Source organism: Sciurus carolinensis, chromosome X (genome assembly GCF_902686445.1).
Source record: "Sciurus carolinensis chromosome X, mSciCar1.2, whole genome shotgun sequence".
In the NCBI taxonomy this organism is placed as follows: domain Eukaryota; kingdom Metazoa; phylum Chordata; class Mammalia; order Rodentia; family Sciuridae; genus Sciurus; species Sciurus carolinensis.
This window is the reverse complement of record NC_062232.1, coordinates 50,763,667-50,835,755: the sequence shown is the minus strand read 5'-3', so window position 1 is coordinate 50,835,755 and position 72,089 is coordinate 50,763,667.

Genomic DNA, 72,089 nt, shown 5'->3' with positions numbered 1-72,089 from the left:
AAAAAAGTGTTGAACACCACAAAATTCTGAGGCCAGGAATCAAAGATGATTTACCTGATATAGAGACATATCATGTTCCGGAAATGAAAGACTCAACTTAGTGAAGATGTGAATAATTGCCAAAACTGTTTATTGCAATTCCTATCAAAACAGCAACAGGGTTTTGCAGGTGTAGACAAGACTAATTCTCAGATTTTATAAGAACTGCCAATTGAGTTAGAATAGTTAAAGTGATTTGAAAAAGGAAAATAAAAATGAGACAGTTATTTCAAATATATATATAGCTATACTAATCAAGACAATGTGCAAGTTATAGCCATATAGGTTAAAGAAAGAGCAGAAAACCTCAAAACAGAGCTATATTAGTATAGCCAAGTGATTTCTGGCAGAGGTGCAAATACAGTTCAATGAAGAAGGATAGTCTTTTCAGCACACGATGCTGGAAAAATTGGACATCACTAGTCACACTAATTTAGATCACAACTTTGATCCTTACACAAAATTAATTCAAAATGGCACAGCTAAAAAGAAAATATAAAACTTTCGGAAGATAGTGTATTAGAAAATCTCCAAGATCCAGGGATTTTTGAAGTCTTATACATGTCATTAATTCATACACCAATAAAGAAAAAAAGTAATAATCAGTGCATTGGACTTCATCAAAATTAAAAACAAAACAAAAAATGAAACTCCACTTAGTGTGATAAAGGCTCCTGATAAAAGTTTAAAAAACAAGGTATATACTTGAAGACAATTTTTGCAAACCATATTTGTGACAGAGATCTCTGCTATGGATTCTAGGTTTGTGATCCTCACATGTTGAAATTCCCATGTTGAAATTCTAACTCCTAATCTGGTGGTAATGTGAGTGGTAATTAGGTCACAAGAGTGCAACACTTGTGATGAGATTAATGTCTTATTAAAGAAAGAGAGACATGAGATTGTTCTCTCTCCTTTTTCTACCTCATGAGGACACAATGAAAAGATGGTTGCCAACAAAAAGAGTGTTTCACCAGACACTGGATCTGCCACTGCCTTGACCATGGACTTCTTAAACTTTAGAAGTGTGAGAACTAAATGCCATGTCAATGGTATTTTTTGTTGTATTAGTCCATACTGAGAGAAAGCCTCATAACAGCTGAAAATATATGGAGAATTTCCAGAGTTCACTAGCAACCAAAGAACCCAATGCGGAAATAAGCAAAAGGCATGAATAGACATATCATCACAGATGTCAAATTCATGAAAATCTTTTCAAAACTGCTAGTCTTTAGATAAATGCCAAGTTATGACCACCATGAAATATCAGTATAGACTTTTCAAAATGGCTAAAAAGAATAATAGTGATCATACCAAATGTTAGTAAGTATGCCAAAAGCTAGATGGCTCATATATTGGTGGTGAACATTTAAAATGGTACAGCTACTTTGAAAACATTTTTGGTAGTTTGCTAAATCAAGTCTGAAACTACCATATGACCTACCAATTATGCTATTAGGCATCTATCACAGAAAGATAGAAATTTATACTCACACAAAAATTTGCACATAAACATTTATAGCAGGATTATTCAAAATAACCCAAAATATTAACAATCAAAAAATCCATCAAACGGTGAATCAATAAATTGTGGCATGACTATACTATGGAATATAACTTGATAATAAAAATAAGTGAACTATGATACATGAAACTATGAGTGAATCTTCAGGGATTTATAATGAGTGAAAAAATGTCAATCACTAAAGGTTATAAAATTGAAAATTTAATTATATATTATTATTCTTTAAATTATAAAATTATAGAAATGGAGAACAGATTAGGAATTAAAGAGGTGGTATGATCCAGAGCAATGTGAGTATGTCTAACAATGGGCAACATGAGAAACACTTGTGGAAATGATATTTATCTTGATGTATCAAAGTAAATAATCTGCTTGTGATGTATTATATTTTTGTATGATGTGACCACTGGGGAAAGGGTACATAGGCTTTTCTATTATTTCCTACAATTCTATGTGAATCTATAATCATACCAAAACACAACATTTAACTAAGAAAGATGTCAGCATGTAATTTCTTTCCTCAAAACACTTCTATGGCATTCCAATAGTTGTGTATATTATAAAGTTCTTAAGGATTCAACCTCTGCTCAATTACCTCCCTAGCATCAATGCCTCTCCATCACCTCTCCTCAACTAGTAAGTGTCCAGAGCAGCTGGGAAATCTATGTAAAGTCAGAGATTATTTTTGAAAGGCATGATTTATCACCTTTGTTAAAATTAAATATAAGATGTCCCTGCCTGAGGTACTGTCAATTACCTATTGAAGATCATAGCTAAGTGGACATAGGTTACCTATATTTACATCAATACTTAAACCTTCATTGATCATAACCTGATCCATGGCAATATCTCCCTAACTGGTCTCAAACCTGGAAATTCTTCCTCTTAAATCTTGTTACTATACTAATAATCTCAATTGAGCTTCTCCCCAAACCTGGACCACACCAGTATTATAATTGCCTTAATTTTGGTCAGTCTTTCTACTAAATTAAAAACTGCTGTCAGACAGAGAATGTATCTGTTTTATCATACATTCCAGGACTCAACATAGGGCCTGGCACAGAGTAGGAGCTCAGGGAGTGATTGTTGAAGTGAATCAAATTTGTAATGCCTCTCAACTAAGTCCTCTCCATACTCTTAGTGTCCTGCTGACTTTCAGAAGCTGAAGGCCTGAAAGGTCATTTTATTGATCTAGGTGGGTAGAAAATAGAATCTTGTTCAAATCATAGAAGTGCTTATATCATTGCACTGTAGCTAAGTCAGCTGCATCTTTAGGGGCTCTAGATTTAAGGCTACAATATGGGCTGACAGAACAGCTGCTTAGGGCTTCTGACATAAGGTTTTGAGATGGAGCCATCTGTGCGAAAGGCTCTCTTTCCTTCTTGGCAACCATGATGATGAACTGGTCCATTTTCTGCTTTGGGTTTGGATTTCTATTCTCTCTTCTGAGGATCACTTTACTGCTCGGCACTGTATTTATTATTTAGTTCTTTGATTTTTAGAAGCATGTCCTCTGCTTTAAAAGCTTGGGGGCAGTAGTCCAATAAAATGTATCATTAATTAAAGACTTTTAAAATGATGGGCAGAAATCATAATAAAGAAGAGAAATAAGCAGGGCAAAAATAGCTACCTTATCTGTTGTACCTTTTTGTCATAAGAAGTTTAAAATTGGTCCCAGGATTCTTTGGCATACAGGCTTTTATAGAGATCCTCCTGTTTGCAGACTTCTTGAAGATCTTCTGATATATTTGCCAGGAATGAATGCAGGAACACACAAAGGATATTCCAATAACCTGGGGCACATCTGTCGTGGTCCTTAATGAGCTGCCCGATCTCCCTAAAGGAATAAATGCAAAATTTATTTTCCTGTTTGCTGTCAGTGACAGTAGAGCATGACCCTCAGCTATCAGACTTCATCAGAGATTTCCTCATTTGAAAAGAACTACCATGTACAGGATCAGTACTACTTTCCAGGGTGAGGGCAAGAAGATGTGCCTCCAATGAGTAATACATAAGGGAATAAAGGCCTGGTCAACTTACCTCAACTTTGGACAACTCTAAAGGATCATTTCAGCTTCATGCTTAGCCCAGTTATCTGCCCAATATTACTGTTTTCATTTCCTTCCAGGAGTGTTGACCTCAAGAGATTCCTGATATACTCCTGCATGCTAGTCTCTGACTCTGCTTTCCAGGGATGACAACCTGTGATATCTTTCTTCAGGGTTTCCAAAGTGGATCTTTTTTTCCTCACATTGAACTTTTCTGCTGTACTGTAAGTTTCTGAATGGGCAATGATTAAGGGTTGTACCCTTGTATAGCCCATTGCCTGGCAGGCATATATCATGCGTTTGGTAAATGTTACTTGAATTTAATTTAATAGCCCTAATAAAGAAATGAATGTCTGGGGAAAGAGAGATCTCAGAAATATTGTGATTTTGTGAAAGAAAATACTGAGCTAGGATGTATCTCTTCCTCCCCTCTCTTCAACTTCCCCCATCTTTTCTCTTTCACTCTCTTTCAGACTAAAAGGTAAGTATTAGCCATAATTTGACAATGTGGAAACTAAAATTCAATGAATTATTTATATTTGCCCATCTCCCCCTAATTAGTAAGTTGCAGGGGCCCAGGTTTAAAATAAAATGTGCTGGACACAGTGGTGCATGCCTATAATCTCAGGAACTTGGGAAGATAAGATAGGATGGGGAATTCCAGGACAATCTAGGCAATATAATGAGAATATCTAAATAAATAGGAAAAAACTGAGGTGTGACTGACTTCAAAATTATCTTTCACAGAGACCCAAAGAGAGGATTTCTCAAGTTCTCCTCCTCCCAATTGCTGTGTGAAGCCCTTTTTTTCTTACAGAAATTTAAATAGGACTCTTATTGTGGGTTTATGTGAAAATGAGTATCAAACAGTGAGACATATTAAAGGGAGGGGGATGGGGAAAGGAAAGGGTGGAATGAATCTGGCATAACTTTCCTATGTTCAAAAATCTCATCACCATGTACATGCACAAGAAATTAGTTTAAAAAATAACTATGGATAAATGACAGAAAGGTCAATAGAGAGAATGGAGCAGGGGGCAGGGACAGGAAGGGAGAAGGAGAGATACTGTGTCTGTATTAGAACAAGATATATTCCATTGTCATATACTTATGTCAAAATGGATTCTACTTTCATGTATAAGTAAAAATAACCAATAAAAATGTACCAAAATAGTATATGAAGGATTATTTTATTTTTCTTTGATTGTTAGGGTCATTTTTCTTCTCAATCAGTTCTAAATGCATTTTTGAAAATTTTGGCACTGGGAATTTAACCCAGGGGTGCTTTACCACTGAGTTACATCCTCAGTCCTTCTCATTTATTTTTATTTTGAGACAGGATCTCATTAAGTTGCTGAGGTCCTTGTTAATTTGCTGAGGCTGACCTCAAAATTGTGATCTTCCTGCCTTAGCATCTAGCATCACTGGAATTATAGGCATGTGTCACTCTGCCTGGTACATTTTTTAATTCAAATATTCACCACAAAGTAAGAGGCAAAATATATCTGTAAGTTTTCCAAATGTTTGTAGAGTACACAACCATCTAATAATCACTGAAGTCAATAAATAACACATTACTGTCACCTGGACTTTCCTGTGGATCCCTGAATAATTAACAACACTTCACTTTCCCCTAATGGTAACCATAGCTGGGTTTTTACAGTAATAGTTGCCTTGATTTTCTATATGGTGCTGTACGTACATATACATCCCTAAGAAATGCAGAGCATGAGTTGTCAAATTATGGCTTGTGGGTCTAATATGACCCACTGTTGTTTTGTAGAGTTTTATTGGCATCCATCCATACCCACTTACGTATGTATGACTGGCAGCTTCTTATGCCTGTAACAGAGGTGAATAGTTGCAAGAGTCTGCATGCTCACAAAGCTTAAACTGTTTGCAAAAATGGTTCTTCGTAGAAAAAACATAGCTGATCTCACATGCAGAGTAGCTTTGACTATTTTTAACTTTATATAAAGAGGATCATAGATTATGTTCACTTTGTGACTTACTTTTCTCCTCATCATTATATTTGTAAGACTCATCCATAATGAATCTTATGTATGTCTAGGGATCAGAGAATAACATAAAGAGTAACTATGAATTTCATACTCACATTTCAATTTTTCATTAAGGTGTTTTATTTTTCAAACTCTTTGACAAAAATATATGTAAATAGAGAAAATACAGAAAAATACAGTGGAGATAAATATTTCCTGCAAAAAATTGCCTTTATTTTCTTCAAAGACAGATAATTACAGTATAATTATCTACAAAACTCTTGACTTTACTACAGTAAAAAAATATTGTACTATCTCTTTTCAGGAAATAGACAAAACAAGCTAAATGGAAACAAATAACCTGTAATCTCCCAGAATAATCACTATTAATATTTTGGCATCTGTCTTCAGGTTTTTCTTTACCTCTTTAATTTATTATAAATGACATTATAAGCATTGCATGTCAAAATCTGTGTGATGTAGGCAAAGCAACACTAAGGAAAGTTTCAGCTTATTAGTCAAAAGAAAATCCAGAATGAATTAATTTAAACTTTAACTTGGAAAGCTGAAAAAAAGAATTGCAGAGTAAACATTTATTTTCCAATTATATGGATGCATATATAGGTGTGATCCTTTGATATTAATTTCTCATTTCTTCATATTAGTCTTTTATATAAATGAGAAACATTTATCACCATCTCTCCCCATGTCTTTAGATAAGATCTTTGTTCTTTGCATTGCTAACAGCTTTGCTTGTAGATTTCAAAACTGTATCATTAGCTGAATAGAAAATCATGTCTATTATAGTTCCCTGAAGCATTGTTCCTTTCACAATATAAAATTCTCCTCTTTCTCTTATTAAATGTCTTTCACCTTGTATTCTATTGTGTGAGATATTAATATTGTCTGATATTATAACACCTCCCATTATCACATTCAAATTATTAATCCATCAAAAGAATTGATGTATTGATGAGATTAGAGCCCTTATGATCTGATCATTTACTATCAGCCCCACTTGTGGATATTGGTGCCTTAGCAACCAGGCCTTCAGAACATGAACTTTTGAGAGATATTCCAGTCCAAACCATAAAAATAGTTATCCTTAAATATTTACTGCTATTTAAATTTGTATTTCCTTTCAAAGCCTAAAACAAAACAATTGGCATGCTTTCACTTGCTCTTCACCCTTCTCATATTGTCATCATTCAGGTTTTAAATTTAGAATAATTAAGGGCCTTTTAAACATTATTGAAACTTACCCTAATTTTTATTGATTTTGGTGTTCATTATTTTTTCTTGTGCTCATTATTTTTTCCTTTCTTCAATTTATGTGTTCAAGTAGTTATTTTACAACAAGGGCCTTAACATTTCTGATATTTGCATAGATGAATGCTTCTTTGTTCTATCCTTATATACTATTATTTGTTTGTCTGTTAATAGATTTTTTAAGTTTAAAACTATTTTCCACAAAAAACTAAAAGAACGATGTGGTGCCACTGACTTATGGCATTCAGTGTTCCTAGTAAAAGTATAAAAGTCAAATGAGTTTTCTTTTACTTAAAATCTATTTTTTATTCTTCCTAATCTGGAGATTTATGATTTGCTTAATATCATAATTTTCTACCTTAACAAAGAAGAGTTAAAGTATAGATTTAGATTTCTTTTAGTATTATTATCATTGTACTTGATTCTTGGTGATTCCTTTCCATTCAAAAATCATGGTTTTGGAATGTTGAGGGAATTACCTTTTGCTATTCCTTTGATTACTTACTCTGCTTAATACTTACTTTCTATTTATCTATAATTATTATTTTACACTATTTTCTTCATGTCATTGACTGCATTCAACACAATTCCAACCATGTTTTCACTACTCATAATGGGTATGTCAATTAAAAGATTTTATATTTAGTTTCCTAGAAATTATTCTTGATTTTGTTCACTACTTATTTTCTTTTAAGTATCAACTTCATCTTCATTTGTCATCTTGTCATCTTCGTTTTTGTTCTCTCCATTGATGTGTTCTTTTTCTTCTTGCTACTTGTCTTCTTGCATGCTCATTGTAGATACTGGAATTTTCTTCTGGATTCCACAGTGGATTATTTTCAGAGTTAAGCTCTTTCTCTGAATCATCTAAATATCTTTCTGCATTCTTTCATAGGTCCATTTCATTGTTCATATTTTCTCCCTCTCTTACTCATGAATAACTTACCTTAAACAAGATAAGTGACCTCTAAACTCAATAGATGTCTTAAAAACAAAGCGAAAATCTAGTGGTATGGTTTATCTTTTGTCTTACTCTGTGACTGCTTGTGTGGATTCTCAGTTCTAATGCTACAAGGAAGGATAACATACAGTTTCCAGTTCAATTATGTTTCCAGTATGTATTCACTATGAAACAGTATATTTTCATATCCCACCTCCTTATTCTTGGGTTGAGTAAAAGAATTACAATTACTAGAGTTATATTACATTAGTATTTTTCTTATGATTCTGACTGGAATGTTTTACTTATGGAGAAAGGAATGCTCAGAACAAAATGAATTAAGCATCTTTGTCACTAACCCCACTTTTTGCACATTTATTCTCTAGAAGACACTCTATTTTGATGTAGAAAAAACAATATACGGTAGGTATTTTTATTTCTGTAGAGGAAATATTGTTCAAGGTTTTATTAGGTTGACCCATTTGAATTTGCTTTTCTGAAAGGTCGAAGATGGTCAATATGATTATTTTCACGTGATTCAACTTAATAGTTGTTACAGAAACTAGATCTCTGAGTCAGAAAATGAGAACAGGTAGAAGTTTAGGCATATTCATACTTCCTGTTCATGAGGCAAATTGTGTTATATCATGATTAATGTTATTTTTAGAGTAATCTTGAATTCAGTGAGTTTTTTTAACCAGATTCTTAAAATATGTAGACACTTGATTTTCATGTGAATGTGAATATTCATCTTTCTTCTGAGTATATATTGATATATTAGTAGAATATTAACAAATGCTGTATTTTGGGCTACTGTTAGATGTATTCCATCCTTTCTAAGAGTTTTATTGAGGAGTGATGATGTGCAATAAAACACACCTATTTATATTGTAGAATTTGGTGTGCTTTCATTCATGCACCTATAAAACCATCACTACAATCAAGATAATAAATATAGTGACTTGTTTTCCTATATTTTTATAGTCATTTGTCCCTACTGTTCCCTGCCAATTCAGTTCCATACCTAGACAGAAATGGATCTGCTCTCTACCAGTATCAATTAGTTTTCCCTTTATCAGAATTTGATATATATTAAAAATAGTATGTACTGTTTTGTTTGGCTTCTTCCATTCAAAATAATTGTTAATATTCATCCATGTTGTGGTGTGCAATAATGGTCATTCCTTTTATTGTATTGCTGAGTAGTGTCCTATTGTATGGATGTGTCAAAATATGTGTATACATTCATTTCTTGACAGAAATTTAGATTGTTTCTAGTTTTTGGCTATTACGAAGTTTCTATAGACATTTGTATACAAGTCTTTGCATAGGAATATACTTCTTTTCCTCTTGGATAAATACCTGTGAGTGCAATAATGGAATGTCTAAGTAATGTGGTAGCAAGGACATATTTCACTTTAAGGAAACTGTCAAACATTTTCCAGAATGATGGCAAGATTTTGCATCACCATTAGCAATGGAAGAGAATTTTAGTCCCTTCATATGCTTGTCAAACATGCTATGGTCTGTCTTTATTATTTTAATTATTCTAATTGGTAAGTAGTGGTATCCTTCTGTGGTTTTAAATTGAAATTCTTCAATCACTAAAAGTGTAGCATATATTTTCATGTGTTCACTTAGTATTTGTAATCTTTTTTGCTAATGTTTGTTCAGTTCTTTCCTCCATTTTTATTGAGTTGTTTTTCTTTGAGTTTCAAAGTTTCTTCTATGTTCTAGACCTATGTTCTTGTTTGTATGTGGGGTTTACAAATATGTACTCTTGACTGGGGCTTACCCCTTCCTTTTGCTATGTGTTTTCTGAAGAGCAGAGATTTTTAATTTTGTATATCTCAATTGATCAATATTTCCTTAATATTTTATATCATCTGTATTTTATTTAAGAAATATTTTCTCAAAATCACTAAGATTTTCTCCTAGCTTTTTCTAGGAGGTTTATAGATTTAGCTTTCACATTGGGACTGATGTTTCATCTTAAGTCACTTCATATACAGTTGAAAATTTGTTTTCTAAGAATATACAATTTTTCTGAATACAATTTGTTGAAAAGATTATCCTTTCCCATTAAATTCCCTTAACCCTTTTGTCAAAAATTAATTTATTGTATGGATGGTTCTGATTCTATAATCTTCCATATATTCCATTAATCTAGACATCTTTTTGCCAGTGGCACAATTTCTTGATTATAATAGCTTTATAATAAGTCTTAAAATTCAGATGGAGTATTTAAACATTGATCTTTTTCTAATTGTTTGGACTAGTCTAGACCCTTTTGTAGTTTCATATGAATTTTAGAATCAAATTATCAATTTACACAGATCTGTTAGAAATTGTCCTTGTAATTTTCTAGTGCTATAAAATTCACATGTGATAAAATTCATCATTTGATAGTACAATTCACTTTTAGCACATTTACAATGTTGTGCAATATAAGTATTATGCAACACAATTTTGTTAGGCAACATAACAAAATTCCAGAACATTTTAATCATTCTAAAAAGAAACTCTATACTTATTAGAAGTCACTTCCAATTCACCCTGCTCCTGCACCTGGGAAACATTAATCTAATTTTTGTCCATTTGAATGTGTTTATTATGGACATTTTAAATAAATATAATTATAAAATATATGGTTTTTGTATCTGCATTCTTTCAATTAGCATATTTTCATTTTATCTATGATACAACATATATAAGTGTTACATTAAATTTTTTTGCTCATAGAGGTTCCATTTTCAATATACCATATTTTGATTATCCATTCATCAATTGATTGACATTTGGGTTGTTTCTATTTGGGGGCCATTATAAATAATGCTGCATACAACAAATATATCTGCCTACCTGTTGGGAGAAGTCCTAGTTCCTGGGTGGCAGTAGTGAATGTCTCAAGTGTGTAAGGAAAACCTTTGCACATTCACACCCATCAGGAAAACCTGTGGAGAGGAGCATTCCACTCTGGCCACCTAGAAAAGTAAACAACTGCCTCAAACTGATCTAGTATTACCAAGGGAACCCATATAGGAGCCTGTGGTCTGATCCCCCGTGGCAAATTGTGATTGGGCAAGAAACTTATAAAATGTATAGCTGTTCCCACAATAAACGAGTTTGCGGGCTGCTTGCCAGAAGCCTGCATTCCCCCAACTCCCGGAGTCTGGGTCTTGACTCCACGTCCTTACCCGCATCTGAGCTAGCCTGGGAAACTACACCTACTCATATTTATGTGGATTTATTCATAATAACCAAGTTATGGAATCAGTCTTGATGCCCATTAATGGATGAAGAAAATATTATATAGTATTCAGCCATAAAGAAAAACAAATTATGTCATTCCCAAGAAAATGGATGAAATAGGAGATCGTCATGTTGAACAAAATAGGGCAGACTCAGAAAGAGAAGTATTACATTTTCTCTAATATGAAAAAATCTAGGGAGAAAAACAGACAACAAGAAAGTGGTTATTAAAAAAGGGAAAGGGAACCAGAAGGAGGGAGAAGGAAGATAAAAGGTAGTATGGAATGTGGACATGAACAAAATATGTCATATGCACATATGAAAATGTCATGAAAAATTCCATTATTTTGTGCCATTAATGGACAGTAATAATTATAATTAGAAAACCAACCTACAACATGTAAAAAATGCTGCCATGAATATATTCTTCAATTTTCTTGGTTATATACAAGGAATAGAATTACTGTATCACATACAATAGGATCACCCTGTGTGTGACACTTTAAGAAGTGTCACAATGTCTTCCAAAGTGGCTGCACTATTTTATGTTCCTTCCAACAATGCATAAGAGTCCAAAATTCTCCACATAATCATCTTCACAAGCATTTATTTGTGATTTCTGTTTTATTATATCCATCTTAATGGATGTGAAGTGATATTTCATTATGAATTTTATTTCCTATTCTCTGATGGCTAATGATCTTATAAACTGGTTATTGGCCATTTGTTTATCTTCCTTGGAGAATTTTTGTAACTTTGTTCATATAATATCTATCTATAGTTTTTTTTAATTCTTGTGATGCCCTTACAGAGTTTTTAAAAATTTATTTATTTTTTATTGTTTGTTCTATTTAGTTATACATGACAAAATTGGCCTTTTCGTTAAGGACTGTATTAATTCTTCTTTAAATGTTTGGCAGCCTATACAAGTGAAGACTTCTGTTCTTAGAATTTTTTGTGGCAAGTTTTTGGATTACCAACGATTTATTTTCTATGGGCTAAATCTTTTCAGTCTCTTTATCTTTCCTGTATAACTCAATCCAGGTTTTCAAAATCTTCTTGAGACAGTTTTGGTAGCTTGTGTCATTTTGGGAGTTTCTCCATATAATCCCCATTTCTTATTTATTTATGGTAAATAATTATTCATAGAATTATTTTATATTTTTATTTCTCTAGGATGAATTATAATATCCTTCATTGTTACTGAGTTTAGTAATTTTAACTCAGTTACTCTCTTGTTATTATCTTTGTTTCTGGTCAATCTAGTTAAAGTTTTATTGACTTTATCTTTCAAATAAGTAACATTTGGCTTTCTTAGTTTTCTATATTGATGCATTTTTAGTATTTATTTCACTTGTTTCCATTCTAGTCTTTATTATTTCTTTCCTTCTACTTAACTTGAATTTAGTTTCCTATCCCTTTTATTGTTTCTTCATGTGTGCATTTTATATATCTATTTTATGTATTCATTTTATATATCTTTTGTTTCTCTATACCTTCACTACTGTTTTTTATGAGCATACTCTAGTGTATAATTTTATTCCCATGTCATTTGCTTATGCTATAATTTCAGATATTCTCTCTCTCTTTCCAAATATTTTTGATATGGAGTCTCACTATATTGCCCAGTCTGGTCTCAAATTCCTGGTCTCTAGTAGTCCTCTTTCCTCAGCCTCGTGAATGTTGGAACTAAGACATGTGGCAATGTGCCCAGTTTGATTTCAAAGTATTTTCATAATGTTTGATCTGTGGATTACCATTGTAATTTGTAGCAATCAATTTCGGATAAAAAAAAAACATCACTATTATACCAAATTTTTTCTATGAGGCTCATTTGTATCCTCCTTTACACTTGTATCATTAGAAAATATGTTTATGCATATTCACAAATAAATGGAATTATAATATTGCTAAAATCAGTTGTTATTTTAAAATAGAAAGTACAAAAACGAATAATAAACAAAATGTACTTATATGGTCTTTCATATTTTACTATACATTTAAATTTACCAATCTTCTTTCTCCTCATGTAGATTGAACTTACTGTCTGACAGAATTTCATTTCATTCTGAATAACTCCCTTTAACATTTCTTGCAGGGAAGGTATGATAGTTATAGTCCCAGTCAGATCTGTTTATTTGTGAATGTCTTAAATCATTCTTAAGTTTTGAAGAATAATTCTGAGGAATATGGAACTTTTTGTTGACAGTTATGTCTCATTTCATACTTAGTGCTTTTCGCATTCTGGATTCTGATGTAAAACCAACTATTATTTTTTACTGAAAATCCCTTGTATATGGTGAATAATATCTGTATTTCTACTTTTAAAATTTCCTCTATATTTTTGCAATTTGTCTATTGTATGTCTACTCAAATACATGCAGGTTTCAATTATAACATATCCTTGTCAACACTTACTATTGTCTAATTTTTAATATATTGTGTGGGTCATGTTAACTTTATTCCACTTAGACTTCTTTGAGCTTCTTTGAAGTGTAGATTAATGTTTTTCAAAACATTTAGGAAGATTTTTGCCATTATTTCTTGATTCTTTATTTTTCTTTCTCTCATTCTTCTTCTGGAACTCCCAGAAGTATATGCTAAAATTATTGCTAGTATCCCATAGGTCTCTAAGACTCTTAATTTTTCTTCATTCTTTTTACCTCCTCAGCGAAGATAATCTCAAACTGATATAAGTCTGCTTATTCTTCTCTTAGTTCAAATCTAAGTTTGAATCTCTATGAAGTTTTAAATGTTAGTGCTTTACTTTTCAATTATAAGTTTTATTTGGTTCTTTTAAATTTTCTCTCCTTATCAATATCTTTATTTGGTGAGACATTGTTCTTTTACTTTGTTAGTTTCTTACAAATCGTTCTCAATAGAGTCTTTAACTGATTTATATAACTGATTATATAACTGATTTAAAGACTTTTTTTTTCTAGTAAGTGCAATGTCTGAGCTTCCCTAAACACGGGTTCTATTGATTTCTTCTATTCCTGTGAATTGGCTGTACTTCCATGGTTTATTTCAATAGGTCTCAAAATTTTGATTGAAAAGTACACATGCTAAGTACTATGAAATGTCAGTTAGGGAAATAAAATTTTTCCCTTCCTTAGTGTTATGTTGATCTTGTTATTGCAGTTTGTTGCAATTTTTGTTTATTTGAGAAATTTTCTGAATGAATACTGTTACGTCTGTTATTCATTGTGTGTGCCACAGAAGTATCTGTCCAGGAAATTTATTGTTTATCTAATGACTGGACAGAGATTTCCTTGGATGCCTAAAATCAATGAATTGCTCAACATTTGTGGGGAGACTCTGTGTACATATATGGGGCAAGTCTTCAACACTCAACCTGGAAGTCTATAACTATATGTTAGCTTTCATTTACTGCTTCCGCAGAGCTTCAATTTTAACCATCTGTTGGAACTCAGAGCCTCTCAGGTCTTCTCTGCACATATACAGCAGGTTAGAAGACCCAAATATTTAGTCTGTAATATGCCCTCGCGCAAAGTATTTTAAACACTGTTTGATTTGTGAGTTAGAACGAAAGAAGATAAACAGGAAAAAGAGTTATTCCAAGGAAATACTAGATCAGTAAAATAATAACAATTTTGGTGGAATGTTGCTTTGTAAGAGACTAAATTCCATTCTGCCCCATGCTTTTGGAGTAACATGACCCATTATTTTTCAAGGTTACCTTGAGGTAAAAGTGGGGGGAAAACAGTGTAGTATAAAATATCAAAAAACTCACTGTTGTAACAGGAAATGAACTATTTTCTTAAATAGACATTTAATGATCTGTTTTTAAGTCCAGAGTTCTCAAAAAACTGATTCAGAAAAATTTTAGTCTTTTACATGGAGGTGAAAATATTGGGAGGTTTTTACCCATTTTTTCTTACATTATTTTCCTGCATGAATTTAGACTGAGATAGCATTGAATCAGCAGATCAATTTGGAAAGAAATATTTTCCAAGTAATATTGAATATTCTAATCTGTATTTGTAAATAGGAAATTGTTCTTCTTTAAATTGCCTTAACCATTTTACATTAACACCAGCAATATGTGAAAGCTCCAAATTCAACATGTCTTTGTCAACACTTATTATTGTCTAATTCTGTAAAATTACAGCCCTGCAATTGGGCACAAAGTACTATCTCATTGTGGTTTGATTTCCCTAATGAACATCTTTTCATGTGCTTTTAAGTTATTTGCATCTTTCTTAGAGTAATTTCTATTTAAAAAGCTGGCTCATGTTTTTATTCATTCATTTATTTATTTATTTTGATTCTTTGTACACAATTGGGGTACAAATGTTGTTTCTTTCATTGTACACGAAGTAGAGTTCCACCATTTGTATAACCATACATGTACATAGGGTAATGGTATTTGTCTCATTCTGTTATTTTTCCTTTACCCCACCCCTTCCCCACCCCCTTTTTCCTCTATACAATCTATCCTTCCTCCATTTTTGCCTCCCTCCCACCCCCCGTTATGTATCATCATCTTCTTATCAATGAAATCATTCCACCTTTGGTTTTTTGGGATTGGCTTATCTCACTGAGCATGATATTCTCCAACTGCATCCATTTACCTGCAAATGCCATAATTTTATTCTTCTTTATGGCTGATTATACATATCACAGTTTCTTTACTCATTCATCAATTGAAGGGAATCTAGGTTGGTTCCACTATCTAGCTATTGTGAATTGAGCAGCTATGAACATCGATGTGGCCTCATCTCTGTAGTGTGCTGATTTTAAGTCCTTTGGGTATACGCCAAGGAGTGGGATAGGTGGGTCGAATGGTGGTTCCATTCCAAGTTTTCTAAGGAGTCTCCACACTGGTTTCCAGAGTGGCTGCACTAATTTGCAACCCCACAAGCAATGTATGAGTGTACCTTTTTCCCCACATCCTTGCCAACACCTGTTGTTGCTTGTATTCTTGATAATTGCCATTCTAATTGGGGTGACATGGAATCTTAGGGTAGTTTTGATTTGCATTTCTATTATTATTAGAGATGTTGAACATTTTTTCATATATTCAGTGATTGCTTTTAGGCTTTATTCTGTGAAATATCTGCTCATTTCCTTAGCCCATTTATTGATTGGGTTATTTGTATTCTTGTTGTAAAGTTTTTTGAGTTCTTTATAGATTCTGGAGATTAGTGCTCTATCTGAAGTATGTGTGGCAAAGATATTCTCCCACTCTCTAGGCTCCCTCTTCACACAGTTATTTCTTTTGCTGGGAAAAGCTTTTTAGTTTGAATTTATTCCAATTATTGATTCTTGCTTTTATTTCTTTTGCTTTGGGAGCCATGTTAAGGAAGTCTGGTCCTAAGCTGACATGCTTTTTCTTCTATAAGGTGCAGGGTCTCTGATATGATTCTGAGATCTTTGATTAATTTTGAGTTCAGTTCTGTGCAGGCTGAGAAATAGGGGTTTAGTTTCATTTTGCTGGATATGAATTTCCAGTTTTCCCAGTAGCATTTGTTGAAGAGACTATCTTTTCTCCATTGTATGGTTTTGGCACCTTTGTCTAGTATGAGAAAACTGTATTTATGTGGTTTTATCTCTGTGCCCTCTATTCTGTAGACCTGTCTATTTTGGTGCCAATACCATGCCATTTTTGTTTCTATTGTTCTGTAGTATAGTTCAAGTTCTGGTATTGTGATACCCCTGCTTCACTCTTCCTGCTAAGGGTTGCTTTGGCTACTCTGGGTCTCTTATTTTTCCAAACGAATTTCATGATCTCTTGCTCTGTTTCCAAGAGGTACATCATTGGGATTTTAATTGGAATTGCATTGGATCTGTATAGCATTTTTGATAGTATGGCCATTTTGTCAATATTAATTCTGCCTATCCAAGAACATGGGAGATCTTTCCATCTTCTAAGGTTTTCTTTAATTTCTTTCTTTAGAGTTCTGTAGTTCTCATTGTAGAAGTCTTTCACCTCTTTTGTGAGATTGATTCCCAAGTATTTTATTTTTTTGAGGCTATTTTGATCGGGGTAGTTTTCCTAAATTCTCTTTCAGAGGATTCATTCATCACTTATGAATGAATCCTCATTCATCACTTATGAATAGAAATACATTAGATTTATGAGCATTGATCTTATATCCTACTACTTTACTGAATTCATTTATGAGTTCTAGAAGTTTTCTGGTGGAATTATTCAACTCCTCTAAATATAGAATCATGTCATCAGCAAATAGGGATAGTTTGACTTCTTTTCCTATTCGTATCCCTTTAATTTCTTTGGTCTGTCTAATTGCTCTGGCTAGAGTTTCCAGGACAATATTGAATTAAAATGGTGAAAGAGGTCATCCCTGCCTTGTTCCAGTTATTAGAGGGAATGCTTTCAGTTTTTCTCCATTTAGAATGATATTGACCATGGGCTTAGCATAGATAGCCTTTAAAATGTTGAGGACTCTTCATACTATCCCTATTTTTTCTACCTGTTTTGAGCATGAAGCGGGTGCTGTATTTTATCAAATGCTTTTTCTGCATCTATCCAAATAATCATGTGATTCTTAACTTTAAGTCTGTTGATGGGGTGAATTACATTTATTGATCTCTGAATGTTGAACCATTTTTGCATCTCTGGGATGAAACCCACTTGATCATGCTGCACTATCTTTTTCATATGTTTTTGTATGCAATTTGCTAAAACTTTGTTAAGAATTTTTGCATCTGTGTTCATGAAGGAGATTGGTCTGAAATTTTCTTTCCTCAACTTGTCTTTGTTTTGTTTTGATATTAGGGTGATAATACCTTCATAGAATGAGTTTGGAAGGGTTCCCTCCTCTTCTCTTTCATGTAATACTTTGAGGAGTATTGGAAAGGACTTTTCTTTGAAGGTCTTGTAGAATTCGGCTGAGATGCCATCTGTTCTGGCTCATGTTTAAATTTGTCTTTTGAATCAACCCTTGTGTGTGCTGTGAGGGAAAATTCACATACTTTCCTTGCATGTGGAAATCCAGTTTTCCCATTGCCATTATGAATAAACATATTCATTCTTCACTGAAATATTTTGGCTACCTTGAGAAAAGAGAACTGATCATAAATGAAAGAGTTTATTTTTGATTATCAATCCCATTCATTGACATGCATGTCTATTCTTATATCTGTGCCATACTGTGCTGATTTATCTACGTTTGTAGTAAGGTTTAAAATCATAAAATGTGATTCCTTCGAATTTACTCCTCTTTTCAGGATTATTTTGGCCATTTTAGGTCCTTTACATTTCCATAAAAATTTTAGTATCAGTTTGCCAATTTCTGCAGGGGGAAGTCATTCAGCATATTAATAGAATTTTTGTTGAATATGTGGATAAATTTGGGAATATAATTCTATTTAATCTTCCAATAAAGTATACCATTCTACTTCTTTTGTTAAATTGATTCCTAAGTATTTTGGTGTTTATATGCTATTGCACAAGTAATATTTTTATTTCCTTTCTTCCCAATTTAATTATTTTTCCTCCTTAATTCTCCTCATCTCACCAGCATTCACTAGGATGTTCTATACACAAAATCATATCATTTAAATATTGAAATAGTCCATATCTTCTTTAAAATAAAGATGAATTTTCTATATATTTTTCTGGATAAATTGTCCCAAAATTGTCCTTGCAAAAAATTAAAGGACAGTTTTGAATAGAAATGTCGAACCCAGACATACTTTTTTCTGACATGAGAAGAAAACATCCATCTTTCACAATTGGGTATGATGTTAGCAATTATTTTTATTTTTGTTTGTTTATTTCTTTTTTAAAATGTCCTTTATCAGATTGAGGAAGTTCTGCGGATTCTTGGTTTGATGATTTATTTTTTTCATCATGTCAAATACATTCTCTGTCTATTGAGGTGTTTATTATTCCTTTTTATTGTAAAATAGTGTGTTACATGATTGATTTTTCATATGTTGAATTAATCCTACATTCTTAAGATAAATGAAATTCCATAGTCTATGTATGTTAAGTATTCTATAGATTTGTATTAGTTCTAGCTTTGTCTGGTGTTCCTTCAGTCTTCTATTTTCTTGTTAATGTCTGACTTGTGGTTGTATCCATATTGAGAGTGGGGCATTAAGCCTGAAACTACTGTTGTGAAACTATTTCTTTCTTCAATCTGTTAATAGTTGCTTCATATAACTAAGAGTCTGTAATTAGGTATGTATATACATATATGTTGTCAATATATACATGACAATTGTCAATATATATACTTATCTATATATATATAGGTACATATGGATCTGATTCATATTGAATTTCAATCAGAAATTCAATTGCTGATTGAAATTCTCTTATCATTATGAAATATCTTTGCCTATCTGTAGTAACAACTTTTCTCATGAAAGTATTTTGTTTGATATTTGTGTTAGTATGCCAACTTGCATTTAATATATTCCAACTGTATTTTCTCCATCCTTTTACTTTCTGCTTTTGTATGTGAATCCAACCATATCATGCAGACCAGCTTACATGTGTCATGTCATTTTAACACATTATGCCAACTTCTGTATTTGGTGTTGAATTAATTCATATGTCATGAAATTATTGATAGTAATGGCCTTATATATGTCATTCTGCTGTTTTTATTATATATCTAATGTCTTTTTTGTTCCTGAATTCTTTTTTTTTTTTTTTTTTTTTTTTTTTTTTTTTGGTGGTGCTAGGGATCAAATCCAGGGCCCTGGGCTTGTAAGGCAAGCACTTTACCAATTGAGCTATCTCCCCAGCCCCCCTGAATATTTGGCATATTGATATATATTCATGGCATATAACTTATTCAAATTCAAACCCCAGTTCTTCCATTTTTCCTCCTCTCCTCCTTTACTCTATACCCTTTCCTCTATTCTACTGGTCTTACTTCTGATTACTTATTGTTTATTTTATTTTTTAGATATATGTAAATTTAGAATCCACTATGGTATATTCATATATGCACATAGCATATATTATTCTATTTCATTCTATTTCATTCTGTAATTCCTCCCTTTTCTTATTCCTCCTTTCTCCCCTTGCATTCCTTCCCTCTACTCCATTAATGTGCCTTCTATTTTCATGAGATGCCCTAATTATTTAGCTCTATCTTCTGTATTGTTCTTATTGTTCAGGTTTGCTTTGCCTATTCTAAATATAATATTCGTCATTATGAATTTTAAGACTTCTTTTTCTAGTTCTGTGAAGAATGTCACTGATATTTTGCTGGGGTTTGAATTGAATTTATAGACTGCTTTTTGATAATATGGTCATTTAATTCACACCCTTATTAGATTTATTCCTAGGTATTTTTGGTTTTTTGAGACTGTTATGGTTTGGATGTAAGTTATAACCCAAAATCTCACATGTGACACAATGCAAGAGGATTCAGAGGGGAAATGACTGACTTAAGGCAACCAATGAATTAATCATCTGATGGGATTAACTGAGTGGTAACTGAAGGTAAGTAGGGTGTGACTGGAGGAGGTGGGGCAATGGGGGGCATGACTTTGGGGTATATATTTGTATATGGTGAGTGGAGTCCTTCTCTGCTTCCTGATGTTTATGTGAGCTGCTTCTCTCTGCCACTCTTCTGCATTGATGTTCTGTCTTACCCCAAACTTGAAGCATGGTGCTGCCAGCCTTCTGTAGGCTGAGACCTCTGAAACTGTGAGACTTCAAAAAACTTTTCCCCCTCTGCAATTATTCTGGTTGGTCCTTTCATCACAGCAATGAAAAAGCTGACTAAAACAGAGTCTATTTTCAATAAAATTGTTTTCCTGAATTTTTTAAAATCACATTCATTATAGGAAGCAATTGAGCTTTTAATATTGATCTTGTATCCTGCTATTTTACTGAATTTGTTTATCTGTTCTAGAAGTTTCTGGGTCTTCTATGTTTAGGAAATTTCAAACTGTGATTTTTTTTTTCATCTTTCACTATTTGTAACCCTTTAATGTCTATCTCTTGCCTGATTGCTCTGACTAGAGTTTCAAGAACAATATTGAATATGAATGGCCACAGTTGGTACACTTGTCTTGTTCTCAGTTTTAGAAGAAATATTTTCAGCATTTCCCTACTTGCTATGATGTTGTCTTTGGGTTTGTCACATATAATATTTATGATATTGAAGTAATATCTTCTATCCATGTTATTCAGCATGCTTTTTGTAGTTAAAGCAGTATAGTTATACAGAGTAGCTGGGTTCATTTTGACAAAATCATACATGTGTGGAATTTGATTTACTCCATTTCAGTCACTCTTCCCCCACCTTTTCCTCTCTGCCTCCCTCTCCTATTCTCCTTCCCTCCCCCTATTCTTCTTCTTTTGCTGATCTTCTTTTTGCTTATTAATTCATTTGTTGATGAAATTTTTTACATGTACATAATAGTGGAATTCAATGTTGTATATTTTTATATGGACATAGCATAATTTTGTGGAATACATTCTATGCTTCCTCCCCTTTCCTGCCCCTATTCCTTCACTCTTGATCTTCTATTTCACTTATCTTCAGTGTATCTTTATGATATCCAAAACCCTTTTTTCTGCTTACTTTGCCCTAGCTCCATATATGAGAGAAAACATTCAACCCTTGACTTTCTGAACCTAGCTATTTAATTTATCATGATGTTCTCCATTTTCATACATTTACAGGGAAATGCCATAATTTCATTCTTTTATAAGGCTAAGAAAAACTTCATTGATATATATATATATATATATATATATATATATATATATATATATTACATATTTATTGATTTGCATATGTTGAAAAAAACCTTGCATTCCTGGAATGAAACCTACTTGATCATGCTTCATCATGGTGTATTATGCTTCATGATATGCTTTTCGATGTGATTCACTAATATTTTATTAAGGATTTTTGCATCTATGTTTATCAGTGATATTGGTATATAGCTTTAATTCCTTGATGTCTCTATCTGGTTTTAGTATCCAGGTTATATAAACTTCATAGAATGTATCTTCATACAATGTATTTGGATGTGTTTCCTCAATTTCAATTTTATGGGAAAATTTGAGAAAGACTGGTGTTAGTTCTTTTTTTAAGGTCTGATAGACCTCAGCTGATCCATCTGACCCTGGGCCGTTCTTTGTTGACAGAATTTTATTTGCTATTTCAAATTCATTACTTTATATTGGTGTATTTAGGTTTCTTAAATTTTCCTGGTTCAGTTTGGGCAGGTCATATGTGTCTAGAAATTTCTCAATATCTTCTAGATTTTCCAATTTATTGGAATATAAATTTTCAAAGTACTTTCTAATTATGCTCTTGATTTCAAAAGTGTCTGTAGTGATATCTTTCTTTTCATCTCTAATTTTGATTTTGAGGGTTTACTCTTTCTTTCTTTTGGTTAGTTCGGCTAAAGTTTTATCAATTTTGTTATCTTTTCAAAGAACCAACTCTTCACTTTATTGATCCTGTGTATTATTTATTCTCGATTTCATTAATGTTCTTTCCAATGTTAATTAATTTTTGTCTTCTATTCATCTTGAAATTAGTTTGCTCTTCCTTTTTTAAGGCTTCAGGGTGAAACATAAGCATACTTATTTTGAATGTCTCGTTTTTAATATAGGTACTCAATATAATACCTATATATATAATATAGGTACGTTTTCCTCTTAGAACTGCTTTCATATTGTTCACGATTTTTTTATTTTTAGTTATTCATGATAGTAGAAGATATTTTGGCAGAATATACATACATAAAATATAGCTTATACTAATAGGTTCCCACTCTTGTGGTTGTACATGATATGGAATTACCCTGGTTGTGTATACAAATACAAGGCTAGGCAACTTATGACAAATTCATTCTACTTGTCTTTCCTATTCCCCTCCCCTGCCCTTCCCACCATTATCCCCTGTCCAGTTCAATCTATAAAGAGATAGAGATTCTGATATTTTGATATGTTTTATCTTTCTTCTCATTCATTTCATATAATTTCTCAATTTTTTTCTCTCATTACTTTTTTTTGAATTTATTTTTATTGTAAACAAATGGGATACATGTTGTTTCTCTGTTTGTACATGGAGTAAAGGCATACCATTTGTGTAATCATACATTTACATAGGGTAACTCATTACTTTTAAGATTCATTGATTTAAAAGGGTATTGTTTAATGTCCATTGGTTTATGTGGTTTCTCTTATTTTTCTTGCTGTTGATTTCTAGTCAATCCATTATGATCTGATAGAATGCATAGGATTTGCTAAGATTTACATAGAGACCTTGAGTATTTTCTATTTTGCAAAAGGTTCCATGAGTTGCTGAGGAGAAGGTACGTCCAGATGTTTTGGGTGAAATATTCTGTAGATGTCTATTATGTCTATTTGATTTAGAGTATTCTTTAGGCCAGAGATATCTTTATTGAGTTTACTTTTGGATGATCTCTCTACTGGGGATGAGAGTGTGTTTAAATCACCCAGTATTTGTTTATTGAGGTCTATGTGGGATTTAATGACAAGAAATGTACTTTTAATGTAATTAGATGCACTGATATTTGGGGCATATATACTCTTCTGTGATATCATCTTGTTTGTTTGTTCCCTTTACCAGAATGTAGTGACATTCTTTGTCTTCTCTGATTAATTTTTGCTTGAAATCTGCTTTGTCAGATATGAGACTAGCTGCTGCTTCTTGTTTTTGAACTCCATTTGCATGAATATTTTTCCATCCCTTTACTTTAAACCTGTGGGTGTCTTTGCCTGTGAGATGATTCTCTTGCAAACATCATGTATTAGATCTTGTTTTTTGATCCATTCTGTTAATTTATGTCCTTCATTTTGGGAGTTCAGACCATTTACTTTTAGTGTTTTTGTGGATATGTGTTATGGTTTTCTGTCATTTTGACTTGTATGGTATATATATTGTCTTTAATATTTTTAATTGGGTTACTGTTCTAGTGATCTTCATCTATTTATGGGCTCTTATAATTGTTTTTGGGTTTCTCTGTGTGAAGTATATATTTGAATATATTTTGTAGTGTTGGTTGGGTGGTCAGTATTTATTTTTTTATCCTAGTCATGGAGAATATTTATTTCCCCATTGAATTTGGAAGAGGGCTTTGCTGGGTATAGCAATCTCAACTATTGCTTTCTTTTAGAGATTAGAATTTCTCATTTCAGTCCCTCCTTGATTTTAGGGTGTGAGTTGAGAAGTAAGGAGTGAGCCTATTGCTTTGCCTCTAAATGTGACCTGATGTTTTTCTCTTGTATCTTTTAATATTATTTCCTCATTTTATATGTTAGGCATATTGATTATTGTGTGTCTTGGAGAACATTTTCTTCTGATCTGTTCTATTTGGGGTCCTGTATGTCTCCTGTATGTGTGTGTCTATTTCATTTCTGAAATGGAGATTATTTTTTACTATTGCATTGAAAATATTTTTAATGCCTTTAACCTGTATCTTCTCTTCTATGACCCTCTGATTTGTTCTGTTGATGCTGTCACAGATTTCTTGTATATTCTGATCATGGTCTCTTTTTATTAGCTCCTTTTTTATATACTGAATATTAAATTTCTTATACTGTCTTCAAGGCTGAAGTTCTACTTTCTACACAGTCTAATCCATTGCTGATGCTTTCAAGTAAATTTTTAATTTGATTTATTGTGTCTTTTATTTCCAGGACTTTGGATTGATTCTTTGATTATTTTCATTAAATTTTAATTGTTTTTATTTTGTGTAGTTCCTCTCTTAATTTATTCCTTATATTTTTTTTTAGTTCACTGAGCATTTTAAAAATCATTTTTATAATTGTTCTCCAGAATTCAAGCCACTTTCATATCTGTGGGATTCTTTGTTGGGGGGGGTTAATTTTTGGTGGAAGATTTGTTTGTCTGTTTCTTCATGTTTTCAGAGGTCTTGTGCTTGCACATCAATTGAGATGGATTCCCTTTCTCTTTCATATGTGTTTCTTTTTGTGTGTAGTTGTCTTTGTTGTTGTTGTTGTTCTGGGACTTCACTCTGTTTGATATATGAGTAGATATCCAGGAGTGGAACCTGAAGTTCCTCTCTGGTTGTTCCTCCTTGTCATCTGGTTGTTGTGTAGGATTTTTTTCTCCCCCATTCCATTGCTGAAGTACTGTTGAGACTTAGGTGGGGCTAGATCATGTGTCAGGTGGGATTCACTGTTACTTAGGTGAGTTTTGAGTATTGTACAGTGAGAACACCCACACCCATACCCACACATCTACACATAATCTTTCAGAATGGAAAAAAAGTAAAAATAACAAACTATGATAAAATGATTTTTGAAAAGCAAAATAATGTATAGAAAGTAAAAAAATTGCAGTGAATATAAAAAAAACTAGAAAAATTCTTAATGAGAAATAAAGTTCTTGTTTCCACCAAGGTAGTCAGAACTGTTGGCATGGATGATTTTTCATTCTTTGCATTTATTTGGGGGCTCTGTAACCCTTGAGTCAAGGACTGGGGTTATTAAGTCCAATTTTTTGTCTTTTTCATTTAGCTGTCAGTCATTTTGACTAGTAGTCAAAACTGATTGTTATATCTTGTGGCTTCCTGTGTCCCAGTATAATGTGGGATATAGACTGACGAATGATGACAAATTGTGTATCCCTGTAGTGAATGTGGTACAGAATTATGAATGGAAATTTCCTGTATTTGGGGTTTTCTTGACTAATCGTTTGAACTCTGTCAGTGGGTACTTGAGGATTGATTCTTTCATCCAGTTGCTTAGGAGATTTAAGTCTCTGCTGATATCTGGATCTCAAATGAATCTCATAAAATGTACTTTTAAGGTGTAGGGTCTAACCTTCCACAGTTTGCACATTCACTGCTATGGATGTGAATTACCAGTTCCACCTCTGGAGTGTGCAGATTCTCCTGTCTCACCATTCTTCACATCTTCTCAATAGCTCCTATGAGATGCCAATACCAAAGGGATCTCTCTTTGATATCTGGAGCTTGTATGTTCTATGCACAATTTTCTGTGTCTACTTCAGTCACATTGGTCTGGGACTCAGAATAGGTAATTGCTGTGTCAGCTGTCAACTTCCTTTACATATTCCCAATCTCCTACTTCTGCTCCTAGATATAGTTCTAAGTAGTTCCTGCCCTGCAACCCCAGTTCCTATACCAGTGACCTCAGTTCCCACAGAACTATCTGCCTCTGGACTGAAGAATTTTGGTTTCTTTTCACTCAACAACTTCCTCCACCAACTCTAGGTCCATTAAAATCAGCCTCCCTCTCTATTTCACAGGTTTCCCAACCCATTTTTTTCCTGCCCTTTCCTTTCACTCTGCCTGCTGCCAACCAATATGCTTGTCTCTAACATATTATTTAGTATACTATGCTCAAAGTTTTGATGTTCTGTGTCTCCATAGTTTCTATCACTGTCCAGTATTGAATATCAGGGAGTTCTTTAGTCATCCTCATCACTAAGGAGCAATCTCACCTTTTAAATCTTGATCTAAGGAACTGCTGGAAAGCACATCTTTCCTCTAAATCACCATATTCTCTCTAATTTTCAGCATTTTAAACATGAATAGATGCTGGATTCCATCAAAAAATTCCTCATCTATTGAGATGATCATGTGATTCTTGTAATATTTGGATGATAAATTATATTTACTGACTTTTTTACTTCTAGTTTAATTTGACAGACATGTGCTTTAATTATTTTATACTTGTTGAGTATTTCTTATAGGGGTGGGTTTCTAGAAAAAATATATCAGTTTTTTTATCTTGGAATATCTAAACTTCTTATGCATCTTTGAAATAACACTTTCTGGGATATAGAGTTTTTGGTTTTTGAAATTTCAGCATATTGACTATGCCACTTTTATTACTTCTGGCATCCATAGTTTCTGATGGAAAATTATTTGTAAATATATTGAGGGTACTTCATTTATGATTAGTTGTTAACTCTTATTTACTTCTTACTTTCAAGATTCTGTTTTTGGCAGTTTGACTATAGTGTTTTTAGGTGTGGGACTCCTTGAGTTTATCTTACTTGGAGATTGTTGGACTTTTTGAATGGATTGGGAAGTTTTTGACAATTATTTCGAATTTTTAAATACAAATATTATTCAAATATTATTTCAAATATTCTCTTTCTTTCTCTCTCTTCCCAGATGTCCTTTCTTTTAAAAATGCTCTGTATAGAGGGAAAAGTGGAGTGGGAGGAGTGGAGGGGGGGGATAACAGAATGAAAATGAATCAAACACCATTACCCTATGTAATGTATGATTACACAAATGGTATGCCTCTACTTCAAGTACAGAGAAACAAGTTGTACCCCATTTGTTTACAATAAAAAATAAATAAATTTTTAAAAATGCTCCTTGAATTATTTCAAGCCTTTCCTTCATTTCAGAGTTATAAAAATTGATTTGTACACTTTTCTTATATTCTAATTGCTTTTGTAGAAGAAAAGATTTCCTCTACCATGCCAATGATCCCTTGCCTATATAATCTTGTTCAATCTATTTTTGTGCTTCTTTTATGATATTCACATAAACACTATTTAGGGTATAACTGTGTAATACAATGCTCCAGATAACAAATTTTATTAATAATTATGTAGGAATTTTGTTTAAACAATTTTAGCCAATTGATCATCTAAAAATTGCAGAACAGCCCTTTGGCACTCATTCGAACACTTTTGTAGGTACTCATCATTATCTCACTCTGTTCTACAACAACCTGGGAACAAATATGGGATTAGTTTTACTACTTTCATTTTTAATATTCAAAGAATGAAACATTAATGGAAAATGGGAAAATAAAACAATTTATTCTTAGTTTTCTGATCTGACAATTCACATTTTTGGGGGGTACTGGGAATTGAACTCAGGGGCAATTGACCATAGAGTCACATCCCCAGCCCTATTTTGTATTTTATTTAGAGACAGGGTCTCACTGAATTGCTTAACTCCTCCGGGTTGTTAAAGATGGCTTTTAACTCTTGATCCTCCTGTCTAAGCCTCTGGAGCCACTGGGATTACAGGCATGTGCCACTGTGCCTGGCAACAATTCATGTTTTTATTTGTTTCATAACATCTTAGGTTCTTTTACACAGAAAACATTTTTATAGAGTCATGAAGAAAATATTCAGATTTTTATCTGTTTCAGTCACTGAATTTCATAAAGATGTTTTCCTATTCCACAGTCTTGCTAACTATAAATTCAATGAATTAATTATATGTTATCCAGTTGCTGGGCATTAGTTTGAAGGGTAGTATAATGAGCAACTTCATGTACAAAATTTCTTCTTCATTGACTTACTTTCTCTGCCTGAATTTATATTTAAGTGTAATTTTACATTTATTTATAATTATTGCCTTATTGTGTTACAAGAAATAGTGATGCCAGGTCAAAGGACAAATTTCAATGGTTAAATCTAATAGGTCCAAAGCAGTATAATGATGTATTATAATGTATGGCCTAATTTAATCTACGTGTAATATAATGTTTAAGGGAGTTCTTTTTAAAAATTTTCTGAGTGCTAGGTAGATTACACATCTGCCTACATATTTGTATGAAGTTGTGATTTCCTCTTATGTAAATATCCTCTTTATAATCATTTTTGCTCTTGCCATTATAGAGAGCCTTAAATAGAGTAAAATAAATTTATATTTTCTTTTTTTGTAGTAGGTACATGTTGCCATCCTGTATTGTATTTATTTTTATTTTCTAAAGGACCCACTTTAATATTTTGTACGAAGGAATTCTGATTGGAATCATCTGATCTTTTCTATGGCTGGAAATTTTGTTTTGGCATGACAGTGTTTTTCTTTCAATACGTTGAAATTTTAATTCATTGTACTCTCACTTGCATCAGTTCTAATAAGAAATCTCACATCATTTTTTCTTTCTCTGCATGTGGCATATTGGTGTGATCTGAATATTTGTGTTCCTCCAAATTCATATGTTGAAATTCTAACCCACAAGGTATTAGGATATGGGATAAATGAAAATTTAGTTCATGAGGACAGAACCCACATGATTTATATGAATACCATCCTAACAGAGAACTATTTATCAAATTCTGTCACATGAGGATGAAACTATAAAACCCCCATTTTTCAAAATGAAAGTAGGCCCTCACAAGACACTGAATCTGTCAGTGTCTTGTTCTTATAATTTGGCCTCCAGAACTGTGAGAAATAAATTTCTGATATAGGTTACCCTGCATATTATCTTTTATTATATAGCCAAAATAAATTACAGCACATTTCCTCCTATGTCTGCTTTTAAGATTTTCTGTGTATCACTGATTTAATCAATTTGATTATGATGTGACATGGCATAATTTTCAAATTTCCTGTGCTTGGGGTTCATTGAACTTCTTTTTTTTGTTTGTTTGCTGCTACTTCTTTTTTCGCTATTTTATTCTAAACAAATGGAGTACAACTTGTTTATACATTTGCACATGAAGTAGAGACATACCATTTGTGTAATCATACATTTACATAGGGTAATGGTGTTTGATTCATTCTGTTATATTTTTTCTCTTCCCCTCCACACCTCCCAGGTCTCTTTTCCACTACACAGTCCCTCTTTCCTCCATTCTTGGCCCCTCCCATCACCCATTATGTATCATCATCCACTTATCAGCAAGATCATTCGTCCTTTGACTTTTTGAGATTGGCTTATCTCACTTAGTATGATATTCTCCAATTTCATCCATTTGCCTGCAAATGCCAAAATTTTATCATTCTTTATGACTGAGTAATATTCCATTGTATATATATCACAGTTTCTTTATCCATTCATCAATTGAGGGGCATCTAGGTTGGTTCCACAATCTGGCTATTGTGAATTGAGCTTCTATGAAGATGGATGTGGCAGCATCACTGTACTACGATGATTTTAAGTCCTTTTGGTATAGGCCAAGGAGTGGGATAGCTGGGTCAAATGGTGGTTCCATTCAAAGATTTCTAAGGAATCTCCACACTGCTTTCCACAGAGGCTGCACTAATTTGTAACCTCACCAGCAATGTATGAGTGTACCTATTCCTCACATCCTGGCCAACACTTATTGTTCCTTGTATTCTTGATAATCGCCATTCTAATTGGGGTGAGATGGAATCTTAGGTTAGTTTTGATTTGCATTTCTCTTATTACTAGAGATGTTGAAAATTTTTTCATGCAACTGTTGATTTCTTGTCGATTTTCTTCTGTGAAGTGTCGAACAGACACTAAGGAAATGAAAAATTTCCTTAGCCCATTTGTAGAGTGGATTCTTTGTATTCTTACAGTAGAGTTTTTTGAGTTCTTTATATATTCTGGAAATTAGTGTTCTATCTGATGTATGAGTGGCAAAAATTTTCTCCTACTCTGTAGGCTCTCTCTTCACATTGCTGATAGAATCATTTGCTGAAATAAAGCTTTTTAGTTTGAATCATTCCCAGATATTGATTCTTGCTTTTATTTCTTCTGCTATGGGAGTCTTGTTAAGGAAGTCTGATCCTAAGCTGACATGTTGAAGATTTGGACCTACTTTTTCTTCTATAAGATGCAGGGTCTCTGGTCTGATTCCGAGGTCCTTGATCCATTTTGAGTTGAGTTTTGTGCAGGGTGAGAGATAGGGGTTTAGTTTCATTAGGTCACATAAGGATTTCCAGTTTTCCCAGCATCATTTGTTAAAGAGGCTATCATTTCTCCATTGCATGTTTTTGGCACCTTTGTCTTGTATGAGAAAACTATTTATTTGGGATTGTGTTTGTGTCCTCTATTCTGTACCATTGATCTACCTGTATATTTTGATGCCAATACCATGCCATTTTTTACTATTGCTTTGTAGTATAGTTAAAGTTCTGGTATTGTAATACCAGAACTTAATAACCCATGCTTCACTCTTCCTGCTAAGGATTGCTTTAGCTATTCTGGGTTTCTTGTTCTTCCAGATGAATTTCATGATTGCTTGCTCTATTTCTGTGAGGAACGTCAAGGGGATTTTAATTGGAATTGCATCGACTTTGTATAGCAGTTTTGGTAGTATGGCAATTTTGACAATATTAATTCTGCCTATCCAAGAACATAGGAGACCTTTACATCTTCCGAATTTTTCTTTAAATTCTTTCTTTAGTATTCTGTAGTTTTCATTGTAGAGGTCTTTCACCTCTTTTGTTAGATTGATTACTAAGTATTTTTTTTTGAGGCTATTGTGAATGGGGTAGTTTTCCTAATTTCTCTTTCTGAGTGTTCGTCACTTATGTATAAGAATGCAATAGATTTATTAGCATTTATCTTATATCCTACTACTTTACTGAATTCGCTTATGAGTTCTAAAAGTTTTCTGGAAGAATTTCCCAGTTCCTTTAAATATATAATCATGTCATCAGCAAATAGGGATAGTTTGAGATCTTCTTTTCCTATTCATATCCCTTTAATTTCTTTGGTCTGTCTGATTGCTCAGGCTAGAGTTTCAAGGAAAATGTTGAATTGAAGTGGTGAAAGAGGGCATCCCAGCCTTGTTCCAGTTATTAGAAGGAATGCATTCAGTTTTTCTCCATTTAGAATGATGTTGACTATGGGCTTAGCATAGATAGCCTTTACAATGTTAAGGAATATTCCCACTATTCCTATTTTTTCTAGTGTTTTGAGCATGAAGGTGTGCTGTATTTTATCAAATGCTTTATCTGCATCTATTGAAATAATCATGTGATTCTTGACTTTAAGTCTATTGACATGGTGAATTACATTTATTGATTTCTGGATGTTGAACCAACCTTGCATCCCTGGGATAAAACCCACTTGATCATGGTGCACTCTCTTTTCAATACATTTTTGTATGCGATTTGCTACAGTTTTGCTGAGAATTTTTGTGTTGGTGTCCATTAAAGATATCGGTCTGAAATTTTCTTTTCTCTCTGTGTCTCTGTCTGGTTTAGGTATCAGGTTGATATTGGCATCATAGAATGAGTTTGGAAGGGTTCCCTCCTCTTCTATTTCATGGAATACTTTGATGAGTATTGGAATGAACTCTTCTTTGCAGGTTTTCTAGAACTCGGCTGAGAACCCACGTAGTCCCAGACTTTTCATTGTTGGTAGGCTTTTGATGACTTCTTCTGTTTCGTTACTTGAAATTGATCTGTTTAAATTGTGTATGTCCTCCTGGTTCACTTTAGGTAATTCATATGCCTGTAGAAACCTGTTGATGTCTTTGAGATTTTCTATTTTGTTGGAGTATAGATTTTCAAAATAGCTTCTAATTATGTTTTGTATTTCACTCATGTCTGTTTTGATATTTCCTTGTTCATTTCAAATTTTAGTAATTTGAGTTTTCTCTCTCCTTCTCTTTTTTAGTGTGGCTAAGGGTTTATCAATTTTTTTTTTATTTTTTCAAAGAACCAACTATTTACTTTGTCAATTTTTTCGATTGTTTCTTTTGTTTCAATTTCATTGATTTCAGCTCTGATTTTAACTATTTCCTGACTTCTACTACTTTGGTGTTGCTCTGTTCTTTTTCTAGGGCTTTGAGCTGTAGTATTAGTTCGTTTATTTGTTGATTTTTTTTTCTTCTTTTGTTGAATGCACTCCATGAAATAAATTTTCCTCCCTACTGCTTTCATAGTGTCCCAGGGATTTTGATATGATGTATCTTCATTCTCATTTACCTCTAAGAATTTTTTTTATTTTCCCTGATGTCTTCTGTTATCCATTCATCATACAATAGCATATTATTTAATCTCCATGTGTTGGAGAAGTTTCTGTTTTTTATTCTGTCATTTATTTTTAATTTCATTCCATTATGATCTGATAGAATACAAGGTAGTATATCTTCTTGTATTTGCTAACATTAACTTTGTGGCATAATATATTGTCTATTTTAGAGAAGGACCCATGTACTGCTGAGAAGAAAGTGTATTCACTCTTTGTTGGATGGTATATTCTATTTATGTCTGTTAAGTCTAAATTATTGATTCTGTTATTGAGATCTATGGTTTCTTCATTCAATTTGATTTTGGAAGATCTGTCCAGTGGTGAGAGAGGTGAGTTTAAATCACCTAGTATTATTGTGTTGTGGTCTATTTGATTCCTGGAATTGAGTAGGATTTATTTGAACTACATGGGTGAGTCACTGTTTGGGGCATAGATATTTATGATTGTTATCTTGCTGATTTATGCTTCCCTTAAGCAGTATGAAATGTCCTTCTTTATCCCTTCTGACTAACTTTGGCTTGAAGTCCACATTATCTGAAATGAGGATGGATACTCCAGCTTTTTTGCTGTGTCCATGTGCATGGTATGTTTTCTCCCATCCTTTTACCTTCAGTCTGTGGATGTCTCTTTCTATGAGATGAGTCTCTTGCAGGCAACATATTGTTGGATTTTTGTTTTTAATCCAATCTGCCAGTCTATGTCTTTTGATTGATGAATTCAGGCCATTAACATTCAGGGTTTTTATTGAGATATGATTTGTATTCCCGGTCATTTGGCTCAATGTTGTTTTTTTGACACCACTTGGTTTCTCCTCCATTTGTCTATTCCTTCAGGGTAGTTCCTCCTTTTGCTGACTTACATTGTTGTTTTTCAACTCTTCCTCATGGAGTATTTTGCTGAGAATGTTCTGTAGTGCCGTTTTTCTTTCTGTAAATTCTTTAGCTTTTGTTTATCACGGAAGGGTTTCATTTCGTCATCAAATCTGAAGGTAAGTTTTGCTGGGTATAAGATTCTTGGTTGGCATCCATTTTCTTTCAGAGCTTGAAAAATGTTTTTCCAGGTCCTTCTAGTTTTTAGGGTCTGGATTGAAAAATCTGCTGATATCCTTATTCGTTTCCCCCTGAATGTAGTTTTATTCTTTTCTTTCACATCCTTTAAAATTCTGTCTTTATTTTGTACGTTAGGTATTTTCATAATAATGTGCCTTGGTGTGGGTCTGTTGTAATTTTGTATATTTGGAGTCCTTTAAGCCTCTTGTACTTGATTTTCCATTTCATTCTTCAGATTTGGGAAATTTTCTGATATTATTTCATTGAATAGATTGTTCATTCCTTTGGTTTGTTTCTCTAAGCCTTCCTCAATCCCAATAATTCTTAAATTTGGCCTTTTCATGATATCCCAGTTCTTGCAGATTCTGTTCATAATTTCTTATCATCTTCTCTGTTTGTTCAACTTTGTTTTCAAAATTAAATATTTTGTCTTCAATGTCTGAGGTTCTGTCTTTCAGGTGTTCTATCCTACTGATTATGCTTTCTATGGAGTTTTTAATTTGGTTTATTATTTCCTTCATTTCAAGGATTTCTGTTTTTTTTCCAATATATCTAACTCTTTATTGAAATGATCTTTTGCTTCCTGCATTTGCTCTTTTAACTGTTGAGTGGTGCTATCATTCAAAGCCTGCATTTTCTCTTTCATCTCCTCGTTTGCTTCCCTGATCATTTTAATTGTGTGCATTCTGAACTCCCTTTCTGACATTTCTTCTGCCATGTTGTCATTGGATTTTACTTCTATACCATCTAGATTTTTTGGGGACATTTTCTTCCCTTGTTTTCTCATATTGCTTAGGAATCTACTCCTCTAGTAGTGAAACTCTGGGATATTGCAGATTTCCTCTATTGACTAATATTGTCTCTGTATATTTCCAGTAACTCACCTTTTAGCCTTCAGTAGCCTGATGTCTTGAAGGAACTTGATAATGTGGTGCTCCACTAGGAAGCTGCCCCTCTAGGGGTGGTGGCCTTCAAGTCGGGTATATTCCCTGCCAGTGGGCAGAGGTGCCTCCACTTGTTGACCAATGGTCAGTCAAATGGGGGTCTAGACTGCCAAGTGGGGCACGTCTAGTCTGGTCCTTTGTCTCTGATTCTACTGCTATGTTGGGAAAGCCTCGCCTGACAGGGAAGACTCACCTGGTGGTGAAGTTTTGCTGGGCAGCTCTCCTCCGAGAAGTTCCCTTCAGTACAGAACTACCTCCTGGGCTGGGCAGTTGTCCTCTGTGATGTTGCCAGGGGTCTGGACCTACTGCCTGGGCCAGGGAGCCTTGCCCTGCCCCAACGTCTCTCCCTGGGTGGTCCTCCTCTGAGAAGCTTCCTGCAGTCTGGTCCTGTCGCCCGGGCCTGGGACCCTCACTGTTCACTGAAGCCTCTCACTGTGAGGCCCTCCTCTACAAGGGTCCCAGTTGACCAGGTTCACGGCTTCAGCAGGGGAGTCTCACTGGGCCACTCTATTCCATGAATTTCCCTGTGTCCGGGACTACTGCCCCGTCTGGGGTGCCTTGCCCAGTGGGAAAGACACCCGGCAACTTTCGTTGGTCCTGAATCTCTCAGTACCTCCTCTTCTTGAATCTTGAGTGCTGTCAAAGTGCCTCCAGTCTCCTGTGGGTGTCTCCGGAAGGGAGCTGCTCTTACGATGATGATGGCCACGCCCTCAGGAATAATTCAAAATGCCTGCACCAGCAAGGGTGTGCTGAGTCAACACAGAGGCAAGTGCAGTGACCCTCCGCAGTAGGGGCGCAGGTAGGCAGGCTCAGCAATGGTATCCGACCTCGGTGTGGGTGTCAGGCGGGCTCCATTGAACTTCTTGAATATGAAATTTTATAGTTTTCATTAATTTTGGAAAAATTTAGCCATTATTTCTTTCAACAATTTTGTATCTCCCCTCAATCCTCCTCTTTAGAGATTCCAATTACATGGATATTTAACCATTTACGTTTGTCCCACGGTAGATTAATGGATTGTTTATTTTTTGCAGAATTTTTCTCTGTATTTCATTTTTGTAGTTTATATTCAAGTTTTATAGCTGACATTTAGGGGAAGTAATTCAAAGGTCAGTCAGAGACATAATTATAACCCTTGTAACTTGGGGCCCAGCCAGTGAGTATTTATTTTTAACTAGTTAGAAGTTTTGCTCATAACATCAACATATTACTTGGATAGAAAAATAAAATTTAAGAGGATTTTTTTGTCACGTGTATGAAAGCATATTTTTTATCTTCAAGTTGGTTCTTTTTCAGTGTTTTTAAAATCCATTAGAACACATCAGTTTTAGTTTCATCTTATTTACTACCGGGACTTTAGTTGACATCGCTCAAACAAACTTCCTATTAGGGCAACTCAATTTCACAGCCCAATCCTACCATCAGTGGAGTGGTTCTACTACTAGTTAAAACCATTCAAATCTTTCACTTTCTTTCTGTCAAGAGATCAACCAAGAAATTGTGACAATAAAAAGCAAATGCTTGAGCTCAGTGGTAGAACACTTACTTAGCATATGTGAAGCACTGTGTTCATTTCCTGGCACTGCATATGAACAAATAAATAAACAAAATAAAGGTCCATCGACCATTAAAAACTATTTTTATAAAAACAATGCTTGAAGCTGATGAGACTTCTCTACCTCTTTGTTCATTTCTTTGCCTGCTACTCCCTTTATATAAGTGCTCTATGCTTTCCTATTCCCTGGCTCCACCTTAACCCCCATATTTATTCAGCTTATTCCTTCATATTAAACTATAATTTGTTGAAAACATGTGAATTATAGTAAAGGAAAGGAAATAGAGGGAGGGATGACAGGATGAAAAGTGTAAGTAAGAGGAATCGAAATGGAGCAAATTATGTTACATGCATACATGATTATATCAAAATAAACCTACTGTTATGTATAAGTATAATGCACTAATAAAATATTTTGAAAGAATATAAATTAGTCCAACCACTATGGGCAGGAGTATGAAGGTGCCTCAAAAAACTCTGAATGGAACCACCATACAACCCAGCTACACCACTAATTAATATTCACCTAAAGAACTGAAATCATCATACTATAATGACACATGCCTTCTCATATTTATAGCAGCACAATTCACAAATAGACAAGTTATGGAACAAGACTGGGTGTACATCAACAGATGAATTGGATAAAGACTCATATATGTGCACAATGGAGATTTATTCAGACACAAATTTATAAAATTATATCATTTGCAAGAAAATGGATAAAACTAGAATGTACAATGCTAAGCAAAACAAATCACACTCAGAAAGCCAAGGGTTGTATGTGGAAGCTAGAAAGAAAAAATTGAAAGGGGAGCCTCATGTAAACAGAAGGGAGAGCATTAAAGTAGAGGAAGAGGATCAAGGGAGAGAGGAAGGAAATAAAAGTAGAAGTACTGGGACACGAAATTTATCAAATTATGTCATGTGCATGTATGAATATGTCATGATGTATCCCATTATTATGTTTAATCATAATGTACCAAAAATATTTTAATCAAAGTGCACACACACACACACACACACACATACACACAAAGCATAACCTCAGTCTGGATTCAAACTTATTGAAAGCATTGGGTGTTCAAAATATTTACAATTATCAATTTTGGTAGTAGATATGAACCACAGACTTTTTTTTCCTACAATTTTCTTTTTTTTTTATTATTGTAAACAAATGGGATACATGCTGTTTCTCAGACTTTTAAGACATTATATCACTTAAATTAATTCTTAAATCACTGAAGAGGAAGGAATTTTCAGCTTCAGTGTGCAGATGAGGTACCAAGGCTAATAGAGGAGAATTGATTTGTCACCTCTAGGAAGTAGCAGAGTTGTGGTTTTATGCCTAGATTTCAGACAGTATTATAACACTTTCCTACTAAAATATAATTGATTTTAATTATAAGGTTTAGATTGGATTTTCCAATTTCTCATCTTAATATTGTTAAGTGAATTTCAACAAGATTGGAGGGTTGTATTATAACAGGAATAACCTGGCAAAGGAATGAAATTTTGATTAATTTTAAGTAGCAACCAGGGACTTGGAAGGTTTATGGAGAATTGGAAAGAAACAGAGCCTGTGCAGAGTCTTACCCCATGAAAAGCTATCTCAGGAGAGCCTTCACTTCCCTTATTGCTCTTCATGATGTTCGCCTTAAAGATTTCAGAATATACTTCCCATCATATGTGAACATGACCTAATCCCACTCCTCTAAGCTGGCCTGGCAATAAAGCTGAGTATTATGATTTGAATATGGTTTGTCCCTATCAAAACTCACATTGAGGCTCAGTCTTCAATGAAAGTGTTGGGAGGTGGTGGAGTCTTTAACAGGGATTAAAGTTTTCCTTGCGGGGATGAATTCTTGCATTTCAGGGACTAGATTAGTTAATATGAGAGTGGTATTTTATAAAATGTTCTTTGTTCTATTTCAAACACATGCCTGTGACTCTTTTCCACTGATGCCTGGTTTTGCTTTCCACTTTTCTGCCATGGGTAGAATGACCATAAATTTCTCACAAAAAGTTGAGCAAATACCAGCATCATGATGTTACTCTTCCAAAACTGTGATTATTCTGTTATAGTGACACACACACACACACACACACACACACACACACACATGCATGGATACGTACACACACAAAACTTTAAGACACAGGCCATTTAGATGCATCTTTCAACATATGAAAATATTGGTTACTTACCAAATAGCATATGTAAATGATCTTCTTCACCTTTTTTCCTCCCCCAACACTTGCCACGTTCCACCACTAACCCATTTTTAATCCCAACACCATTTCTGTTCTCTATTCCACCCTCATCTCTACCACACCATCATCCCATTCAAAATGGTAATAAGGCTAACGAATGAAGATCAGATCAAGGATAAGGTGATGCTATCTGTTATATATAGTTTGAGCATAAAAGTTCATATTTAGTGGTTGTTTTAGGAGGATTAATGTCAAAATATCTATCAAACATAACCTTGAGAAATTAACTGCCAAAAAATCTAATTAACAGACCTATACCTCTTCTTTCTAAGACCCAAGGGATGTAGCTTTCTTTGGGCTTATGTCACTCTCACTCATTCATTCAATAAACATGAAAAATCTACTATGTACCTGGAATTATGTTAAGTACTATGAATAGAGATCTGAACATCATTGCTTATATTCAAAGCACTCTCAACACAATGGGGTAGATAATGAAGAAAAGATCCACAGATAAGCACTTAATTACAAATTGCAGAAGTGTTTCAAAGGAAAAATATAACATTTGTAGAGAATATAATGATGGTGGAAAAGGTGGTAACAGCATGGGAAATAAGAAAAAGGTTAAATTTTGGACACCCATCTGCTATCTAAAACTTTTATCACAGGCCATCTCTTGCAACTTTTCTCTCTCTCCTTGTCAAATTTATGAGATTAGCCAGCTTTTTTGGGCTGTATCATACATTGATAAGTGCCCATTGGAGCTTATTTACTCTGCTTGAGTTTTGCAGTAAATGTACTCTCTACACTCTTCTCCTAAAGGCTCACAACCAATATCCCAAACCCAGAGGGCACTAACTCAGTATCTTACAACTTAAACATATCTAATATGGTTATTACTTAATCTAACTCTTTCATTACTGAAGAACTTTCTACATTAGGTACTGAGCCATTCTGCACTCTGTCAGATCCTTTATTTTCTTTCTTTAAGTGACCTATGTCAGAGATCCTCAGTAGGATGAATTCATTACTGCCTTTTCTTCGTAGGGAAGGCTCAGTTAGTCAGTAATCCATGTCATTTAAGCCCTGGGGACCCTCAATCTAGTCTGCATTTCTCCTTCCAAATTTTTTAGAAATAACCACCACTCTGCCTTCTTTGAGCCTTCCTTTCTTTCAACCAGTGTCCCATGCATATTTACCTCATAACAATGATTACACTGTAATACTATTGTGTGTTTACTCATATGTTCCCTCTCCCAGACTGTAAGTTCCTTGAGGACAAGGATGATTTTAAAAAATTTTTTTCATGAGTTCTTAACTTAGGGGTTAGTGAATGAAGTACAGATAAAACTGAATGCCCAACTAATGTTATCTTTTTTTAAACACCAACAACTACATTTTACTTTTACACCTAAGGAAAACAAAACAACCAATTTACTAAGCAGCTCAAAAACTGTTAGTACCCAATGATCAAGAAGGAAATTAGGTCAGAAGGCAAACTTTTAACTTTCTCCCAAACATATTATTGCAAGTATCACAGAAAGAAAAAACTGATTTTCAATATACAGAATTTAAGCAATAAGGGGGAATACTAAAGATACGAAGGAATCAGACTGAGAGTAATGATCCAATAAGCTTAAATAACCAAGCAGCTCTTTCTGTCCATATTCCAGGCTCATCAATTCCTCCTATTCCAAAGCAGCTACCCACATGCAGAAATCTTGGCAGTTCCATATATATTTGTCTAGCTGTGTTTCACATGGCAAATCCACAAGCCAGGCCCCAACTCAAATTCTGTACAGGAAGTTCCCATTGCTGTCAGAGAACTCCTGTTGCCTCTGCACTACTTTGCTGCTGAAGTTCTGGTTCCCTAGTTCCCCTGTCTTCAAAATTTACAGTTTCTCATCACTTGGAAATTCACTACTGTCAGCTCTTCTTGTGCTCTCACAACCATTGGAGGACTTTTGCAGCTCTCTCTGAAGACACACCCAAGTCTGCAGTGACAGGCATAAAACTCTCCTTCTTCAAGCCCTGGATTCTTTTATTCCTTCCTTTTATTCTCAGTGCATTTGTACTGTGAATTTTTGACTCTATCACTGTCAAGTCTGTGCTGTAATATTGATCTTCAGATAAGACTCCATCACCTGGCACCAGCAAAGAGCTTTATACAGAGTGACCTGCAAGTGGCTTCAAGGTATCTCTAGAGTCCTGGAGCTGCTAGAATGAGTGGGCAAACTCAGATTTCTTAAGGACCTAGGTGGTGTTGTGATTGATACTGTTATTTTTCTTACTTTAAAAATATTCATGCCATTTTGACCCAGTAGTTTTACTTTTAGGAGAATGACCTAAAGATATAATTAGAGATGCGAGTAGATTTATACATAAGAGATTTCATTGCAATGTTATTCATAATTAAGAGAAATTATAAATAACTTAAATGCTCAAAATTAATGGAATGGTCAAATGTAGGCATACTGTGGATCTATTAAATCATGATACTGAAGAATGTGGATATGGGAACTTGCTTATATTATGTGAAAAGCTCAATATACAGGCATTACAAAAATTCAATGTGCTTTAGGACCTCAAGTTTTTGAAACACATACAGGCAAATACTCTCACACACACATATGCATACCCATAGGACAAAAAATGCATAAGAAAATATATCAGCACTTTAATGTAGTACCTCGGTAACAAGATGTTTACTATCTTCTTTATTCTTTGATGTAATTTCAAAGTACTTATCGTGGTGAACTAAGATCATTTTGTTAAATAGAAGAAAACAATTTAAAATATGTGAGCTCATAACAGATTGCACATTTCTCATTGGAGTCTAACCCTAGAAGAGGAATACAAGCTTACTACTTCCATTTTTTTGGTTTTACACAGCTATTAGTGTAGCCTAAGATTACATGAGATTGACTGGAGGCCATTTATCACTGTTCACACTAACTCAATCCTTCTGACTATTGTTTTCTGAATATCCTAAACTACTTTGGTTTTCTCATCCCATCTTGTGCAGAAAATGTCTTCATTCTTTTCTTAAAGGGTCAACTAATTTGCATTCTTTTTCATTTTCCTGTTCCCTGGGGAAAGTCTGTCCTATTCCCTGATAATGTCTGTCTTTGAGCAGGCAGCTAAAACTTTGGACTGTTGTGATTTAAACTTAACTTTGGTAAAGAAATAAATCCATGTAAATTAATTAATCCAAATGAATAAGATGGAGAATGTGTAATGTAGATGTAAAGAATCCATCCGATTTTTACATCTGATTAAAACTAAGTTACTGAAATTCTTCTACAAACCCTGTTAAAGAAAAACTGGGACTAACATTAGAGTGGAAACAGCCTTGATTACCCATGTATGCACAACCCATGTCTTAAGAAATATCCAGTCTCTGGAGACAGCTGTAGAAAACAAAAATTAGAAGTAGCTTCTAGCATTATCGGGAATTGGATACCACAGTAATGCAACTCCTGCTATCCTGCTGTTCCTGTGAGTCAAGGATAATGTGAGAATTTCCACAGAAAATCATGCATGACAGGTCAGAGGTAGAAAGTTCATCAACTCTCTCCAATTGTACAGATGGGGACACTGCAGCAGGCAGAGATATAGGACATGGCCCATGTTCTCCCTATCAGTCAGAATAAAAGCTACATCTGTAATTCTAGAACTTTCCCTTAATCTTTTTCCACTAGAGAAATCTGTTTGTGAATGTCCCGTTATGTTCTATAAAGTAACTGAACAAATTCTATATATTGTCCTAATGGGCTTTCCAGAAAGGCCATTATGTTGCCAGAAAATTATTTTCTGCAATTATTTTGGGAAACTCTCTTGTTCTCCTGGATATGATAGGAAGAACGACACCTCCTTGACCCCATAGCTACACTGCTCCAACTCTGGGCTACTTTCAGTATACACCCTTCTATTTTAGCCAGATTTTCCCCACTCCCTCCATATTTTTACAGTGCCCTCTGACCATTCTTCTCTTGTTATTACTGTGAGATGCAATTTCTAAATCAGTTCTGCTAACCTACTAATGCACACCCCTCTGCATCCCCACGTGGAGCTGATTATAGTGATTGTTCTGGTCTTTGAAACTAGCCTAAAGTTGTACTTTATTGCCATGTTTTATACTTCCTGGAAGTCTGGCCAGTGGAATATTTAAGTGTATACGTCACAATAAAGTAATATGATGATCTTACTCTGCACAGGTCATTCAAGGAACAAGTTAAAACAGCTTCTAAAACAGAAGAATGTGATGGGCATGGAAGCCATCTTAAACAGCTCCTTTGTTTCCCCAAAGCTAACTGTCTTCTGTCCTCAATTTCCATTGAAGACATTCTTTTGGTGAAACCCCAGTAGCTTACTTTGAAGTCTCAAGCCATACCTTTTGTCACCCAACATCTTCAGCCTGGGTTTGAGATGTTACACAAGGGGGCTTCCTTGATCTCTTTTGTTTAGTTTTGCTTTCCTGACAAGGGTGGGATTTAGGGCTTTATGATTATTCTTGCCCCCTTGCTTCTTAGTCTACTTCTATAAATCAGCAGCCAGTTTCCTGTGCCAGGGAAATATCTCAGATGAACCTGAATGCTAGGGAACTTTAAATTTACAGTTTCCTTTTTGCTGCTTCTTTGGCTGGTACTACATTCACATCTAGTTCTTGGAAGATGCAACCCATGGACCAAGTTAGATATGTGCTATTCTTTTCCTGGTCCCATCTGTAGCATGGAAGCTGTGTAAGTTAACCACTTAAAGCTGGATCCATGCAGTAGGAAAAACCTGAATAAAGGAATCAGTTCATAGTGTTTCTGAGTCAGGTGGGAAGGCAAAGTGGTATATACTATAATATTCCCCTGAAAGGGAACTTCTGGAGAGAAACTGATAGCATAAGTGGCAGAGACAAGCTAAGGAGAAACATTAGGTGTGGAAGTTGGTGTTGTGAAAATGGTACTGGACTGGAATTTAGAAGTACTGTGTTCCAGAAAAGGCTTTTTGTGACTTTGACTGAGTCTTTCCTACTCTTTTCTATAAAATTCATCCAGGTTTTAGTTCATCTTTAGCATGAGCATCTTTTTAGTTTAAAAAGATGGTCTATCAGGCATACTCCTGGTTTCGATCTTTAAAGAATTCTAGAATTAAAAATGCAGGCCTAACTCTGCTAGTATCTTTGGCATAGGACATTTCAGTCTTGCAGATGAGAACTGCTAAATGTAAAAAAACGAGAAGTGAATATATCCAATATTCTAAAGTCTTTCCTAAAATGAACGATGTCAGATAGAAATTTAGTGAGATGTACTTAACCTCAAAGAAGAGAAGGGAAATTGTAAAAAGGAAAGTATAAGATACTTTTAGAATAGAATCAATGAAAACCATGTGAATCTAGTAAAGATCACTGGGCATGGTTATGTAGAATGGGGTCTCTTGTGTAAAGAATTTTAGCCTCTGTTGGCAGCAATTACTTAAGACTTCTGGTGAGACTAGAGAATGGTGGAAGCCATGGGATATTGATGGTGAGAAAGTTCTCCCAACCTAGCCTTGCAAATCACAGTGAAGAACAAAGATAAAAAGAACAGGACTGCCAAACAGTCCAACTCAAAATGCATCAGGAAAAGTGAAAGCAGGAGCAAAGGGAGTTCATGGGAAGACTAACCAGCCAGTGCCTGGGATGGAATTCAATAATTCCACCAGTCAGGCTCCTGAGAGACAGAGAGGCTCAAGCCAAAAGTATTCAGCCTGGGGCCCTCTGTGACTTCTCTGGGGAGCTGAACCTCCAAATGGAAGACCTGCTGAGTGCATACTGTATAGACAACAATCAAGGAGACCAGGTACATATGGGGCACAGGATGAGTCCATAGAACTAAAAGTTGCACAGAAGAATAAGACCTAAGCAGTGAAAAATGGGGAGCCTGTACCAGGGTTCCTGTGGTAGTCATTGCCAATAAGGACACCTCCAAGGGGAGCTAGGCACACAAGAGATTTAGGTGAGCTACAAGGTTGGAGACAAAAACCACTGAAGACTACAGGAGAAGAAAGCCAAGGATCTGGGAAAAGAGATCAGATTGCTGATGCAGACATTGAACATGCTGAGTGCCCTGGAGGAAAAGCTGGAGCTCTGAACTGAGGGAGGAGCTCCTGAACTCGTAGAAGCAGATGAAGTTCTTACCAAAAAGTAGGACCAGCTGTTGCAGAAGTGCCACCTGTGCAGTGAACACAAGGTCATTTTGATCCTTGTTCAGCCTCCAGATCTTGTGCACAAACTGCAGCAATACATTCCTTTAAAGAACAAGACATGTGTGTGTCCAGGAGGAGTGGAAGGAGTGAAAGGAGGTGAAGCTACACTTACAGGTGATGTTGAATGATTTTCAAATGCAGATGGAACAGCACAATGAGTGAAACTTAAAGTTTTGTCAAGAGAATAGTGTGCTACTGAAAGACTCAAGAAGCTTATTGAGCATTATGAGCTGTATGGGACACATGCTGACAATATCTTTAAACATAGGAACCTGTAGCTTTAGTTGGTGGATAACAAAGTCCATCAGGCCTAGGAAATGCTAAAAAAGCAGAGGAGCAGCACTAGGGGTTGGACATTCTCCTTTAAAAGGAGTCTATTCCCAAGGGGTGAGCAAGCAAATGAAGCAGCAGAAGACCTATCTGAAGGAGTCACTTACCTTATACATAGAGAAGTTTGACAAGTTTCAGAACACCGTTTGTGGAACAGTAATGAAGTATTCACCACAATCCAACAGAAGATGAAAAAGATGATTCGCACTGCCATTAATATGGATGTGCAAGTATCTCTATAGCAAGCAGACTTTAAGTCTTTGGGGTGAATACCAAGGAGTAGTAAAGTTGAGGCTTCAAGAGATTACATTTCTAGTCTTTGGAAGAGCCTCCATATTCATTTGCATATTAGTTGTGCTAATTTACAATACCACCACCTGTGTATAATTGTTGCTTTCCCATAACATATTTGCCAGAAATTGTTATTTGTATTCTTGATGGTTGCCATTCTAACTGGAGTGAGATGAAATTTCAGTGTAGTTTTGATTTGCATTTTCTAATTGCTAAAGATGTTGAAACTTTTTATGGGGAGTTAGTGGAAATTGAACTCAGGAGCACTCCACCAATGAGTCACAACCCCAGCCCTATTTTGTATTTTATTTACAGACTGGGTCTACTGAGTTACTTAGCGCCTTGGTTTTACTGAGGATGATTTTGAGCTCTGGATCCTCCTGCCTCAGCCTCCAGAGCCACAGAGATTACAGGTGTGCACCACCGTGCCCTGCAAGATGTTGAACATTTTTTCATATGCGTTAGACTATGTATTTAGTCTTTTGAAAAGTGTCTCTTTAGAGCACTTGCCCATTTATTGACTAGGTTTTTTTTTTCTTGGTGATAATATATAAAGTGTTCTTCATGCATTCTGAGTGTTGTGTCAGAAGAGTAGCTACCAAAACATTTCTCTCGTTCTGTAGGTTCTTTCTTCACATTCTTAATCATATCCTTTACTGTTCAGAATGTTTTTAATTTATTATTATCCCATGTATTAATTCTTGGTTTTACTTCCTTATCTGCAGGAGTCCTAATGAGTAATTCATGTTGGAGTGTTAACCCCACATTTTCTTCTAGGAGTAACAAAGATTCTGGCTTAACTCCTAGGTCTTTGATACATTTTGAGTTCACTTTCATGCATAGTGAGACATAGGGATGTAGTCTCATTTTTCTACAAATAGATAACCAGTTTTCCCAGCACTATTTGATAAAACACTTTCTTTCTCCAACATTTGTTTTTGGTGGCTTTGTCAAGGATCAGATTACTGTATCTCTATGGGTTGGTCTATGTGCCTTTTCTACTGTTTATCACATTTACTGTATTCATTCATCTGTTGACAAACACCCAGCCTGAGGCTGGTTTCCTAACTTTGCTCTTGTGAATTGCACTGCTATGAATATTGGAATGCATGTATCACTATGGTGTGCCGATTTCAGTTTTTTGGCTAAATACCAAGGACTAGAATAACTAAGTCATATGGTGGTTCCATTCTTAGTCTTTTAAGGAAGCTCCATACTTATTTCCACAGTGGTTGTATTAATTTTAAAGTCCCATCAACTGTGTATAAATGATCCCTTTTCCCAACATCCTAGTCAGCATTTATTATTATATTATTGATGGTTGCCATTGTAACCAAAGCGAGATGAAATCTCAGGGTAGTTTTGATTTGCATTTTGCTAATTAATGCTATTGAACATTTTCTCATATATTTTTTAGTCATTTGTTTTCCTTCCTTTGAGAAATATCTGTTTAGTTCATTTCCCCACTTATTCATTGTTATTTGTATTTTTTGGTGTTAAGTTTATTGAGTTATTTATTATTCTATATATTAATCCACTACAGAAGATTTTCTCCCATTCTTTAGGCTCTCTTTTTGCACTCTTAGTTGTTTTCTTTGTTCTACTGAAACGTCTTAATTTGACACCATTCCACTTATTGAGTCTTGGTTATATTTCTTTTACTTTAGGGATCTTATTAAGGAATTTTGTGCCTGTTCATATATATTGGATTGTTGGACCTATGTTTTTTTCTATCAGTTGCATATTTTTTGGTCTAATTCCTAGGTTCTTCATCCACTTTGAATTGACTATTGTGAATGATTATATAAAGGGATCTAGTTTCATTCTTCTTTAAAAGGCTATCTGGCTTACTAGAACCATTTATAATGCTCTCTTCTCCATCTTAAGTTCTTGGCACCTATACCAAAGATGAGATGAACACAGCTATATAAATTTATTTGTGTTTTCTATTCTGTTCCATTGGTCTTTGTATCTGTTTTCACATCAGTACCACATTTTTGTTGTTGTTGTTTGTTTGTTTTCGTTTTTACTATACCTCTCTAGCATAATTTGAGATTGTGTACTGTAGTACATTCAGCCTCGTTCTTATTGCTCAGAATTGCTTTGGATTACTTTACTAATGCTGAGTCTTTTATTCTTCCACATGAATTTTATGACTTCATTCTGTAGTTCAGTGAAGAATGTGCTTAGAATTGTGATATCTATTGCATTGAATTTGTAGATAATTTTTGGTGATTTGGTCATTTTAACAATATTAATTCTAATTATCAAAGAATATGGAAGATCTTTCCATCTTCTAATGTCTTCTTCAATTTCTTTCTTGAGTCTTCTGCCATTTTCATTGTAGAGGTTTTTTGCATCCTTATTAGATGTACTCCCGGTTATTTCATTATTTTTTGATATTGTGAATATAATTAATTGTTTACCTGAATTCTTTTTCATTACATGCATTATTGTATGATTTGATATTTGCATGATAATCTCTTATTCTGCTACATTGCCAAATTGTTTATCAGCTCTGGATGTCTTCTGGTGTAGTTATTTGTGTCTTCTGTATATAGGATAATATCATCTGCAAACAGTGATAATATGATTTTTTCTTTCATTGTTTATATCTCTTTAATACCCTTCCCTTGTCTAATTGCTCTGACTAGAGTTTCAAGAACAATACTGAATAAGAGTGGTGAGAGTGGGAATTCTTGTTTTGTTCCTAATTTTAGAAGAAATACTTTCAGATTTTCCTATTCAATATGATGTTGACTTTGTCATGTGTAGCATTTATGATATTGTAAATATCATACAAATTTCTTTTATCCCTGGTTTCTTCAGTGTTTTTAAGATGAATCAGTGTTGAATTTTGTCAAAGGCTTTTTCCTGCATCATTTGCAATGATGGTGTGATTTTGCCCTTAATTCTATTTATATAATGAATTATACTTATTGATTTCAATATATTGTGCTATCTATGTGATATAATCTATTGGTGTTTCTTTCTGCTAAATTTACATTTGATTTATTGTATCTTTATTTCCAGGATTCATTTTTTGGGTCTTTTTATTATTTCTATCAATTTATGGGTTTTCACTTCCTATGTTTTCTCTCTTAGTTGATTTCTTAGATCTTCTTTTAGTTCATTGGTCATTTTAACCAACAATGCTTTAAATTCTTTTTAAAATAATTTAGATTTGTTCTTGTTAGATATACAGGACAGTAGAGTGTATCTAGAATTTCCTCTGCTGCAGTGTCTATGGAGTCAGTTGAAATATTATGAACTATTGTGGAAAATTGATTGCTTTGCTTTTTCATATTTTTATTTCCACTCATCTGCTATGATGTTTATTTCTTCTACTGTTACACAAGGCAGTTTTAGTGAGATGAATTCTCTTTACTAATTTCCCTGGACCAGGTGAATATCTCAGTAATACTCCCACTCAACTTGAACCCATTGTTTGTCAAGTCTCTAGCACCACTTTAAGAGGAGATACTAATTCATTGTAATTACAACCACTTCAGAAAAAGCCCCATATTAATAAATCTTTAAAAAAAACCTTTATGAAAATGTTCTCCAGAAGTCCCCTAATCAAAGTGGAAAATAGAATTGATGTTCTTAGATAAGTTGAGAAATGATGTATTAAAGAAAATAAAAGTAGCATTAGATTATATTTGGCACTCTGGTCAGTTATTATTTTACTGCTTCAATTCTGGGCTGTGGAGTAGTTGAGACTTAGTACCCAGTTCTTCTCCACCATCTTCAAAGCACCCATTTGTGAGTATTTCATTTTCTTGGTGAGGTTTTAGAAATAGTGCCATTTCTTTGTGGAGTTTCAGATATGATACATTTTTTTTTCAGCTCTTACCCAAATATGTCAAATGTTGAGTTACGTCTATATGCCAAGTTCCTCTTCCTTTTCTTCTAACCAGATATTTCACACCACTCCTTCCTTGAGCCTCAGTCTATATGCTGCAGGAAGGTGTGTGGAATACAACAGCCTATCTTCTAGCTCCTTCTAGGCTTTGAAGATGTGACCCAGACTTGATTTGACTTACTCAGCCTCAGTTTCCCACCCCACAGTGTCAGCCAGGCTCATGATCCCAGAAATCAAATAACTAGTTTCAACTGAAATTATGTTTCATTATTCTCAGCTGTATAGGGTGTTTGCTGCTGCAGAAATCCCATATTTATTTACTCTTAGAGAGTGGCTATAATATTGTGATTCTTGTGATCCATGCTCTTCCATTCTCCATAGGAATAAACTAAACATATTTAAAATTTGTCAAAATACAATTAACAAAGGAGAAATAAAATAAGGTAGGAAGGCAACAAAAAGGTTAGACTCCCCAAAAGGTGAGAAGGGAGGAAGAAGAGAAAGGAGAAGGAGAAAGTGAAGGAGAAGGAGAAGGAGAAAAGAAAAGTCAGTTGATTTATGGGGAGGAGAGGAAAGTAATAAGTACAAAAGACACAGAAAAATAAAACAAAATGACAAAAGAAAAATGGTGGACTAGAGGGAAGAGGTGGTTTTTTGCAGCTCCATGACCCGGGATATAAGCAGCAGGAATACTGCTTCTCTGAGAGGTGGGTGAATGGGATTTCACTAATATTTGTTAGAGGACAGGCAGAGTGTTTTGAATACTTAGATAATTGGGGAACATTAAAAAAGGAAAAGGGACAAAATTAGAGATAAACTGCTGTGGGAGCAGTGATATTAGCTCATAAGAATGGAAAAGTTGAAAAATGGACAGTCTTAGCATGGAAAATTCTGAGATCAGAGGTGCAGCCTGCCCTAAGTTAATCCAGAGAGTGTTATGCATGGTAAACTGGTGAACAAAATATGCCCTACATTTACCATTTGTCTAGAGAGCTGAGGAAGGAGCCATCTTTGGACCTCACTGCCATGGCAGGCATGAACATGAACTGGGAATTTGGATCTGGGTGTTTGGGGCTACATTCAGTACATAGTCCTGTCAGACACCAGCTGCATGACTTAGACTGTGACTAGTAAATCCAGAGAAAATCAGGCACAGAGATATTTTCCCCAGGGGAATAGAAGTCAGGAAGGCTAGAGAGAGCCCTCCTTCCTCCCTGCTTTGATTCTGGTGGCTAGCAGGACCAGCAGCAATGGGTCAGGAATTTGAATGGGCTGGTTTGACAGTGCTTGGAACCTGACCCCAGGAAACCAGGAAGGGAAGTCTGGGCAAGCAACAAAAGCAGCAAAGGATTGGCTCCTCCAACCACCAGTGGAACCCTGGGGAGTTTCAGGGGAATTCCCAGCATAGATTGGCAGAGGACTCTAGAGGTCCACTGATATAATATTGCCAGATAATTATCCATGCAATAAAGCATCTGGAGCTGCACCAGATTAAAGGCCTGACACTGAGAGCTCCAACTACAGGAACTCATCTCAAAGAATACAGGAGCAATGCAATAAAAACGAAGGAATCAACAACCTGCAAACTCTTACTGTTCTGCTCAGTATGTACCTCAAGAAGAAGTAGAAAGAAAGACAGCTGGGCACAGAAAGTGAAAATATATTCTCATGACCAATTTATCCACCTCAATGGAAACAATTTGTTAAATTTTCATCAATATTCTACTTTTATTTTAATGTGTGCTGAATAATTCATAGACATTTATACATACATATATGCTTCTGCTTACTCACTACTAGCATTTTTTGAAGGTAGTTATTTTTCCTTTACTGTCTTTTAAATTTTTTTAAAAAATTTGCTATAATTGGTTATACATGAGAATAGAGTACATTTAGACACACTGTACACAAATGGAGCACAACTTCTCATTTCTCTTATGTTACATGGTGCAGAGTCACACCAGTAGTATAATCACATGTGTATGTAGGGTAATAATGTTGGTCTCATTCTGCCATCCTTCTCATTCCCACAATCCCACTCCTCCCCTCATCCCCTCTGCACAATCCAAAATTCCTTCATTCTTCCCTATAACCTCCTAATATGGATTAGCATATGCTTATCAGGGAAAACATTCAGTCTTTGGTTTTTTGGGTTTGGCTTATTTCACTTAGCAATATATCCTCTAGTTCCATCCATTTATCTGCAAATGCCATAATTTCATTCTTCTTTAAGGCCAAGTAATATTCCATTGTGTATATGTATATTTTCTTTACGTATTCATCTGTTGAAGGGCATCTAGGTTGGTTCCATTTTTTAAACATATTTTCGTAGTTGTAGATGGACAGCATGCTTTATTTGTTTCTCTTCCTTAAATGTTTTACTTCTATTTTCCTCCTCTCCCCATAACCATCACATCCTACATCATATCTGTACTTGCCCTATTTGAGTTTTGAAATTACAATCCCTTTTCTACACTCTTATCTCTTCTTCTTTTCTCTTAATTATCTTGATTCTTAATATCCCTTACACTATTTTCATATAATGCCAGCCCCAAGACTAATGCTATAGCAATAATTAATACTGGGAAAAGCAAAGATAATACCTTTTATTTAATATTATGCTAGACATCATGCATGACTACTCACAGTTTTTACTGATAGAAGTGTATGATTTTAACATTTTTGTTTCCTGTGCCAATTAACATTGTAGATGCTATAATAGGAACCAAGTACTTAGTTCATTGCTATATATTGTTTTCATGGATCATTGCTGTTATTAGGCTCCCCCTAATCTGTAAGGTACTGGAAATCTATAGGGACATTATAAGTTTGTAGGGGAGAAACTCTGCTGCTTTAGATCTATTCAGAGAGATGGATAGACACAAGACAATATAAAAAAGTAAGGGAACAAACCACCTTAAACAACTCCAAATGCCTTCAAAAACAGACTCCTTTAACACCACAATGGAGGAAATGTCTAAGAAGGAATTTAGACAGTGTACACATAAACTGATTTATGAAATAAAGGATGTTGTAAAGTGTGAAAGCCAAATCCAAGAGAAAGTGAAAGACCAATTGAGTAACACAATAGAGATTCTGAAGAACCAACTGAAAATCCTGAAAATGAAGTAACTGATAAGCCAAATTAAAAATTCAATGGAAAGCATTAGAAATAGACTAGACCACTTGGAGGAGAGAGTTTTAGGTAATGAAAACAGAATATATAATATTGAAAATAAAGTTGACCATGGAGAACAGATGTTAACAGACCATGAACAGAGTTTTCAAATAATATGGAATAACATCAAAAAGTCAAATCCAAAATTCATCAGGATAGATGAAGTTTCTGAGCCACAAACTAAAGAAATACACAAAATTTTCAATCAAATAATATCAGAAAATTTCTCAAACCTCATGAATGAAATGGAAAAATCAAATAAGGATGGCATAAAGGACTCCAAATATACAAAATGACAACACACCAACTCTGAGGCACATTATTATGAAAAAATTTAAAATACAGAATAAGGATATAATTTAAAAGCTGCTGGAGAAAAATGACTGGACACATTTAGAGATAAACCAATCAATATCTCAGATGATTTTTTAAACCAAGACCCTAAAAGCTAGGAGGTCTTAGAATAATACATACCAAGCTGTGAAAGAAAATGTATGCCAACCAAGAATAGCAAAATTGAGCTTCAGAATTGAAGATGAAATAGAAATATTCCATGATAAATGAAAGGCAAAATAACTAACAACAAAAATCCAGCAGTAAAAATACTAAAATATTTCATGAAGAAGAAATGGATTATAAAATTGAAAAGTGGCAATCAGAGAAAGTACAGTAGAAGAATAGTTAAACAAAGAATAATTTAATTCAATTAAAAAAATATAAATAAATAAAAATTACAGGAAATATAATCATCTCTCAAAATTAACATTGAAAATAAAGGTCTAATTTCATTAGTAAAAAACCACAGGCTGACAGATTGGATTAAAAAACAACCCAGCAATATGCTTTCTCCAAGAGACTCAACTCATAGGCAAATACCTTCATAGATTAAAGGTGGAAGGATGGGAAGAACATATAATTCACATGGACTTTGTATACAAGCAGGAGTTTGTATTCTCATATCAAATAAAGTTAACTTCAATCCAAAGTTAATCAGAAGACACACAGAAGTTCATTTTATACTTTATGAGAATTATAAGATGACAAGAAATAACAGACATAAATAGTATTCCCCAATACTATATATAATAGTAAGAAGCATCTAAATACATCAACCAAGTCTTCTCAATATCATGAATCAAACAGAGCACAACACAATAATACTGGGTAACTTTAACACATCTCTCATCACTAGATACATCTTCTAAACAAACTAAAGTAGCAACAGAATTAAAAAATAAAATTAATAATAATTTAGTTTAATAACAATTACATTTAATAATAGTTAAATTATTTAATTATTAAAATTAATTATTTAGACTTAAAATAATATTAGAATATTTCATCCATCAATGACTGAATATACTTTCTTTTCAGTAGCATATGTAATATTTTCTAAAATAGACCATGTTTTAGGCCACGAAGGAACTCTTAGCAAATACAAAAAATAGAAATAATACCCTGCATTCTATCAAATCATAATTGAATAAAATTAGAACACAATAAGATAAAAATAGAAACTACTCTACTATCTGAAGATTCTATGACTCTGTATTCACTACAGAATGATGAATGGATATCAGAAGAAATCAGGAGTGAAATAAAAAAATAGAGGTATATGAGAATAGTGATACAACATGTCAAAATCTCTTGCATAGTGTGAAGGCAGTTCTAAGAGGAAAGTTCATTTATTAATCTCATACACTAAAATAACAGAAAGTTACCATATAAATAATGCAACATTAGAGCTCAAGGTCTTGAAAAAGAACAAATCAACACCAAAGACAATAGAAGACAGGAAATAATTAAAACCAGAGCTAAAAATCAATGAAACTGATTTAAAACAGATTCAAAATATCAGTGCAACAAAAATTTGGTTCTTTGAAAAAATAAAAATGGATAAACTCCTAGCCAAGTTAACCAAAAGAAAGAAAGAAAAACTCAAATTATTAAAATCTGTGATGAGATAGGATATATCAGCACCGATACTACTGAAATACAGAGAAGAATCAGAAACTATTTTGAAAATTTATACTCCAATAAATTAGAAAATCTTGAAGACATTAACAAATTTCTAGTGACATGTGGCCTACCCAAATTCAATCTGGAGTATATAGAAAATATAAACAGATAATTCTAAGTAATGAATTTGAAAACATAGATGCAAAATTTATTAATAAAATACTGGCAAATCACATAAACAACACTTTCAAAAGGTAGTGCCACATGTTCAAGTAGGTTTTATCCCAGGTATGCAAGTTTGGCTCAACATATAGAAATCAATCAATGTAATTGATCACATAAGTAGATTAAAGACAAGAAAAACATGATTATCTCAATAGATGCAGAAAAAGCATTTGACAAAATACAGCATCCATTCATATTTAGAACACTGGAAAAAATAGGGATAGAAGAAACATACCTGAACTTTGTAAAAACTATACAACAAATTGAAGGACAAAATCATTCTAAACAGAAAAAAACAGAGCATTCCCTCTAAAATCAGGAAAAATACAGGGATGTCCATTTTCACCACTTCTATTCAACATAGTCATTGAAACTACAGTAAGAGCAATTTGGTAAAGGAAAGTTCAAACTGTTGATGACATGATTCTATATTTAGAAGATCCAAAAAAATTCAAAAAAACTTCTACAACTCATAAATGATTTCAGCAAACTAAAAGAATACAAAATTAACACCCAGAAATCAATTGAGTTCCTATACTTCAATGACAAAACTGCTGAAAGAGAATTTAGAAAACTATCCCATTCACAATAACCTCAAAAAGTAAACTACTTGGGAATAAGTCAAGCAAGAGAGGTGAAGAATATCTGCAGTGAAAGCTACAGAACACTAAAGAAAGACACTGAGGAAGACTTTAGAAGCTGGAAAGATCTCAGATGTTAAGTAGGCAGAATTAATGTTGTCAAAATGGCCATACTACTAAAAGTGCTATACAGATTCAATGCAATCCCCATCAAATTTCCAACGATGTTCTTTATAGAAATACAAAAAGCAGTCACAAAATTTCTTTGAAAAAATAAGAGGCCCAGAATAGTTAACTGAACCCTTAGTGAGAAAAGTGAAACAGGAGTTACCACAATAGCAAGTCCTTAAATTACACAGAGCTAGAGTAACATAAATACCATTGCATTGGCACCAAAACAGACATAAAGACCAATGGAACAGAACAGAAGACACAGAGAAAAAACCCACAAATATACAGTCACCACATACTAGAAAAAGGAGTCAAAACATACAATGGAGAAAAGATAGCCTCTTTAACAAATGATGCTGGTTAAAATGGAAATCCACATGTAGTACAAGGAAATTTAAACCTATCTCTCATCCTGCACAAAACTCATGTCAAAGTGGATCAAAGGCATAGGCATTGGACCAGAATCCCTGCACCTACTAGAAGAAAATATAGGGCCAACACTTCAACATATCAGTTCAGGAACTGACTTCCTTAACAAGAGTCCTAAAGCACAGAAGTAAAATTAAAAATCAATAAATGGGATGACATCACACTCAAAAGCTTCTTCACAGCAGAAGAAACAATCAAGAGCATGCAGAGAAATAGTAAAAAACGGGAGAAAATCTTTGCCTCCTCCATCTCAGATAGGGCATTAATTTCAAGAATAAACAAAGAACTCAAAAGCTTAACACCAAAATTTAAAATAAAATAACCTGATCAATAAATGGGTAAAGGAACTGAAATGACACTTTTCAAAATAAGAAGTATAAATGAACATCAAATATAAATATATATGTATATATATGTATATATGTGTGTACATATATATATATATATAAGTTCTACATCTCTAGCAATTAGAGAAATGCAAATTAAAACTACATTGAGATTCCATCTTACTCCAGTCAGAATAACCGTTGTCAAGAATACCAGTAATGATAAATATTGTCAAGGATGTGGGGAAAATATTATACTCATATGACGTTAGTGGGAATGCAAATTGGTGCAACCGCTCTGGAAAGCACCCTGGAAATTCCTCAAAAACCTAGGAATGGAACAACTCTTTGACCAAGCTATCCCACTCCTTGGTATATATCCAAAGGAAATAAAATTAGCAGGCTATAGTGATGCAGCCACATGAATATGTATACTAGCAGAATTCAAAAAGGATAAGCTATGGAGCCAAACTAGGTGCCCTTCAAAAGATAAATGGATAAAGAAAATGAGTTATATATACACAACATAGTATTGCTCAGTCATTAATAAAAATGACTTCATGATATTTGCCAGTAAATTAATGGACCTGGGAACTATTATATTAAGTGAAATAAACCCATCGCATAAAATTAATGGTCAAATATTTTCACTGATATGTGGAAGCTAACCTGCAATGGGGAGCAGATAGGAATTCTGTAGATTAGACAAAAGGGAATGAAGGGAAGGGAGGGAGGATAGGAAAAGGAAAGCAGTGGAATGAATCTGACATATTTTTCCTATATACATATATGAATATACCACACTGAATCCCTCCATCATGTACATCCACAAGAATGGGGTCTTAGTAGAATAAGCTATATACATTTATGTATAATTTATCAAATTGATTCTAATGTCATGTATAGCAAAAAGAACAATTAAAAATCAACCATAAGTAAATATCCCAGTGAACAAAACAGAAAAAAACAATACCCCTTCAATAAAAAAAGAATAGTAAAAGTGTAATAAAAGGAAAGAGATTGATAAAAAGGAAAGAAGTACGAATAAATGCAAGAGCTTGGATGTTAAACTTGTTCTCATTTTGTGTTGTTCATGTATCTTCCTGTTTGAGTGGTCTAGAATTATTGCTGGTTGAAATGACTCTTGAATTCCCTGCTAAAAATACAAGGTAGGATGGAATTTAAGTCCCTTCTGTTGGAGTTTTGTCTTGATGGCTTAGATCACTGTAGTTCCATGGTAGGAGTGAGAGAGAGTTCTCCTTGGGAAATTGTGGCAGCTGGGAATTAGCTCTTATTGGAATGTTGTCAGGTGGTATCTCCTCTTGAGATAGTAAATCAGAGTACACTCAGGGATGAATGGATGTTAATCTCCATTGGGCATCTGGGTCTTGAGAAACTCCCAAGAATTCTACTTATATGGTGGGGTAACTAGTCACTTTGGGTGGAAGGAACATGGCAGGTTTCACAGAGCCCACTGCTCCTGAATATAAACCTCCAATGCTTAGTATCTTAATGTAACACATCTGTCTGTTAATTTCTTGACCATTTTCATCTAGTTGTGTGAGCTGTGGTTCTAAAAGGGAGAGTGAGTTGAACACCCCTCTAGTATCTCTGCCCTCATGTCTTTGCTTATAATTTGTGAATCATGGAACATTTTTCAAACACTAATTGTGTCCATCCTCAGTATCTGCTAAGTTTGGAGTGTCTTCTACAGGTGTTTATGTGCCAAATTTTCCACTGTGTTTCCCTCTTGTTCCATTGTGCTCCACTCTCCTTTTTTTAAAATAAAATATTTTAATTAAATAAATATGAAAACTTTAATTAAATAAAAATTAAAATGAAATTAAAACTACAACCAGAAAAAGCATAGATAAAAAAGAAAATCATGCCACTCCCCTTTGTAATGATGTGTTTTAGTCATAAAAATGCTACACTAACATACATAATATGCTGCCACTGACTCCACTGATCTTGCCAGCACTGGCTTGGATCCAGTGTATTCTTTCTTATATTCTGTTCACAGCATCAGAATTTCTGGGTCCCTCAGAGTGTCTGATTGTCCAAGTTTGAATTAAAATAAATTTCCTGATACCCCATCTCTTTAAGCAGTATTCCTTGTCACTTCAATTCTGAACAACACAATAACCAGGATGTAGAGCCTTCCTTTATTTCACCATTTTTCCTCCATGTTCATTGCTTTTGTTTTTATCTGAAAACGTTGTCCCAGGTAAGGCCTTGGCAGGACCTCAGAGCTGTTGATTGAGTTATTTTCCTGCTTAGGACAAGGGAATTGGAGAATGTTTCTATGTGGGAAGATGTCTTGAGGACAAGGGAATTGGAGAATGTTTCTATGTGGGAAGATGTCTTGGTTGTTAATCCCTCAGGCACTGCTTTTCCTGCCTTCTGATAGTATCAGAACCAGGTCAGTGATGCTTCTTAACAGCCTTATCATTTAATATGTGCTTCTCTAGCCTGTACAGATGATTGATAATAGATCCGCTAAAGGAAAAAGAAAAGACTTTTAGCTTGGTCATCCTGACTGGGGTCGAGGGTTGCTAATTTTTTTAAACATAATCTTCAACCTCCTCTTAGTAACTCTGAGGGGAGATTCATCCTATTGCTCAACAACTAAAAACTCCAGAAGCCTTCCATAACTTCTTAATTTATGCATCAAGTTTGAACTCATTTATTTACCTTTAAAGGCTGTTCATCCTCATTCTCTCATTCACCTTTGTTCCTAGTCCTTTGCATGTCAGATAGATACTTCCGGAAGTATGATATGATCACTCTTCCTAAAACTGGGTTAGAAATAAGAAAATCTGTGTTGTGATACTGGTTCTATCACCATAGACGTGGAATTGAGAAAACTTTGATGATTACATCTATTATACACCAAATATTGGTGCTTACCATTTGCATTTGTGCTTTATCATTAAATGGTCACAAAATCCCTCTGAATAAAACATTATTTTTCTTGACTTATAGATGATGAAGTTGATACTCAGAGAAAAGAAAGGTTGTGGCTCTGGTCATTCAGGGATTTTTTGGCAGAGCAAAGCTATTTCCAATTTAACATCCTTCCTCTCTTCTAAAACAAGAATTGATGTAATCTTTTAATTAACATGGAACAAATGGGCTTAAATTGTAGCAAGAGAAGTTTAGACTTAAGTTGAGACTTCTTGAGTGAGAGCTATTGGACACTGGAAGTAAGGAAGTCTGATACTACATAATACTTCTTCAACCAACAAATAAAGTTATTCAGAGTTCCTATATCTTTTAATAGCTTCCTCAAATCTTGGTATTGAAATAAACCAGGTTATGGTTTAGATATAAAGTGTCCTCTGAATGCTCATGTGTGAGACAAGGCAAGAAATTTTGGAAATGAAATGATTTCAGTGCAGTAATCCATTTGAATGGATTAACTGGGTGATAACTGTAGGAAAGATGTGACTGGAGGAGGTGGGTCGCTGGAGGTGTAACTTTGGGGTTTCTATTTTGTCCCTGGTGAGTGTAACATTCTATCTCTGCTTCCTGGTTGACATGTCATGAGGTGCTTTCTTCTGTCATGGTGTTCTGCCTCACCTCAGGACCACAGCAGTGGAATCAGCAGTCTATGGACTGAGACCTCTAAAACCATGAGCAAAATAAACTTTTCCTCTTGTCACTTTGGTGAAATAGCTGAGTAAAAATAACCATAATAGTCATAACGGTGATTTTCCCCTTGATTTTAAGTCAGTAAAAAGAACAAAATATATTTTGAATTTCCTTCCACCACAGTAAGTGTTTGTCTACAGCAAACATGAGGCAGTGGTAGGTTGAGGAATTTGACAGGGCTGTCGACCTGGACTTGGATGGAGGACAATAAGGCATCTGTATTCCGCCATAGATTGAATTAAGCCACATGAAATAGGAGATGGGGAGGTTAAAACACCAGACAGAGGATACATCATCTATAGTTACTGCATTTAGGGTCATAGCATGTAGGAACCCTAAATATTGATAAGATTGCAAGAATCTTGCACCCTATATTTAATTCAAAACAAAACATACTGAACCATAAAATAAGTGAAAGGAAGTTCATTATTTTCACTATGATGACTCATTTGAAGGATTTTCATCTTTTTTTAATATTAAATACCATATTATTTTTGAAAAAAAAAATTTTCAATCTTGTATTCACTGGTGCCTTAGCCCTCTAAGCATAAGTGTATTCTGCCTGTTGAGTGACCAAGCACCAAGTCCTGTTTGGATTTCTCACTACTTAAACACAGACATTTTTATCTCTTGTCCAAGCATGGAGGCACCAGTCCCATGACAATAGAGAGAAGGAACTTTTAGTCTCTTCCCTCATATGTCCAAAAAGGTCCCCTCTTCATTCTCTGACAAATTCCTTGATACAATTTTCATGAATGCCTCTGGTATTTTTCAGATGGATTTTCTGAAGCTTTTCTGTCTTAATCAATGGGAGGTAAGTAGGAACATTTTAAGTGAAAAAACATGCTCAAAACAGGAAAGCAATTCAACTAAGGTATTCCATTAAGGGTTGGACTCAAATTCTGACCTTGTTTCTTAACTCTGAACACTTCTCATGTAGCTTTATGTTCTAGAATACTTTCTGTTTTGGATGGGTAGGAGAAATACAATAAATTAAGGCATTGTGTGTGTCTTAAATGGTCAATTTTCTACTATATATGTTCCAGTACAAGATTTTAATCAATAGACCACACTTCTATTTTTTAAAAAGATTTCTAGTTGTTGGTATCCTAGCCTTAAGGGCATGGGAAATGTAGCTTGTAACAATGCTTTGACTAAAAACTGTTAGATTGAATCTTCTCCTCTAAGAACACTCATAAACCATGGGGCTCAGGGCTCAGGTATTATTTGATACTTCAAAGTGTGGATTCTGCTCTGACCTTTAAAATCTTATTTGTATTTTAATATGAACTCCTGGTTAGAGTTTATACTATTTTCATGGAGTAGTCAGAACAAGTGACACTCTTGTTTGCTCTTGTCACAAGTGATTGATTCCAAGGAAATGGAAGTAAAATATTTTGGTCCTTGCTTCCATGTCTTACATAGATTTTGCCATTTACTTGCTGTGTTGCATTAGGTGAGTTACTTCATATCATTGAGCCCCAGTTTCTTTATCTGTAAAATCAAGGCAATGAATACTCCTTTGAGAGCAAAGAAGGTACATGATTGGAAGCTTAAAAACCTGGTATGTATGGGAGGGCTTATGATCTATGTTCAAGATTTAGAAGGTTGGACTTATTTGAGGAGGTGGACTAACCCCAGCAAAGGTTCCCTCAGCTCCTTCCTTCCTTTCACATGAGAGGCTATAGGCCCATGCCCGGTTATTCTTGGAGGGAATCCAACGAGACACAAGTTCTTTAGATCTGTGCTCAAAATAATCATATTTAGTCCTCAAAACTCCTTTATCCTTCTACCTGTTTCTGACTTTAGTGTTAGTTCAGTCAGGCAATATATGAGGTTAAGTTGATGAGTGACTAAAGCACTGTTTGCTAATAGACTTAGGGCCTAGAAGAAAGGAGAAGGCTGACTTCTCAACTGGCAAAAAGAAAAATTTCAGGGAGAACTCAAGGGGAATACCAATTGTTGTGGCTCTGAAAATAAATCTGAGTGAAGGTAAAAATATAGTAAGATGTACAGTAGCAGAGGACCCAACACATACCATTTGAACACTGAGGGGAAGAATAAGAATAGGTGGAGGATATAGCAGAGAATATGGGTACAGATTCAAAAGACTAAATACTTTTTATGTCCTACACAGGAGTGGTATGCAATAGATCAAAATGGAAATGTGGCATCTGGAAGCATTTCTATAGTACACAGGAGAGGTAGGTAGGTGTTAGGGTTCCACTATCTGAGGCATTCAGATCACATCAGGAAGTTCCATTCAACCTCTGAGTGTAATACTTTAAAAGGAATACATATAAATTAGAGCATACTCTTAGGAAAATGCAGGAAGAAGAGGCAAGTACTCAGTTCTATTAATAATGGAAAGAGTGATTTTTTTTTTTAAACTGGAAAATGCAGGATGTGTTATAAGGAAGATGGAATAAGCATGTACCTGTATTACTTGTGGCCTCAATATCAAAACTAGTAGGCTTGAGTGGGTAGGGGATACTAAAGGATGTGAATTTCAACTTAAAACAAGAAAGAATTTTCCAACAATTTGTTTTCTAGACATAAAGTGGAGTCAAAAGTTAGGAGATAGTAGAAGTACATACCCAGAAATGAGGATGTCCTTAGGCAAATATGCTCAAAATGAGATGCTTGTCTATAAAGGTTTGAATGAGAGGAGGTTAGAATCTCCTTCAAGCTTGTAATGAATAAATGATTGTATGAGAAAAATCAGCTTGATATAAACAGATCTTAACCCCAAAATAAGACTACATTATGGCTCCTGTCCCTCCTGGTGTTTATTGTCTTCTTTTCTTCTCTTGAAAGGGAAAGTTTGTTTCCTATCAATATATCCCTTAGAAAGGCAACTGAAAAACCATTGTTTTTATTTCTTCCTATTCCCCATGAAATTATTTTCTATGACTTAAAGATCTACTTTTTGAAATCTTAGCTTTAATAAGAAATATGTGAGGAGCCATCAAAATAGTAGGTTCAAAGGAAAGAGTTTTCCAAATGCAACTGCAGTTTACTACCACTATGAATAGAGGTATTCTGTACCCTAGGGAAGAGAGTAGTTCACTGTTAAACAGCCTTCATGGTCCTGCAGGCATAGGCATGAGACCTGAAGGATAGGTTGCAACTAATTTTTCAGGAAATTCCAGGAACAAAAGGGTCCTTTTGCATTTTTGTACAGCCTGCTTTTGGTGGCTGTGAAAAGAGACTTGGAGATTGATCTTGGTTGTGGGTGGAAGATACAAGCTGAATATTCCTCAAAACTAGGGGCAGCCTTTCTTCCATTATCTTTCTTCCTTCTAGTTCATGGTCTCTGGCCATAGCTAAGCAGGCAGCTAGCAGGAGCCTTTTGTGAATTAAGCCAACATTAAGTAAAAAACTTGAGAGGGTTTGGCCAGCTTCTTCTCTTGAGGCAATGGGTGGTCACTGCAGAAAGTGTAGGGTCACTATGACAACACTCTGAAAACCCAAACCCAGCAGTGGGGGCATATGTAAAGCTACTGCCTGGTCCCCACAATGGAGAAAGGGAAGGAAGAGAATGGAAAAATTCTGGGAAATTAGGAGAGTTTTTCAAATGGAAAAGAGCCTGCCCTGGGCAGCCAGCTACAAGCAGGACTCAGTGCCCACATCTTGAGTCTGGTGCTTGTGTTGCATAAAAACCATCAATACTACCTATTACACACAGAGCATAAACATTGTATTGTGTGAATTGTACTTTTTCCAAGGAACATAGGGTACCCCTCCAATTAACTCCTTTATCACCATGGGGCTCCCAACAAAAGATGTGGTAGTTATTGAGGGACTAAAGCCCATTTTTTCTGCCTCCAGGGAAGAAGTGAGATCAGGACAAGAGCAATCTGGTTTCAGTTATTCCCCTACTCAATCCCCTCTCTGGTTACTAGGAGAAATACAAAAAATAAGTCACAGGTCACTTGAAGAGACTTAGATAGCAGTCACTTCTAGGAGGACAAGAAATTTCAGAAATGTTAGCCCATTATTCAAAAATCTCCTGCTGCCATAATAAATCTTCCTGCAGCATAACTACTATTTCATTTCATATTTGCTGACAACCATTGGCCATGACTTTAAAAATACAATATGGATGTTTGAAAATTTAGAAAGAGGTGAATAATATTCCTAAGCTATAGCTATGCAAGTTTTCATATGCAAACAAATCATTCCTATGTTTTCAAATTCTGTTGAATTCTGTTGCTTTTTCAAATGCAAACTTAGTTTTCCTTTAAAATCTGACCCCTACTAACCTTTCTCCCTTTATCTATCATTCTTCTTTCTCACTTAAATGAACATTGCAAACTCACTGAACTACATATGGATCTCATGACTTGATTTATTCATCCATGACTTTGACTAAGCTGTTCCTTCTATATGGCAAGTCTTTCCCCCTCTTCCCTGTATGATGACACTTTTTATTGGTGTATTATGATTATACATAATAGTGGGGTTCATTATGCCATATCCATAAATGCACATAACATAATTTAATCAATCTCCCTCCTCTCCTCCCTCCCTCCCCCAGATTAATTTGCTCTACTTTACTTATCTCCCTTCTATTACTATTAGTATGTATACACACACAAACACACACATGATTCATTACATTATAGTTGTACATGGATATAGCATTATTATAGATTTTGCTCCCCAGTACTTCTTCACGACCTCCCATCCCCTCTTACTCCCTCTATCCCCTTCCTATACTCTATTGATGACCTCACACTCATACTTTGGGTCCTGTTTCAATTTGTTATTCTCCTATGAAATTCTCCTTAAGTCCCAGTAATTCTGCTGTTGTTGTTTTTTTCTTGTTCCCCTTTTCTATTCCCATGTCATTGGCTTCCTTAAACCAAGATTTTAGGAGTGGTTGTGGTAGCTATAAAAGAAAGCAAAGCTAAAAGGACCATGTGGGAATTGGTCTTATGGCATTGTCCTTAGCTGCACCAAACTCTAACCAACGAATTATCTCTCCATTGAGTTGGAGAGGTGCCCTAGTTGATATTATTGATTTATTTTTACTTTAAATCTTCTTCCATTTAATAGTGGTCTAAAAGGCCCCTGGCTGATGGAATATATAGATAATAAATATTCTTGGTATAAATAAAAGCAACATGATAAAGAAAGTATGTATCATCCACAGCAAAATATATCTAGATTTAGAGCCCAGTTCTCCCTCTGTATGATTATTTCTGAATTTTACCAAGGCTCAATTGTCTCATCTTTAAAATGTAAGTGAAAGCAAAAAGAATAAAACTTTACCAGAGAAGCATAAGACTTACACACTGAAAACTGCAAAACATTGTGAAAAGAAATTAAAGACATCAATAAATGGAAAGACATCCATATTCATGTCCTGGAAGACCTAATATTGTTAAGATGTTAATACTATTCAAAGTGATGTACAGATTCATTGTAATCTCTAACAAAACCCTAGTTGCAGAAACAGAAGAATTCATCCCAAAATTCCTGTGGAATCTCAAGACACTGAAATAGCCAAAAAAATTAAAAAACCATGAAAAGAACAATGTAGTAAGTCTCATTTTCTGATTTAAAAATTTCACAAAGCTACATTAATAAAAGCAGTGTGATAATGGCACAAAGTCAGAGCTATAAAACAATGGAATAGAACAGACAGCTCCAAAACAAACCCTCATGTGCATATGGTCACATTATTTTTGGAATAAGGGTGTAAAATAGCATTCAATGGGAAAACCACTGATTTCAAAAAATAGTGCTATAATAATTGGATATCTGTATGTGAAAGAGTGAGGAATACCTTACACTGTATTCAAAAATTTACTCAAAATGAATCAAAGTCTTAAACATAAGAAATAAAGCTCTCAAACTGCTAAATAAAATGTAGGTTAAAAACTTCATGACAATGCATTAAACAATGGTTTCTTGGATATATTGAAAACATAGGCAACAAAAGAAAACCAGATAAATTGGACTACCTCAACATTTAAAGCTTCTATGCATTAGAAGACATAATTAACAGACTAAAATGTCAGTCCATGGAATAAGAATATATTTGCAAGTCACATATAAGGGGTTAATAGTTTCAATACATTAAGAACTGTTATGATTCAACAACAACAAAACAACTTGACTACAACAATGGACAAAGGTGTGAATAAGTACTTCTCCAAAGACAACACACAAGCGACTAATAATGAACATGGAAACATGCATTATATCAGTAATCATTAGGACATGCAAAATGAACCACAATGAGATACTATTCCACACTAAAATGATTACCATATCTACCTATCCATCTATCTATCTATACCTATCTATCTTCTGTGTACTAATTTAGAAAATTACAAGTGTTGAAAAAGCAGTGGAAAAATTGGAATCTTGTACACTGTTGCTGGGAATGTAAAATGGCACAGCTGCTATGGGAAACGGTATGGAGGTTCCTTAAAAATATAAATAACATTACCATATAATTCAGCAATTTCACTTCTGAGTATATACCCAGAAGAACTAAAGCAGGGTCTTTATAAGAAATCTTTCTAAACCCATGTTCATAGAAGCATTATTCACAATAACCAAAAGTTCCATCCCTAGCAACCACTGATGGATGAATGGTTAAAAATATATGGTATATACATACAATAGAATATTATTCAACCCTAAAAATGAAATTCTGAGAAATCTTACGACATGGATAAATCTTTACAACCTTAAGCTAAATGAAATAAGCAAGTCACAAAGGGACAAATACAGTTTGATTCTACATGTATAAGATATTTCTAGAATTGTATATAGGTATCTAGAATAGTCAAATTCAAAGAAACAGAAAATAGAATGGTGATTGCCAGGGGCTGTTGGGAGGAGGAATGGGGAGTTATTGTTTAATAGGTACAGAATTCAGTTTATGCAATAAGAAAAAATAGTTATTATATTTACAAAATGATGCAAAAGTACTTACTACCATTTAAATGAACACTTAAAATGGTCAAGATTATCAGTTTTTTGTCTTTATCATAACAAAAATAGTTCGGCTGATAAATTTCATATTATGTGTATTTTACAGTAAAAGTAATTTTTAAAACTGAACTATTATCTTGTAGGACTGTGAGGTGTTGTTATAATATGATCCTTTTGAAATACCTAGCAGAATGATTGCTTCACAATAAGTTCTCAAACATTGTTAGATAAATTCTGACTTATCCCTGCACCTTGCCTCCCTCACCTTTGTGCACTTTAGTCAGTGATGTAAGCTCTGTAAATCTCTCACTTTTCAAAACCCCTCCTACTGTCCATCCTTGCTTCTTTCTTTCCTTTCTCCCTTCTCTCATTTATTTAGTTATAATAGAAAATATCAAAGACTTCTGCAAAGAAGTCTTCAATTCTTTCTCGAATGGTAAAACCACAATTTTTTCCCAAATGCTTGCACAAGTACACATCCATATATTATACATGAGAGTCAGCATTAGTGAATCTTCAATGCTGCTGCTTATAACTGGTTAGATTGTTCACTACACCATGTCTGGTTGAGAAGATGAATTGGGTCAATATGCCCTGGTATAGGGCTAAACCCAAGGAGTAACTGTTTCTAATTCACAGAAATTACCCATAAAAGTCAGTACCAGCACCATGCATGTGTAATTAAGGTATTGCGGGATCTTAAGATCATATATGAAGAATGTTCAGAAAAGGAGAATGTACTACCTGAGTGAGAAATCAGAATCTTTCCTAAGTGGGTGAAGCAGAAAACCTGAGCTATAGGACAAATAGATCAACAGGATCTAGTTGGGATATTGCATACACAAATTGTATTTTCTCAGATAATGAGTATTAAATAGTGGAGAGGAACTCAGGGAATTTATTAATTCACTTCATTCAAATATGATCTCATCTTCCCAAAAGATCTAAGGGACTGCTGCCCTCCATCTGGTACATAAGTTTTGAACATGAACAACAGGTTATGGAGAAATAGGTCAGGAAAATATTAGAATTGGTCAGAGCTGGGTGCAGTGTCACATACCTGTAATCCTAGTTCCTTGGGAGTCTGAGGCAGGAGGATCACAAGTTCTAAACCAGACTCAGCAACCTCGTGAAACACTGTCTCAAAAATATAAAATTAAAAAAGGAAGCTGGAGATGTAGCTCAGTGATTGAGCACCCATATGTTCAATCCCCAGTACTTTACAAAAAACAAAACAAAACAAAACAAAAACAAAAACAAAGGATTATCATGAGTCAGGACTTTTTGAGTTCTGATCCTGAGAAAACCACTTCTTTCAGAATTTCCTTATCCCAGGAGACCCAGACACTGTTGACATTCTTTGAATTCAGGGATGAAGACCATAGATCCTTATAGAACAAGAAATAAAATAAATAAATTTTGTGTAGGTGCCAGGGGTGAGGAGAGAATAGGTTCTTGGGTCTCAGTTTTAAAATGACCTTCCTCACCTAGGTCCAGAGGCCATGTTTAAAAAGTCTTGATTATAGGTGCTGATATAGAACATATTAGAATTTATTATGGAAACTTGGCTAGTGACCTTTTTAACAGTTTTAGGGTGAGCTAGAATATACTCTGCTGTTTCTAGAAAACTTGCATTAAGCAAGTCATTCATATTTAGATAATTAAATTCAGAAATATATGCAAAATATTTAAATGATTTGTGCTTCTGTTCATCTTTTTTTCTATTATTTTAGTTACTTAGTGAACTTCTTTTTTCAAAATAGACATGGCCACATCTGGTCTTAATTAGCTGGTCTGGGGTTAGGGTGCGTGGCAGTTCCTCAAAGATACAGTTGTTGTCTTAACATCTTCCACTGGAAAACAGAAGAGAATTTAGAGATCTAACTGTGCTTTTAGGCAAATATTCTTAACCTGAGGTATCTTAGGCCTTCACAATGTATGCAAAATTATACTTACATTACATATGTGCTTTTTGGAGATGAAGGTGGAAAGAAAGTTCACAACTGTCTTCAGATTATTTGAAGCATAAAGCATCAGCTTCCCCCAGAATAGCAGAAAAGGTACCTTTGTAAATGTCCAGAGTCCCAGATAATTTAGAGCATTTTGGAAATTTGGATTTTATACTGAGTTCTACTAGTTTAGTGTATGAGATCCCCTGGGCCTCAGGTTATATATATATATAAAATAAAGCAGCTGGATTACATGGTCTCTAAAGACCTCTAGAGCTCTAAAGATCCAAGTTGGTAAGAATGAATTGCTAAGATTTGCTATACCTTTGGAATGACTCTGTAAGTCCAATTTATATAAATGAGATTTGGTAAGGTGTCATCCAGAGTTTTTCAATAGATGAATTTATGCTTGTACTTTTATTCCCTTTCATGTACCAAGGTCCCATGAAACAGAAGGAGGTGGGAGGATTGGTTCTTTCAATTCAGCCTGGGTCTACATGGGCAATTTGGGCTTTACATCAAATTGACTAGTCAAAGTTTGATGGTTTTACTTTTTCTTTCTTTCTTTTTTCTGAACTGACTAATTGAATCTTTTGGCATAGAAAATACATATACATAGATGTAGACAGGCAGTGAGTCTGCAGTCAGTTTATTCTTTCTCCTATCAAAGGTTTTTCTGCTTTCTTGTGTTTTCAGAGATGAGCGAAAGAGCCCTTATCAGTACACATTTAGGTCATGGTAACTAATTAAGAACACTCTTTAAGTCTAAAATTGAGCTGAGGGTCAGAAGAGAAAATGTAAATATCCTCATTTTTGTCCTGTATCTCATTGTCGATAATTGTAGCACAAAGGAGTGCATTATAGCAATAAGGAATATTTCTTTTTAGTTTCCTCACCCTTTGGCCTGCTTCCTACATCTTTGCACAAATGTAAGGTTCTGGATTGTTAGGTCATGTCTTATATATCTCCTGACTTCCTCACTAAATTCTGAAAGACCATCCCAATTACAACTGCCATTACTCAACCTCTGATGGGAGATTCTAGAGGGCTATATTGACCAATATGCTTCTGATTTAAAGGAAAGAAACCTGGCTTTTGCTCAAACTCTCTGAGTTTGCTTTTCCTTCCTTCCTCTCATTCTTGTTCTCCCTCTCCCTTTCTTTACCTCAGAAAAGGACTTCCTTATTTGGGATACATGGATTCATTCATACCATAACCAGGTAATATTTTTATAAAATTATTATTAAATAAAATAATACATTTATCCTTTAATTCATTCATTTAAAAAGCTTTTGTAGAGTTCACACATTTATGTGTCAGTCTAATTCCAGGCAGTCAGGATTCAATGAAGAAGAAAATAGTTGAGTTTCTTGACCTCATGAAGCTCATTCTTTGGTCATACTCAGTGACAGGTACTTAGCACAACCTGTCATCCACCCATTTCCCACCCTCTACTAACTGTCTCTCCTTCCTTCCACCCCAATTCTCACATGTGCACTCGTGGACACACACACAGACACAAACACACAAACAACATATTTTAGGAAAACCTAGTAGTTATTGAAGACAACTTGCATTTGTATTTTAAAACTTCAGTAATATCATAATGTTGTGTTTAGTAGCATTGACTGCAATCAAATTCTAATTCAATTACTTAGCACTAATTTGTCCTTGGATTCAAACATCAGTTTCTTCAAACTATAAAGTGAGGTGGGGGTGAAAATGACCTTTCTTCCACTTAAAGATCTGCTGCAAATGTTAGATAAGCTAATGTGTGAAGTACTGTAGCTTTTTTGTGTCACTATTTCCATTTCTCAGTTGGCTTCAGATAACATTCAGTCTAGTTCTGTTCTGAAATCTATTTTGGCATGATCACATATGATATTAATCTCTGTTAGAGTCTTTCTTCTTCTTCCTTCAAATACATTTTTCATATTTCAGGTATGAACTGGGTTTTTCCAAATATTGAAATCTTATGACAGGTTGTTTTAGAAGAAGCTGTCATTTGGAAGCCTTTTAATTATAGAACATTTGCAGTTTTTTTCATAATCAGGTAGGAATTTAGACTTTATTTGCCCTGTCCTCAAATTCCATATAATTCTTGTTTCCTCAAAGGCTTCCCATGTAACTTGAGATTACATGTTTGAAAGGTGAACATTCAGTCATGACACACCTTACAACTCACACAGGTTTCTCCCTGACAGCCATTCTAGAATCTCAGATTTGGAGGGAACATTAGAAGTCATCTAAGCAAACTTACTCTGGGAAATTATAACAGACTCTGTGCCTTGAATCCCTTTTGCCATTTTTCAAAGTAATATTTGGAAATGTATAAAATAAACTCTAGTATTACAAAGAAACAATTATATTGAAATACGAAGGAGCCAGTAACATATGAGTTTCCATCTTAACAAATTAAAAAAAATATTGTGCTGGTTGGACCAATATCTATTAAAATTTCAAATTAAGGATGAACATACACAGTATGTCCAGAATCTGCAATAAGTTTAAACTTATTGTATTACACTAATTTAATACAAAGTAATTGGTGGATTTTATTAAGTGACATATTTTAAATATTATTACTATTCCAATTTGTTGTCTATGTTCATAATTGAAGTAACTAGTAAATTTTAATCAGAAGCTAGCACAAATAAAAATGTACTTTTCATCAAAATTTATGTATCTCCTTCCGAAAACTCCACCAAAAGATGCTTAGAGCAAATAAGCAAATTCACAAAGCAGCAGTTACAAAATCAATATATGAAAATCAATAACTTTTCTATATACCAATACTATATCTCCTGAAGAAATTAGGAAAACAATTCCATTCACAATAGCCTCAAAAATACCTAGATGTAAATCTTAACAAAGAAGTGAAATACCTCTATAATGAAATTATAGAACACTGAAGAAAGAATTTGAAGAAGACACAAGAAGATGGAAATACCTCCCATATTCTTGATAGCCACACTACCAAAAGAAATATATAGATTAAATAAAATCCCCATAAAATACTAATAACATAATTCAAAATACTAATAATTTTATAGTAAAAATCTCCTAAAATTTATTTGGAAAAAAAATACGCAGAAGAGCCAAAACAATTTTAAGCCAAAAAATAAATGTTGGAGGCATCACAATACCTGACTTCAAATTATACTACAGAACTATAGTAACAAAAACTGCATGGTACTGGAATAAAAACAGACACAGAGACAAACAATACAGAATAGAATACATAAAGACAAACCCACACATCTACAGTTACCTGATCCTTAACAATAGTATAAAAAACATACATTGGAGGAAATGTAGTCTAAATGGTGCTCTGAATACTGGTTATTGATGTGTAAAGAATGAAACTTGACCTTTATTTCTCACCCCCAACAAAAATCAACTCAAAATATATCAAGGACCTATGAATCAGACCAGAAAATATGCAACTTCTAGAAGAAA